This window comes from Argentina silus (genome assembly GCF_951799395.1).
Source record: "Argentina silus genome assembly, chromosome: 7".
Classification (NCBI taxonomy): Eukaryota; Metazoa; Chordata; class Actinopteri; order Argentiniformes; family Argentinidae; genus Argentina; species Argentina silus.
Genome location: NC_139661.1, coordinates 8,507,370 through 8,577,945, shown reverse-complemented (window position 1 = coordinate 8,577,945; position 70,576 = coordinate 8,507,370). Strand labels below are relative to the sequence as shown.

Below are 70,576 nucleotides of genomic sequence, written 5' to 3'. Positions count from 1 at the left end.
TCTTATGAACACAAACTCCTCCACCTTATTCCCTGCAGCCAAAATAAGAACCTAACAAATCAATTCAAAAGCAGGAGGTCTGAAAAGGAATATTTCTCTTCTCACAGACAAAGGTCTTGCTCTATAGCTTGTCACAAACACATTCCATGCAAAGTGTCTTGTATTGCATGGATATCAGCATTGTGTTTTTTTTTTTTTTTACGTGTGGGAATGTATTTTCCCAATGCCATGAAAGGAACTGCCATGTGTGAGCCTCTCTGTAGAAGTGAGGAATCTGACAGCTGGGAGGTGTGTGGTAAACTGGGCCTCCTGTACAGTATGTTAAAGACAGACCAACAGACAGACAAACAGACAGAGCTCGTAACTCAGGTGTTCCCATTCCAGACCCTGTGGCTGCGTCTGCAGATGCCAAGGCCTGTAAATTCAATGAAGTCTTAAAGGCAAGAACAGAGAGATGCATGCTGTACACGCTGTGTACATATCTTGAATCACACAATGTTCCAAAGATGCAAAGATTGTTTTGGCCAAACATGCCTGGAACTGTGGTCTGACATGTGGTGGAGGAGGTAGATGAAGGGGCGGAGGGTCTACTGTCGTTAGTCAACATCAATGATTATAACAGGGTGAATGAACACAATGAATACCAAGAATTGTATTTCCAGGTATTATTCTAGTATTAAAGTATAATTTCCACGATTCATAGATACCAGATAACCCCTTATGAAACGAGGTATGAACGCTGACATTACTCTAGAGTTATTACTCTTACTTTACTCTACTCTAGTTCTCTCAGAGTTGTCATTTCATTGCAATGCTGGTTACATGATGAACTTGTCTAATTAGTAACAGCTTGTTCTGGTGTTCTGACCCAGGTCTAAAAATAGTGGTTCCTGTAGTGTAGAGGGTCGCATCTGGTCAGCCCACTCAGTGATCTTACCCTGGGTTTACCAAACAGGGGCATGGGAGAGGTAATACCAAACACATGTGAAGGGAAAAGGTTTGACAGTGAAGGAGAGGCAAGATGTTTCATCTTGCCTTGCAAGTGATAATTACTCAGCCTTTTTCAATCTGGCTCTTTGATCTACTGTATGTCAGGTCACAAGACAAGCATGAAATTAAAGGACAGCGTCATGAATGTGCGTGCGTGCGTGCGTGCGTGCGTGCGTGCGTGCTGCGTGCGTGCGTGCGTGCGTGCGTGCGTGCGTTCGTGCGTGCGTGTTTATGTGTATGGAGACTATGGCATGACTCAGATGCCAGTGGCAAAGGACACGCCTCCCTCGTGCCAGCTGCAAAGTAAAAATGTGCAAATGTCTTTCAGACTACAAACCCCTCACCAACATGGAGTAAATAGAACCAGGAGTCTGGGGGAATGAGGGGAACTCCACAAGGGCCTTGTGAAAGTACTGAGGCCAGCCAATGGGGAAACGAATAAGATTCATGAAAGCACTGTGGAGTATTGTGTGTTATGTTAGTGTTAGTGTGAACAAAAGTGTGTGGATCACCTAAAACAGCCTGGACTTATGTTCTCTTCAAATGAACTGGAACAAAAGAATAACATCCCTCTCCTAAAATACGGCACTCAGTTACTCCCTCACGTATACCTGCCTTTATGAAGTGAGCTCTGTGCTCTCATTCACTTCACATTCTGCTTGTCTTGAATCCAAGCAGAACCGTTGGACTGTGGCAGCCATTCACTTCTGTAATGTGCTGTCCCCCCCCCCGTCTCCCCCGCCCCCCCCCGTCCCCCCCTTGACTCCTCCTCCTCCTGCCCCTGCCTGCCGCACTCCATCCCCTGACCACTTCCTCTTTCCTTTGAAGCTGGGCCCCCTCTCTCCTGCAGCCAGACAGGATACCCCACATCCCGTGAGAGACAGGAAGGAGCCCCACTCTCTACCCCCAGACACAAATGTGTGCTCCAGTACCCCTCCAGCCTTCCACTGCTCACACTCATCTAACACAGACATTGTGCATAGCCAGCTGCAGCTCGATAGCGTAGCCACTCACAGCACAGTGTGCCACTTATCACTCTCGACTCAGAACACAAATCCAGTTCAAGTGGAACTTACACCAAATTGGATTGTGTGCACTAAGCAAAGCTCCAACCAGCTCGATTAGTCACATGAGCCCCTCAGAAGTCTCCAGATTTTCGGGGGTGCTTCTGAGGTGCACCTCCAGTGCATGGAGATCTTCGACAGCTGCCATCAATTTGACTGAGCTCTTCTTGGATCTGCTCTCCCATGCTTCAGTGAACGCCGGCCAGACCTCCATCTGATGCAGAGCCAGTAGTTTGGGTTTTGGTTGCTGCGCTGATAACCACATGCAGATCAGGAATTTTGTTACCAGTCTTAGAGCGTCTTTCTCTCGCTCTAAATGCACAGTAGAGTGTCTGTCTGAAGGGTCAGCTCAGGGTAGGAGTCTTGACAGACTGTACTGTTCTGATGCATACTGAATTCAGAGAATTGCTGAAAAGATCTTCATGAAGTTCCATGACATGGTGTTCTACTCTCACACAGGGGGATAATGAAGGGCTGGGCTGTCTCAAGCTCACAGTTGTTGTTTTAATTATTTAGCCTTTAACTGGTATGTTTTCCACAACCCCTTCACCACAATATCACAGTCACTTTGACAAATCACTTTGACATTCCGTCTCTGATGTTGAAACCGGTTCAGTGTTTCCAACTCTAGTTTGAGGTCAAAGGGAGGCGACCTCAAAAGTCAGCAACCACCAAACCTCCCTGTCTTGAAAAAAAGTCACTTGTTTTGGAAAGGGCTGTCAAGATGTCAGGATATTGTTTTTCAGCACCATGAAAACACACACCCAAGAAGCTTGGCCTCCTCCCTCACAGGGGAGAGAGAGGGGCGAGGGAGTAGTGAGGGTCTCTACAAAACGGCCAACCTGATTGTTCCCTGTCCAGCAGTTCTGTGTCTGCCAGCAACAATCAGCCTGTCTGCCCTGCCTTGTCTGTCTGCTTTCAGGTGTGGGAACCCCTCTCTGCCAGCCAGCCATCAAACACAGGCTGTAATTTAGACCATTAAGATGTAGTGCAGAGGTCTGAGAGTGCCCGTACAGAGAGTTGGCATGGAGACAGGTTCACACACCACTCCCAGCAGTTACCAAGCAGCAGAAACAAGAGGTGAGGGCAGGGATGTGGACTAAACAGGCTGGCCAGACTCTGGACTGTCTGTTCCAGCCAACATACTGTACCATACATCTGTTGGATTTCACTTCTAGTTTGGACAGAACCCCTGTTTAGACAGACCAGACAGACCAGATCCATCTGTGAATGCTAGGCTTTTGATAACATTATATTGTGTGTGTATGTGCCAGTACTGCTGTCTTCTGTATTCCACTACAGCCGGTGTGATGAGTGTCTGCGCCGCGTCAGTCTGTAGGTTGCGCTGCCAGGAGCGGCTCTGTCTGACTGGGTTTGTGGCCTAAGGCTCATAAAGCCTGCTCTATGGCCCCTAAAACGGTTCCCCCACAGCCCACAGCTCCCGCACCCACTGAGATAGGCACACATAAAGTGATGGCCTGGAGGGATGGAGAGAGACTGGGCAGCCATAGAGGAACTCACTGCAGTAGCCTCAAGTGAGGTCTTGCACTGTGGCGCGATATGACATAAACAAAACCAGCTTTTTGAGTTTTAATGAGATGTAATACACGGGCAGCCATTTTGTTTTAATATCCAACCCGGTTTTATTGCTGAGATTTGGTTGAATTGACATTTTCATCATGCAGACACAAACATACAGTCGTAAATCAGGAACCAACTGCTCTGACAATATTGTATGTCTTCTCCACTCTGTCCCTGACGCCTGTCTCACTCTCCGTCCAAGACTCACACCTGGTTCTGACTCCTTATCGTGATGACAGCATTATTATTATTATTTTTTATCATGAATTGGGACCTGAAGCCATCATATACATCTGTCACCTTCAGTTCCCATGCTCCTTCAGTTAAAAACATCAGCTGTGGGAGGGAGGAGGTGCAGAGATCTGCGGTAGTCGGGGGGGGGGGGGGGGGGATCTACTGTGTTTAGTGCAGCTTGGCACACACAGCTATTGATATATACAGTACTCTGGCTGCAGACTGGGACTCTCATTATGTATTTATACGGTTCTAACTGCAGGTCTGTGGTCTGGAGCAGGGTGTAGGATGTTGTATGGTGGGGCTGTACAGCGCTGACTGGGAAAGCAGTGACAGGAGACATCTAGTGGCCTCCTGTAACCTCAACACAGAGCCCTGCCCAAGTGAATGTCTTTCACTCTGAAGTCAAGGCAGACCTGCATATATCATCATCACACATACTTTTTCTTTGCTCTTTTGTTCTCTGTAGATTTTTGTTTTTATCTGCAGTATATATAGCCTAACTCTAATCAACATCTAACCATAAATCACATATGATATCATAATGCATCCAACAGCAACACTTTATTTGATGCTCCACTGTGCAACAAAGAACCCTTACAAGAATGCATAAAATCAGAGTGACATTTATAGCCTTTAAGTAGGAGACAGAAAATGTAAGCCACAGCCCGCCACGGTTAAAAGTATTAAAAACGACACGGCTAATGTGAGTCACTATATCATCCCTGACGTCCAGTCAAACTAATCATCCCTCTCAGCCATCCAGCAGGCAGAGGGACAGCTCTGTCTGAGCGTGTGCAGACAGGGGCTCGGACTCCACCCTTTCCCCTGTCTCCCCTCCATCTCTCCCCTGTCTCTCCCCTCCCTCTCTCCCCTGTCTCTCCCCTCCCTCTCTCCCCTGTCTCTCCCCTCCCTTTCTCCCCTGTCTCTCCCCTCCCTCTCTCCCCTCCCTCTCCCCTCCCTCTCTCTCCCTCTCCCCTCCCTCTCTCTCCCTCTCCCCAGGCCTGATTGAGAGAGACATGGCTACATACAGTAGGACAGGGTGTTTACCAAACCCTCCCAGACAGGAGGTCAACTTGTTCTACCCATCATTCTGACCCTGACAGGCTGTCAGACCCTAGGAGGCCAGCTGTCGTCCCAACCCAATACCCACATTTCTGGAGTCATCTCACTGTGTTGACATCGCACAGAATATGAATGATTATGTTATTGTTTCAACCTTTTTGATGTGTGTCAATGTCATGGGCAGTTGGACTCGGACATGGTTGGCTCCAAGGGCAATAGTCAAGTAGGGAGCAGAGGAAGGAGGCACAGGGTCGAAATAATGGAAATATGTATGAGGAACACATGGGGACATACAGGCCTGTTGACACCCAGGCTTTTAATATGTTTGAATTGGCACAAGAATGAAAGTTAGGTAAGCCCATAGTTCGTCTTTAATTACATTTCTGTCAGGTTGTGCTTCCCCCCTTTCCCCTCACCCCTCTCTCCATGACCGTTGCCATGCGATTGTTTCCTGCCACCCATTACTTTAGCAGTGTTTTGACATACTTCTTGCTGTTAAATGCTTGGTTAAAGGTGGTGGTAGGTCAGAGTTAGAGGAACTGGATGAATTACGACAGCAGCAGCAGTACATGCCAATCGTTCCCTACAGTGCTTTCATAGACAATGTGTTTGACGTAAGGAATTTATGTGCACTAGCGTGCATACCTTTGGTCATACTTTTGGTGTGTGTGTGTGTATGTGTGTGTGTGTGTGTTATGAAACCTACAGTACATATCTGGGGATACATATGAGTTGATTGATGCATTGAAACGTCTATCTCTTCAGACTCATATCTTTCTCATTCTAATATTTACTTTGGGTTATTGAAAATTAACGAGCTAACCTCAAGAGTCCAAAAGCAAGTAGCGGCCATATAGTCTTAGCCGTGATTGTGACAGAGGAGTGTTTGTTACTGAGGCTCATGGTCTCTCTGCTGAGGACAGAGGTTGCAGTGCTGCTGTGCCAAGCTCTAGAAGTGGGTCAGTGCTCAGTCACACAGTGGCCGTAACACATACATCACATGTGCACCTGTACAAACACACACAGAGGCAGAGCAGAGCTGGCATGGCGTCACCCTCTAAACCTGGACACAAACTCAAATACTGGGCCACTTTTCACCCATCAAAAAAAATGCTCTGTGACTGGGCTTTCATTCCTGCTGAATGGTAAGTTCTGTCTCCAGTATCCCCTGGACAAGACAACAAGGGAGTTGACTGGACCAGATGATCATTGCAACCATGATAGGCTTCGGTTTTTAGTTGAGATATTTCACTTCAAATAATCATATTCTATATCGATTGATAGATCAATCTTGCCTACCCATTACTTTTGCAGAATAAATTAATAATGTGAGCGATATGATTTCTTTTATTGTATTTCCTGCAGTTTTTTTTTATTGTTGAGAATAACGTTTATTTTAAAGTCAAAATATGAGATGGTTTTATTCACAGACCTGAATGAAATAGAGAACTGGCTTGCAAAACAAAGCCAAGACCACCGCAGTGGTTCTGTACATTTCAGACCCTCCTTTGCATTCAACTGTATAATTATACCCTAAAGCTGTAGCTTTATGTGCTCTTACAGTAAATTCACCCCGTTATACTCTAGTTTCTGAGCCCACTGTTTTGAATGATCAACATTTTAACAACACACACTGTACTGTAGGAGTCAGAGAAAAAAATTGTGCTTAAGGCAGTAGTTTTGCAAGTTTAGGTTGGAGCAGGTCTAAAGGTGTTGACTCTCTCAACAGGGGGTTGTTTTGAGTCAGAGGTCTCTTTGTCCAAGGCTTCAGCCCTACAGTACATTTGGAGCACGATGGCACCATAATTCCTCTTGCACACACAAACAGAGAATGGCACAGAGCACAGCACCCAATGAGGTTCCACTCTTCCAGCAGCCATTCTTGTTTTGACTGTGCTTGCTGTTTATACAATGGGAAATGTCATAGGAAAACAGAAATGATGTAGTCTGAGACATAGACAGAGTGATGAATTCCAGACAAGTGAAAGGAACAATAACAAACGAATGACGGCCACAGGGTAGCACCATGTCAGGTCTGGGAGTCTGGAGAGTGTCAGATATGAGGAAAGGTCTCATTCCTGCCCAGAGTTCATTCAGGACCATCTCTCATCCCCTTATCTGGTAACGTATGGGCAGCACAGCTCCCCAGGCTGGCTGCCTGGACTAATACATCCAAACTCAGTGGTAAGGTTGTTAACACAGTACAGTTCAGGAAAGGATAAACTCACACACCACTCCAGTAGGAGTCCAAGGAAAAAAATGTATGTGCTCATACAAAATGGTGTATCGTTAAAAATCTATATAAATACTGTACAGTACAGATGAATCATGCGGTCATGCGACCATCATCAGTAAAGTTCCACACCTTTTCATTGTGTGTTCTTGTGACATAATTCAGGAATATAGTACAGTGCCAGGTTTTTAGAAGAAAAAAAGTACATTTCGCCATATTCTTTGAATCTTTGATCAAGCGACACCACCTCTCTACTTACTTGGTCCTCTGTGGCTCAGTTGGTAGAGCATAGTGCTAACAACGTTTAGGTTGTGGGTTTGATTCCTGCTGGGACCATATATACTGAAATGTATGCAGTCACTGCAATGTAAGTCGCTTTGGATAAAAGCGTCAGCTAAATGGTATATATACTTGGCCACATAGAAGAAACCAGGTTGATTAAAGCAGGGCATGGGAAAGGGTACTGTTGTGTGCCAGCCTGCTGTTGTGTGCCAGCCTGCTGATTGACATTGGTTTGTTGGGCCTTTAACAACTTTACCTCAGTGTGTACATTTTTTTAACAAGTTTACTCACATTGTCTAAACACGCCTGACCCAAAATATCAAAAGCTGAGATGTCTGTCACTCCCCCATGTCTACCGTACCCTCAGAACATGGGCTGTCATCAATGACCTCAAGTAAACAACATGCATGAAGTTTTGTTCATTTAATGTATGAATAAATTGCTGTAGCCTTGTAAAGTTTAACAGCTGTTTCGTTGCTCATTTGCGCTTTCCTGCATGGCTGATGTTTACAGTGGAAAATGTCCCTGACAGCTTGCCCTGTTATGAATCTACTTGTTCTCATAAAACATTTTTTTTTTTTGATGGGATTTTTCCAATGCTTTGCTGTATGGGCCAGTCTCAACGCTTTCTTCTCATCACGGGAAGCTTGTAAAGAAAAATTCCAGTAAAGTGGTTCATTAAAACATTTTATGACTAGAACTTGATTAAGGAGCTTTTATTTCAAAAATAGAGATGATTATGCTAGATCAACCACTGCAGTCTGTGTTACATACTGTAGAAATGCTGTTGGTTTGATTATTGCATGTCTACATTGCATGTCTGTCAGACAGGATGAACCAACCTTTAGAGCAGAACACCCATCTACCGTAGGCATGAAGATTGATGCTGGGGCAATTACATGCCAAAGCAAGCCATTGCATTATAATATAATCTTTTTAACTACAGCGTGTGTTTTCTTTTCAATGTCTATTTTAGGTGGTCAGAGTTGTTAACTCAGAATCACACTTTTAAAAAGCTGTCAGTTCTATAATGTTACCTGTAATCCTAAGAGTAAGCAGAAATGGCCTCAATCAGGAGGGCTTCACCTGTTTAAACAGCTGCTGAACAAACAGGTCGGTGTTGGTTTTTGGCCTATTCTGGCTGGGTTTGGAGACACAGTGAAAGGTAAACATCCCATTCTGAGGATTGTTGGCTGCACCTGAGAGAGCCCAAAGCTGGCCGCACAATCCTGTATCTGTTCACCAAGAAATCTGTCAAATAGATCTGAATATATATATATATATATATATATATATATATATATACCAACTGCATACACAAATGGCATCACCCTCTAGGCCCTACCACAGGATAACACACATTGACATAGTATGCCTTGGTATACCTGAATCAGAGCTCTAAAGCCTATACACACTGCACTCCTCTCATAAAGAGCATACATACTATATTTACTGGTGGAGTTAAGGGCAAACGTTTCGGTGTCAAAGGTGTTGAAACCCGGTGTGCATTAGGGTGAAATATTGTTTCCCTGTTGGCAACCTTTCCCCTTCATTTTCAACGCAGTAATAAGCAAGTTTACCTGCAATAATCATCAGCTGTGCGTCTCCAGCAGTGCAACAGATGTGGCTCTCCGCCTCGGGTGCTTTACAGGAGACAGCCGTACTGTGGGAAAGAGGAGACCTACCTTATTCACATGGTTTAGACAGTGTAGAAATGTGCTGAGCTTATTCTTTTTCAAAGTCATGCTCTCAAGCTCTCCCCATCCATTCGCTTTGCTTTTATCACAGTGCGACACATGTTCACACTGATTTGAATCTAATCTGTTTTGAGATGCAGGTATTTGCTCTCACACAGAAAGTAGTGAGAGGAGTGACCAACTGCAAGTGGGTGAGTGTGTCCTGCTCTGCAGAATCCAGTTCTGTTAGCCATTACAGCCTTTTCAAAGAGCTCTAATGTCCCCACAGTGCCTTAGCCCAAAGGGTACATTTCACACACTCACACAGTGTTACTGTTCACTGCGGTCTGGCCTGTCCTTGGCAGTCACAACACACACACACACACACACACACACACACACACACACACACACACACACACACACACACACACACACACACACACACACACACACACACACAGACAGACAGTGCCAGGCAGGCCCAAGGAGGGGCAGGAGATGCATGTGCCAAGCGGAGCTGTATTCACCATGGCTGACTGTCCATTAAAACAAACAAAACCCCTGTGTGAATGATGGTTCTTTTACCACCATTGCTGCACATCATGCGTCTTCTACCTCCATCACTGGTTTCCCTGGACGCCTCACTCCGTCACTGCAACTGGAGGTCTTCTCGTACTTGGACATACTGTAAAGGAAGGTAACCCACAGGGTCATAGGATGTCTTGTTTATTTGATGGGAAACCCATAAGATCAGCCCTGGTTCTTTTGCCTATATGTCATTGTGACGTTTTAGGACCAGGGTTGAGAGCTGAGAGAAAGGGATTGACTCAGAGGTACTATTTGTCTTGTTGTCGGTCTAGTATAACATTCAGTTCTAGACAGCCTTCACATAGGGCCCCATTCCTACACCGTGAGTTAAGAGACCAGCCAGAGCACTGTGTGGCACGGTCCCCCTCCCCACACTGTGGTTTGTAGTTTACACCTTCTCTGCCATGGGGCGGCCAGGCCATGGGGATTCTGTTTATTGATGTACGAATACTCAGGAAGATATACGGTCTGAATTAGAGCGAGCACCAGCAGCCCCACAGCAGCAGGGATACAGGCTGCTGAGCCACTGAGACTGCTCGATTATGTTAGTTTTACTCTAGAGGAGATTCAACAAAGAGGTATTCACACCATCTGATGCAGTGTTCCCTCTGCCAGAAATAAAAACTGCATTTATTTGGTGTTGTTTAATCAATTTAATATTGAAATAGCTCACTTGATTATAAAGGGATTATATTGTTGAAATAGTCATGTTGTCCCTAATCAATGCATTGTCTGATGAATCAAAGTTAATCAACCATATATTGTTACAAATAAATAAGCCCCATAATATATTTAACTGTACTGTAGCAACATTTCAACACTGATAATTAAACCCCTGTGAAGCTCAACAAAGAAATATCATTAAGACACATTCAACACACTAATGCGCATGCCACGTAATCGCAAGGTTCCTGGTTCGATTACGACCCTCGACATATCTTGCATGTCATCCCTCCTCTCTCTCACCCATCCTTCCTGTCAATCTCTACTGTCTCTATCCCAATAAAGCAGAAATGCCCTAAAACCATATAAAAAAAATAAAAAAAAAGCAAGTCATAAATTAAACTTGGAAAATATCAACAAGACGGTGAATCTCCACAGGAGGGCCAGTCATTGTCTGTGAGAAGAGGGAGGGAAGAAGAGGTATTTGCTGAGCACAGCCCCTTCAGAGTCCTCCTCAGTATCAGGTGAAAGAATAACAGCGCTGCTGCTCACTGGATATGGCCGCTCCACTACTTCAACAACATTAGAACATTCTTCAGTGGCATTAGAAAATATTTAGAGAGGGAGGGAGAGAGAGAAACCCAAGATATAAACACGTGGACCTGGGAGGGCTAACAGGGTCTGGAGGACGACCTGCCAACGGGAGCTGTGGCTTGCAGGAATGTGCACAAGCACACCACTGGCCCTCCATCACCCTCAAAGTGTCATTGGTGCTTTCTCTTTCACTCTCTCTTTCTCTCTCCCTCCCTCTCTCCCTTTCCCCCTCTTCTTCTTCCTCTCTCTTTCCCCCCTCCCTCTCTCCTTCCGTCCCTGTGAGGTAAGCATTAGCCTTTTTCAAGGAGAAACATTGATGGCAGTGTGTTGTTGTTCCTGACATGCTCACTTACCCCTGACATCTCACCACCTGTCTCCTTCCCCGGCTCTCTCAGCAGTAAGTCAGACAGGACAGCATTGACAGCACACTGCCGCTGAGCTTATCTGACCTCTGATTCTTATTTTTCGCACTGTCAACTTCATTTAAAGATCAATGCTGTTATGATACACTGACAATGTTATATGCGAATGCATCGGTTCTGCACAGACCTGCACTGTGCCTGGCCCATTAGGAGATTTTCTCTGACCGCAGGCCATTAAAGGTGCAAGTCTGAACAGTGTAATTGTCATTTGATGAAACAGTTACAGATTTATCAATGTCAGGATAATGTGCTTGCTGCCAACCACTTGATTCACTTAGAGACTCTTGCCAGAGGAGTGAAATCAGAACAGTCAAGGGAGTGATTTGTGATTGTGAGTGTTTTTAATTGCTCCCCGGACGAAAAAAAAAATGGTATTACAAAATCTTACAGTGGTATAATATTCTATCATGTTTTCTACTTTTGAAAAAAAAACTAAAAAACACGAAAAACGTTTTTTATCACAATGGTCTTATTGTCAGATTCACAAAAAGACCCTGTGGAAGTTTATGGACTTTACTTTTGGTTTGTGTATCCTGGGAACCACATGTATTTTGTCAAAGCAGTAGTTACACTCTCATTTCAATTGCAGATCATTAAAAGGCCCTTTTTGATGAATGTAAAGTCTAAGTGTTTCTGGCAAGGTGTCATTCATGGTAATGAGGGTGAGTGAGTGGCAGATAAAGCCTCTTTTCATTAAGAGCCCTGGGGTAAAGGAGCGGGCCTAGGCAGCCTGCAAGGCACAGCCGTGCCCTCGGCTGAATGAAAATACAGCATGGAAAGTATTTCCTGAAGTGAAACTTAATCTCAATTGCTTCCAAACAGAAGAATATAGACTTTAGGGAACATCAGTAAAGTCCTGGTTTTGGGTTGTTGAGTAGTTGGTACGAAAAAAGAAAATGTTGTGAACCGAGAGAGCATTTTTGGTTGTTGTTGTATTATCAATCACAATCATACAAATCTAATGTTTCAGTTATATGGTTGGAAGGGAGAGTTCTGTAGAAGGAACAATAACAACATTCTGGGTAACTCAAGAAACACCCACAATAACATGTTTCCATCTGAAACATTGTGACTGTGGTAGGGCCTTTGTTGCAGTGCAGCCTTCCTTCAGAGGAGATGAGAGAAGTGGCAGCCAAGGACGACAGGGGCGTTACTGAAGATGGTGTCGCGGTGGAGGCCGTAATCCATGGCTTTCCTGTGCCAGCTGGTTTCAGAGCGCCCAGCTGGTGTTGGGTTTCCCTCCAAGGCAGCTGGGATTGGGGGGTTTGTGGGCCCCTTCAGTTCTCTTTGAAAAAGGATAGTCAATTCGAGTCCCGCCATGGGGCCCCTTGGACCCCGCCACTGAAGATGTGCAGACATACAGTACAGTACAGTACAGTACAGAGAAGCTTTCCTCTGGTGCCTCCTGCAGAGGCCTCAATGGCAGCAAGCCTGCAGAGAGCAGCTGGATGACCCAGGAGAACAGGTGAGCAGTTAAACTCCCCCTGTAGAGGACAGAATGAGGAGTGGCTGGGAAAACATTGGACCAGGGGTGGAGACTAGAATGGCACCAGGCCATTCTAGTGATATTCTATCTATGGTATGGTATCTAATGGTATTCTAATGGTATAGCTGGGTAATAGAATCATTCAACAGTGGGAAAGCAGCACAGAGACAGGGTGGGGGTGTGTGTAAATCTTCTAAAGCACTTTTGATGTTGCCTGGGAGAGGTGTATAAAGCTACAGTAGTTGACTCTTTTCACTTACCCTGCAGAGGAAGTGGACTAACTTTAGGAAAAGCCTTGACAGTGCGTTGATTGGGCCTTTTCGTCAATCTCACTGATCTACTGTTTCTCGATCGGGGAAGGTTTCAGGGTTGAAATGGTTTCCTTGTATTTTGCCTGGCCACACAGACGGTGGAAAATAGCTCTGAAGCCCGTTTTGCTTGGCCAGGCAGCTCTGTTTTATTTGGAGGCCTCTGCTAAAGGATGAGTAGCCCTGCTCGCCTGGAGCAGACCCAAGGCCTTTGGAGATCACACAGGCACTAAAATCCATATGTGAGATGTATAAACAGCAGCCAGTGTTTATTTACAGCATATGATCCCCCAGCATGTACCCCATGCTCGCTAGCTCCACACCGGAAGGAGAGAGGAGCAGAAGTCCAACATTCCTGCACTGGGCACTGGTATATACTACTGTATGTATATGGGAAACCCTGTTGAAGTCTGTCCCACAAAGAGGTCCCTGTGTTGTTCTCTTACTGTCCTTTTCACTTCTTCCTCACCTCTTTCATTTCTCTCTCTCTCTCTCTCTCTCTCTTTCTCTCTGAGGGTATCATTTTGCATCCAGTTTCCATTTGTGTGTGTATCTGATATAGAACAATATTGTTTCTGTTCTTTTTATTTCTACAGGATTGCAGATGTTTGGATCATGGCTACCAAGTACCTAGAGGGTTCATGGACTGTACCATGACCTCTATCAACACTCCTATAGACTAATACTTACAAATAAACATGTGAGGTGTGCTGGGGGTCTACAGTCCAGTTACTAAGCCCCCAGTGGGCTGTTGGACTCTCCTCACCCCGTGCTGTGCAAGTGGGAGAGTTTAATGATGTGTGCTTTAAGGGCTTCCATCACTCTGAGGGTTAAATTGGGCCTGCTAGGATCGGCAGCAGAAATATGTCAGATTCCTGTACTCTCAGTACAGTTCTAAAGACGTCGAGCCATGCAGTATACTCACAGTAGGGGTTCTGCAATCCAGCGTGGGCTTCACAGTTTCCTGCCAAACCTGCCATACATACTGCATCTCACAGAGGACAGGACTACTTCAGCTCAGTAAGAAAACAGGTCTCATCATACTGTTGAATCAATTCAATTAAATAGTCTACATTCATGCTGAGAAAGAGCTATGTTGAGCCGACATGGTGGTTGCAGTAATAATTTATACATATTTTCAGACTTACTAATAACATTAGTTATTATGTTATGCATATTTTGTTTATCATTGTGGTCTGAGGGATTTCACTCTTGAACTTTCATATTCTAGCAGTAATGAAGTATGGATAAAAGCACTAAGCTGTAAAGTACAAGTCAGCAGAATCCCATGTATTATTATGACTAGACACTGGGTTCAAATAATTATACTGAAAACAGTGTAAAAAGCCAGCAGTCAGTCTCCACTTTCTGTGGAAAAACAAAGATTTGTTGAGCTCTATCTCAGCAGCAGCAGCAGCAGCAGCAGCAGTGATTGCAGTGGTAAAGTAGTGATGGTTGAGGTGGTTGAAATAGGAGCCTGGAGGATTTTGAGTCTGCTCTGAGTCCAGGAAAGGCAGGTCTGCTTCTGCTTCTCTGCTGGTACAGTTCCAGCTTTTGATCTGAAAGGGATTGTGTCCATCACAAATAAAGATGGTTTATACAGAACCTTTTCCACCCAAAGAATGGCCTGCAGGCAAGGTTTTATTCACATTTGAATGTCCAAAGAGGACTACGTGGAGAGAAGCTTGTCCTGACCAAGTGTATTCAGAGAGCAAGTCACAGGAATTACTTTATACAATGACTATGCACAGATATGCATAAAATAACAATTTCTGCTGTATGAATTCATGCACAGTACATGGCCTGTGGATGTGCTCTGAGAAGATAAAACATTACAGAATATTATTGCCAAAAATACTAATAATACTAATGCTCCCATATGTCACAGTATGTTATTGGAAATCCTAAAGAATATGATTCTTGGCCTGGAGGAGATTGATATTTCTTAACAAGACAGATTTAAAGGTAACACCACTGCCAGAATGTCAAGCCTCTGCATTTAAAATGCATAATTTAGGTCTTTATTTCCTCAGTAAAGGATTTTTTTTATTTAGTTTCCTTTCATAACCTTCATAGTCATATGGTGGGCATAGTCTGACTCTTCCATAGGATTTCCAAATGATTGTGATTGAAATGAAGTATTTCAAACGTTAACTTAAAGTCAAGTCAGAGGAGCTTTGTCAGATTCGTATTAATCTCTATGATAAGAAAAGAAATAACCAAGATTTGTGTGCTACTGTAGTGATCATCAAACACAATTCATCACCAAATAAGCCCATGTCCTCAGTGGTGTGCTCATGATGACCTCATCCAAATAGCTTTTCACCTACCAGAACCTACAGTATATAGAGCAGAAAATATGTTAAAACTGATGAAGAGGGACTTCAAGCCATCAGACAGGTTTATCTAATTCAAACATATTACACTTGTTTTGTTACTTCAACTGTTTGTTGGTGGAAGGGAAAATGGTTGAATTCTCAGACAGAGCTCTATTCTAGAAATTTCCTTTGATTTGTCTTGGGAATCCAAATGTTTTTCATTTCCTCTCATTTCAGCTGAGCTCCATGTCTTATCACAATGTCTCTCGTACTGTATGTGATAAAAGATTAATTATACAGTAATCCTGCGGCACATTTTTCCCACTGAGGCTGGTTGTGTGGGCACCTTGAGTTACAACCACTTCTGAGCCTGGTGTTAGAGGTCCATTAACCACTGGTAATTAAAGTGTCGCTTTAAATGGTATAGGCACCATTACTCTCCCTGGACTGTGAAAATGACTCATATTGAAAGCCTTTCTCTTATAGTCTACCCCCATTGGCAAAATATAAGAAAAGGGATTTGGCAATGGTGGAGTAATGAGTCCATACAGTAGTAAACCTTTCCATGCAGACCACATATAAACATGTTGAATATAACTCTCACCGCACCCTTTTATTGTTTCCACTTCATTGTCAATCAATAAACATGTCCAAATAGATTGGAGGAATATCACGTCAAGAGAGCAAACGTATTACAAATTGTGTCCTCAACATTTGCACTTTCTCCACGTCATCAAACCTTCTAATGTTCCAACATTCTTCATGAGCTTCAGTAACTCTGTATTTTCTCCCTACTCTTACAGTGTGTCTAACTGTACAGTATGCCTCCTTGTGTGATCCAACTGCTACAGTCCTACAGAGATTCTCTCAAATACTTCCCATACCTTAGAGCAGTGAGCAAAGACAAAAGCCACTGGGAGGTCCCAGTTAGCATTTGAGAGAGAGTTTAGCCTCAACATCTGGCTCAAACATGATGAAATGTCTTACCAGAATTGGTGTGGGATTAGTACAAAGATGGTTAGAGCAGCGGGGCAGCAAATGTACAGTAAGAGAGTTCACTCTGGAGTTTTAAATTAATTTGTGATTATATTATTGACAGTAGCCTAGTTCTAAGTCTGGGATTTTAACTGGTTTTTAATCTTGTAGTCGAGGACCAGTCCAGCCAGGGTTAAAAATAAGACACACTTAGGATGAAACACACCATTATGAACTTGAAGTAATTGAAATAAATCATTTAATTCAGTTGCTGTAAATGAACTGGCAGACTTGCTTACTTTGAAGTGATCAAATAAATGACACATTGAATTCAATATTGGAGTGATTACGACTTGCTTTTGCACCAAAAAAAAAAAAAAACTCCTGGAAAATTAAATTAGGTTGTCAGAGTTGCAGGGCATTTAGCTTTGCCAACCTCAATATAATAACTATAAAACTACTACAACCTGAAAAGTGTTGGTATTGGCAGCTCGTCAGAGCAGAGGCAGTAAAGCCCAGCCCTATTGGATGCTGTGTTGCCTGCCACATCCATATGATTGGATTTCAATAGCATTTAATAGGATCTGACACAGGCCTGAGCGTCTTTATAACCATGATCTGCCAACTAAGAGCCCATTACCCTACATTCTTGATTGTCCAGATCAAATATTACATAATTGTGTGTCCTTGACTGACTGTCTGCTGGCATAACAAAAGCTTAATAGTTCAGTGTAATTACTTTCCCGGCACTGTGCCTTGTGCCTCCCATGGCGGTTTGGGCTCACGTCCAGCATCCTAACACCCGTCTGTAAGGCATCGCTCTGAACACATAGCTGAGTCTAGTGTGTTTGAAATAATTTCCTTGCTTTAGTAATAAAAAAAATGTGCAATATACAGGCCTAGTGGGCAGTAAATCACCGGCACGTTTATGGGGCCTAGGCTGCCAGCTTGTTAAAGGAAATCACAGACAGTGGACGGCTCAGGCATGGGGGAGAGCTTAGGAGATGTGGGGAAAGACGTTTCTCAGCTGGACCTAATCAGTACCCCATCACTCAGAGGCAGGGATTCTCCATGGTGAGAAGTTTGGGTATGCTTTTTGTCTCGACTGTAAATGAGATAATCTAGGTCAAAAAGATTGACAATACAAGTACCAACAGAAAACAGTGGGGTTGCAGGGCATAATATAAGATTTGTGTGAAAAGAAAAACAAAATAAACTGTTGTTGGCAATGAGATTAGTTGGCACAGAAATTCTACACATTGTCATTAATATGTCTTTCGGAGAAAAGGTGACCTAAAATATGTTGAAACTGACATGCATCATGACTTATGTAAAACAAATGCAGTGTGTTTATAATATGTTTAAACAGCTGATAAGGGATACAACAGCCATGTTTATGGTGGGTTTGAGTGAATAAAGACCACTATCCTGAAATAGTCTTTTATTCAAAAAGCATGCACAAAGTTCTGATGGAATAGTTGAAAATTGCACCCAAACAAAGCAAACATTTATGCATGATTCCATTCCATATACAACAAAATCAATTACATGTTATTTGAAGCTATGTATCAGTGTTTATTTTACGTTTTCAGAGTGGAATAAAAGTAACAGATGTTTATGTATTGCAGGCACTCCTGGAAACTGGTGCCATGCTTCTGAGTGAATAGGTCTCCAAGTGACACACTGTGACACATTCCCCCCACTCATGATTCAGTGCTTTTAGTAGACTGATTTCTTTTGGATGGGAGTTTATGATGGCCATGCTCCTTGTTTTACTTGGTGTGTCTCTCCCCCCTCATTGAGACATTTTACTACCTGTTACGATATATAAATAACTCTAACAGCTTTTAAGTAAAACAAATCATGAGGATGGTATGAGGAATTAGTTTTCACCTTAGAAGGGTAAAGAAATTTGATGGGGAAGGATCTCTTACCCTCACCTCGACTGGTTGGTCTCCCCTCTTGCTAAGGATCTGGGACGTGTGCCAGAACCACTAAAATAAAGAAATGAGAAGAATTTAATCCCAGTCAAAAACATGCCAAAGCCAGGGAGAGATTAAAGGCTGCTTCCGAAAAATAACATTTCAGGAGTCAGACAATAATCCCATTTATTCCATGAGACATTTTCCTTTTTCATTTGAGACACTCTCTTAGCTTGGTTATGAAAATTGATTTCTTGTTTTTGGTTCATATCATTTTACGCGGTAGCTGTGCCACTGTGGAATTCCTCTTGCCAGAGATAATTTAAGGTAGCTTTGTCAAAATGTGAGGTGGATTGCAGAGGGTGAAATGGTCAGTCTACAGTAGATAAAAACTCCACTGTTCTCATAGTTTTTATACCAAATAGAGGAAGTGGGGGCCAGTAGGCCTTCAGTATGCTGTTATCCAGTGAAGCTTTAAAACCTCACAGCAGGAGAGGAAAGCAGGCAAAGTGTACCAAGGCTATCTGCACCAGAGATGTCCTTGTACGTTTAACCCTAAAGACCTGATCACTGTATGCAACTTTTTTTGTTCAAAAAATGAAATTGACTGATACAGTGTAAAATGTCAAATGATTTGCAGGGTATCATTTTAAACCTCTCAACATTATAGTTGATTATAGAATACATGCCTAGAATACATGCCTTTACCGTGTCTGTAAATGTTTTGCATTGCTTGATGTAACACATTGATGATATTGAACTTAAAGGTTAACTGTTGGAGAAGAACTAATGATTATGAAAATAAAGGAGAGGAATTGTTGAAGCTCCAGGTAAGTAGCATTCAAACCTTTGAGGCCATTATGCTGCATTGTGTCAATGTGTTTTTACATCAGTGCATATGTGGCTAGCCTATACAGTAATATAGGGCAGGGGAGGAGGCTTGCCTATTTCTACACCAGGATGCAGCCCCTTCTAAGATAATGCACTGCTCCCCTCTGCTGTCAGTTGTGTGTATATCAACAAAGCCAAACAATTTCTGTTTTTTAATCTCTTTTCTTTTTTTTTGGGCACCTTGAATCAATATTGATATACTGTACAACACTCGTGAATGAATAAACAATGGCATGTTCTCTAAAATGGTACAGAAGAAACGTCAAAGAGTAACTCACCAGCAACTCTCTGCAATGTTTGTGCAACCTTTCCTCTTCTCGCCGCTAGGTGGCTCAAACGCATTTGTGGCGAGAAAGACAGCAGGTGAGGTGAACAGGATTCGGTTTCTATGGTGATGACGCTAACGTCCTAGATACAGCACGCCGCTGACGACAGAAGGGTAGCAACCAACCTTTTTGCCCGATTTTACTCATTTCAAGCCAAATAGCAAACCTTTTCCTCTCGAATGTATTAATTTTCCAAAACTGCACGTCCATCTATTTCAGAGTGCCAATTCATTAGTGTTACACAAATGACATACTCGTGAACATTGTTGACGTTTTGCAGTTTCCCATGATGCATCGCCTTATTTTGTTGTAGCTCAGGGAGACAGCGAGAGAGAAGTGACAGCCAGACACAGCCCTCTCTGTTTCTGCCGATCGTGGGGGAGAGCATCAACTACATTCCTTAACATGGCACAACGGACTTAGCCAGCGTGTAGCTAGCAACGACTACACCATTAATTGATGTATAAGACATCTGTCGACGACATTGTGATATTTTGAAGGTAGGTACCACCACCGTTAGACCGCCAGTTGAGTCAGCCACAGTGGCCCATCCTCGTCTCATTCATTGCACCTGCATCAGTATGCTATTGCTAGTAGAGCTAGCTAGCGATAGCAGCCGTTTGCGATGCACTGTTTTGACGTGTAAGCCAGCGTGTGTGTGTGTGTGTGTGTGTGTGTGTGTGTTTTGTCATTTAAATGAGCTAAAGAGACTCGTAGGTTTGGATGTCACGTTATGTAAACAGGAACTGGTTGACTAACGAGCTGGATGACTGGTGACGTTTTTTTTCAATGGGAATTTCGGGTGATGTTGTTGTTTACAACCGAGATTACCTTTTACAATTACTGTGTACAGACCATCAGTAACTAGCTACCTCTCAAAGCTCTCAACTGTAGCTAACATTTTAAAATGTTCTATTTGGGGAACCGTCACTGAGTCGTACGCGTGTGAGTCAGATCGGGTGCTGTCCGCAATGCAGGTGCTGAAAGTAACTACCTTGTAAACTACTGTAGGTGGTAGGAGCCTATACGTTCATTAGGTCAAACAGCTTTTCAAATTCAGTTCTTATGAATAATAAATCCTACACCGATAAAGTCGTATACTGGCAATCAGATACCTGCGACTCAGTGACCTGTCATGTTGAAAATTAGAACTGTAGAAAGATTTATTTTGTCACGTTTGATTTTCTAAGAGATAATGTCCCATAAGAAGAATATATTAGAAACCGTGCCAGGTTAGCTGTCTCCTAACTTTGGGAGTCTTGTACACAATCCTCGGGGGCTGTCACAAAATTAGTTTAGAACGAGATGTAAAAAAAGAAGGTCCACATGGTCCAAAGCAAAGCATGCCAGTGTATGATACCTTCAGCATGTACTATTTTGAAGCAGCACTTAATTCCAAATTAAAAATGAGTTTTCACAGCCTAAAGTGTGTGAGAGTTCTCCTCACCTCTTCTCAGAGGGTGTGTCTGGACCGTTAATCTCTGTTTCATGGGAGGATGGTAGCCTTGTCTTTTGCTGCTGCAGTTCATTGATTATTTATGTTGTCTGTGAGAGGAAATGCTGTTTGGTGTGGAAGGAAAAGGGAGATGTTAGAAATGGAGAGGAGAGATAGGAAGAGGGATGTTGTCTGTGTTTTATCACATTAATCAGAGAGTTGGAGGGTTGTCTGTTTCATTGTGACTGTGTTGGTGAGGTCATGTGATGTCATTCTGTAGTGTGGTCATCACAGAGATGGATCACGAAACAAGTCGATCTCGACGGTTGTCATTTTGCTATGACATCAGCCACAATGATGGGAAGGTCCTCTGGATATTAACTGGAAGTACAGTACTCCCATGATCAAATGGATGCTATCAAGCCTGTTCTAGGAAAGGGGTGTGATCAATGCAGGGAGTGTGTCAATGCAGGGTTTACCGGAAGGACAGGATTACTCATGTATTATAGATTATCTCTCTGTATCCTTTTTGACACATCCCTCGCTGTGTCTGTGATTACTCCGCGGTGTTGGAGGTCAACCAGTGTACTTTGCTCCTCTAGGCCTGCCCTATTCAGGGAGATCATTTCACTTCAAACTCCTCAAAAGAGGACGCCTTACGAGCCATCGGAGGTGACGCGGAATTTATTATTCATGTTAGCGAGCCGATGATGTAAGAGAGAGAAGCTATGAGATGTTTTATTGAAGCTCACTAATGTATGCATGGGGAAGGCTCTCTCTCTGTCTCTCTCTGCACTCAGAGTGTGTGTGTGGGGGAGGGGGGGGAGGGGGGGGATCAGTGTGCTCTTTACTCCTGTCCCACTGGTGTTGTCTGGGAGAGGGTGGAGACAATGGGGCTGCTGCTCTGTCTGAGTGATGTCTCTGAGTCTCTTTACCTCACCTCTGGGCGCTGTCTAGGGCTAAGCACTAAAAGCAAGGGCGTACAAGGAGGGAGGAAGGGAGGAAGGGAGGGGGCCTGCTGGAGACTGCCTCCTGCCGCACCCTGTGTCCCTGTGACGTTCAGTCATGTCCTGAGGATCTGGGACAGAGTGTTTTTCCTAGCCTCGTGTGTGCTCTGTGGACTGAGAGGATGTTGTTTTCCGCCTTTTCCAAATGGCCTGTTGACCTAATATGAAACGCAGGATTTTGTAAACTTCCGGGATTTTATCATCAGGCCTGATATCCAGGTAGGATAGCCTAAACCGAATAACCTACGTTGCGATTGCATCTCTTTGTTTTCTTGTTAGGGGCGGGGTTGCAAGGTGTTGATTCGAGGATCTTCGCCCTGCATCCTCACATCCTCACATCCAAGCATTTAAGTTATTTTAAGAGTTGCTGATAAACAGGCAACGCAAAACAAATATGAAACATGCTGATGAGGTTAGACCGTCTCCCCTGAGATGTGTCTTCTTCGGAGGCCTTGACTGCTCTCTCTCGCATGATACAATCAATAGCTCCACATCAGCGTTTCTTTACCAGTTAGAGAAGCAACAATGGTATGAGTCTACTGTGTGTGTGCGTGCGTGCGTGCGTGCGTGCGTGCGTGCGTCCGTGAGTGCGTGCGTGCGTGCGTGCGTGCGTGCGTGCGTGTTTCCCTCTCATAGCCTGCTCTTACAGTATAAGTTAAACGAGGACAAATATCTTGATTTCAATGGCATGCTATGATGTTTGATCCTACTGTATGTCGTCAGAGTAGCCTACATAGCCTGCATTAGTCAATCCTTTTTAATCAAGTGGCAAATGGCCTGCAGTGTGGATGAATTTAATGGTATTGTCAAATATGTATCATCCAAAGAGGATTATCCTGGTCGGTATCACACTGTTAAGCCGGAGCACATCCCAAATGTCTGTGGGTGAAAGAAAAAGGGCGAGCTATGGAGCTCTGAACCCCAGATGGTACAGCGTTGGTTTTAATATGTTGTTTCTCTGTCATCTGTGTTTGCAGGTCTCTGGGGCCGGTGTGGTGTCTGAACACTGTCAGCCATGGCGTCTGCCAACGTTACCCTGGAGAATCAGCTGCACAGTGCCCAGAAAAACCTGCTCTTCCTCCAGCAGGACCATGCCAACACACTGAAAGGCCTTCACGCAGAGATCCGCAGGCTACAGCAGCACTGCACAGGTACAAACATGCTAACGGTGAACCTTGAACTGAAGGTACAGTAGCAATCACACGGTGTTGGCCTAATACAGGCGGCCTAAACTCACCAGCTAGTTCCACCTTACCAGACACACATGAATTGCAAACATACTTGGTAGAACATTAGGGTACACCCTTAACCATACTGCTGATATACAGTTTTGCCTTAACGACAGTGCCCTGCGTAAGTAATGGGACAGTGAAGCCTTTTTTCCTTCTTTTGGCTCTAAACTCCAAATGTTTGGATTTGAAATCAAACAATTACTATGAGGTTAAAGTATAGATTTGTCTATTGTTGTCTCAGATACATTTGTCCAGATATAACAGTGCTGTCTGTAGTATTGATTCTAGGATTTATGTCTGCTAATTAGTGTCTGTCAACATGAGGACCAAAGAGATGTCAATAAAAGTCAGGAAGCAATTACGAGGCTGAAGTATCAGAACAAAACAATCAGAAAGATCTTAGAGTCAGCTAAAACTATTCCAACAGTCTGGAACATCATTAAAAAGAGACTTTTACAGATGACCGAAGAATGCTCACCACAATTAAGAAAAATCCCCAAACAATTGTCCCACAGAATAGAAACACTCTCCAGGAGGTGTCAGAGACTACCATCCGCAGAATACGTCACCAGCCGAACGAGGCTTCACTGAAGGTGCAAACCACTAGTTATCCTCAAAAAGGATGGTCAGGTTACAGTTTGCTAAAAAAAAAAAGTACCTAAAAGCCTCCAGAGGTCTGGGAAAAAGATATTGTGGACAGAAAAGACAAATACTATGATTTGAGTGAGTGACTGCAAGATGCAAGAGGAAAGTTTGAAGAAAAAAGGATCTGCCCAAGATTTACAGCATACCCCCCTCATCTGTGAAACATGGTGGTGGGTGTGTTTGGTTTGGGCATGTATAGCTGCCACTAGAACTGGCTAACATCTTAATTGATGATCAAGACCTCAACACAAACAACAACTGAAGATGGCTGCAGTACAGCCCTGGAAAAGCATCACCAGAGATGATACCCAGCATCTGGTGGGGTCAATGGGTTCGCAGACTTCAGGCATTGTCAACCAAATTCACTCATAAATATGAGTGCTTCATTTGGACATTATATTAATCTGTCCCATTACTTTTGGTGCCCTGAAATAGGGGGACTACGTATAATAAGTGTTGTAAGTGTTGCAATTTCTTTGTTGTAATCAAATTTGTGTTATAATGTACAAAAATACCCATACATAAAAAAAGCTGACACTCTATACTTTAACCTCATAGTAATTGTTTGATTTTAAATCCAAGCTTTTGGAGTATAGAGCCAAATGAAGAAAAAATGCTTGCACTGTTCCATTTGTTATGCAGGGCACTGTACAGTATATGCAAAGCCACCTTAGGTCACAGCCAGGGAAACAAAATAACACCCGCCAAATGGGGTTAGACTTTGGCATTGGCAGGAAAATCTCTAAATCTGACCAGACACTTTGGCGGGTCGCCACCAAAGGTTCATAAATACTATGCTTCAAACCAAACTGGTGCGATTCGCAATTATGGTGACCGTTGATTCAACATTTGTGACGCTCCTGCTGGCTCCTGCCTCCTCCAGCTGACTAACTGCTACGCATCTCATTCACGCTTCTCCTGACTTTCCAACAAAGTTTTGTGGTTGGTGAATTTTCTCATCCACCATCCACACCTTGGCTGGTAGACCAAAAAGTTAATTCTATACCCTGGTAACAGCTGAGCTGCAACATTTAAACAGGCTTACACATGAACGGCTAAACTACTAAAGTAAATCATAAATAGCAACATACTAGACCACATCCGCGTGGCTCAAAAGGTCCGTTAAACATGTGCTTCCACGCTTTGGCCTGATTTGCCCCCCCCAACCTTGGACAACCTGCTACTGCTAAGCTGGCCTGGTAGTCTCACTAATCCTGCCCACGGAGTACAGTAGCTTCCCACCATGCCGGGTCACATGCCACTCTCCTGTAAATAAATGCTGCCTGCTGCACAGACTCTCTTGAGTAGTGCCCTTGTTGATGCCACCGCTGTTGACAGAGCTAACGATGTCACACCCTGATGGTCCGACAGTGACATGTGATCCCCTTCTCTTTCCACAGACCTGACATACGAGCTGACAGTGAGAAGTTCAGATCCAACAGGTAAGACCTTTCACAGGCCCTTCCTCCGTCACATGACCCCAGGTTTGCACATACTCTATACTGGTATCAGACAGCGCTTTATAAATACTTTACATTACATTTAAAGACACTTTATTTTACATTGTTTCCACTTTTGTTGGCCATAATTATGCCTCCACATATTAGAATGATATGGATGTCTTTTGGACCCATCAAGCTCTCATACTCGCATCCCTTGTTGCTTTGTTGTTGATGATATTCCATATGAATGAAGGACTAATTCAGCAGCATGTACTGTAGCCCTAAAGAGGTGTTCCTTGCTTTCACTAGAGTGAAAGTGCCCATGATGAACGGTTAGCCCAAGCCCTAAAACCTGGGGGCTATTAATAAGGTTCCCTGCAGCAGAACAGAGGCCTCTGCTCTGTGTCTTCCCTGAGAGAGGGAGGGAGGGAGGGAGGGAGGGAGGGAGAGAGGGCTCCGGCTGTATCCTGGTAACACACTCCCACCCAGGAAGCACCGCAGGAAGCACAGGGGACTGTCCTCTTTTCACAGTCCACAGAGCTCACTGCCAAGCACACAGCCCCTCCCCCCCCACGTTACCATGGCCATGCCACAGAGTCAAACAGACGTCTGATTGAGACCCTCCGGTGAACTAACCTTGGTCATGCAGTAGAACCAAACAGGGGTTTAAATCAGAGGCCTGACCATTAAAGGCTATAGTTAGTACACCATTAGCCAAACAGCAGTCATTTATCTGAGCATGGACAGTGCAGTCGTAGACTCCCAATAGGAGCTTCATTTAGAATCCTGGGAGAGCTATGCTGAGGGTTGGATAAGGTCGTATGTTATGTTACATTAGTCAATATAAGTCAGTGATATTCAAATAGGATCATACAGCATGTTCTATCCCTAGTCTATTTCTATATTTAGCATTAGGGCAGTTTGCTTGATACAAGCGGTACTCTCTGTAGCATCTCTAGCCATGGTGCCAAGGATCACACCCCAGACCTCCCCGGGGCTTAATCCTTGGGTTAGCTTAGCTCGATCTTTGATTTCTTTTGTCTCGGAAACTGCCACCGGAATTGGAACGTCAGTTACCTGATACAGAATGACAGTTGACTTCCAGTTTCTAGCTGCCATCTGCTTTGTGAAAAGGGGGCTCTGCCGCGCCCCGGTCTGTGCAGTGCAGTGCAGTGCTGTCTGCTGTGGGGGCTGCTGTCAGAGACAGTATCAGGTTAGTGTGGGACAACACGCAGATTGCAGTGCAGGAAATGAGATTATGTGTCGCAGCACTAATGCACGGTCTGCAACCTACTTAGTGCATCAGGGCTCAGCTGCTCCAGCTGGGGTTGAAACAAAGGCAACCCCCCCGCCCCCGCCCCCTGTCAGACGGTAGAAAAACACCAATCATCCCCCCCGACCCACCCCTCAATAAGAGACCATCATAGCTCAGAAAACGTGACTGGAAAAGAGAACAGGACAAGACAGCTCCGTGGTGAATGGACGTCCAAGGGTAGGTGGTAAGGTGGGGTAGATGGGAGGAGGTTACTCATTCAGTGTTGCTCTTTGATACCGCAACTGTTACATCTATGACATAAAAGGCTAATAATGGGGCAGCACCTGTTAGCCTGAACAGATGGAGTTTTACCATACAGTAGCTGTGGTGAAATGCGGCCATGATAAATGCCAGCGAGGCGAGGCGGGGCGGGTGGGGGATTGGGGAGGGGCGGGGGGATGGGGAGGGGTGGGGGCGAGTGTTGAGCTGGTGAAGGGGAACGGTGATGAAGGTCAGAGGAGAGCTGTTCCCATTGCTATCGACCAGAGCTGTAAGATGAGACAGGAGCTGTTTGCCTACTGCAGATGCAGACCATCTGTCTCCCCCACCACTCACATCAGCTGACAGAGTCCATCTATGGCCAGTGGCTGCGCTTAACGTAATGTACTAATGGGAAGTTTGCGTCTGTGTCTGCGTTTGGGTATTGGCTCATTTGGGGCTGTTGTTGCATATCCGTTTGAAGGAGACTGGTTTGAATGATGCTGTCATCTGTACTGATGACTAGGCCTAAGTCATCTGCATTCATATTTGTATGTCCTTTGTCTTCCATGTATGTCCTTTGTCCTTTGTCTTCCATGTAGATCTGTGTGTGTCTCTGTGTGTGTCTCTGTGTGTGTCTCTGTGTGTGTGTCTGTGTGTGTGCGCGTGTGTGCGTGTGAGAATGTGACTGTTAGTGTGCATCCAATATCAGTCTATGTTTGGGTTTGTCCGTATCGTGTTATATGGTTTAACAGTGTCATTTCCGTGTTTGTGTTTGTGCAGACAGCAGCGAGGCGCGATGCAGGGAGCTCCACCAGAAGTGTGAAGAGCTGGAGGCCCAGCTGAAGGTGAAGGAGGAGGAGAACACGGAGCTCCTGCGGGACCTGGAGCAGAAGAACGCCATGATCTCCGTGCTGGAGAACACCATCAAGGAGAGGGAGAAGAAGTACCTGGAGGAGCTCAAGATGAAGAGCCACAAGCTGGCCGTCCTGTCTGGGGAGCTGGAGCAGAGAGCCAGCACCATCGCTTACCTGACCTCCCAGCTCCATGCCACCAAGAAGAAGCTGTTGGCGGGCAGCTCCTCAGAGGCCAGCCCCAACGTCAGCCCCGTCAGCTCCTCCTACAAGCCCTCCCCTCCGCCCAAGGACCGGCAGCCTGAGACCCCCCGTCGCCGCATGAAGAAGAGCCTATCCCAGCCGCTGCACTCTGAGTTAACGGAGCTGTACCGCCTGGGGGCCGACGGGAGGCGGATGGTTCTACGGGAAGCGGTGGACGCCATGCCCGACCCCACACCTTTCCTGCAGGCGGCGCGGGACCAGCCCGACCCGCACTCGTTACGGGAGAGGCCCGCCGTCATCCCCCCCATCACCTGCGAGCGCTCCCCCGTCCCCCCGATGGTGGCCTCGTCCAGCCCCCGCCACAGTCCGGCACGCGAGCGGCAGCACCGGGCGCACGTTGGTGTGGCGCACCGTATCCACCACAGCTCCCCGCCCCTGGCAACGCCTCAGCCAGAGCTGGAGACGCTGGCCGTGGATCAGGTCAACGGAGGGAAGGTGGTGAGGAAGCGCTCAGGAACGGACAGAACAGTTTAACACACTCACACACACACACGCACACACACACACACACACACACACACAACAGACCGCACCACACCACGAGAAGCGGGAAGGAGCGTCACCTGCTGTATAACCGGCTGCTTTTTATGCAACACTGCAACAAGTAAAGAAAGTTAAAAAAAAAAGGAAAACAGACAAAAAAAACTAAAAAAACTAAAACAAATACACCTTGTTTCTGGTCCTCCTTTAAAAACTGTTTTCATATGTAGAAAGGGACTACTGTGAGCATGCCAAATGTTTTGTTTCGAAACCCATGTGACTTAAAACAGCCTTTTTGCTTTGTCCCTCACCTCACTTGTCTCACTTTGTCTTACGTGGTGCACAAACATCCTCAGCCAAACGTCTGCATTATTGCCTGTGAACCTGACGAATTCATAAAGCTTCCATATAGTCATGGTTACTCCACTTAAGTCATTTCCCTGTATTTCATCTGGTCAGCAGCAATACCGCCCAGTCATGTCAACAAGCTATCTACTGTAAAGCAGTCTGCAGGCTACATAAATGTTATAGACAATAACTTATTCAAGTAATACTCCCTGAATGTTTCATATTCTTGTGATGTTAATACATAAATAACACAATAGGAAGGAATCACACATGGATGTTCCATTATAACTGATGGGTAATATTTGGCCAGTTTATGCAGTGTGACAATGGATTAAATAGGACGAGTGTAAGGAGATAAAGAAGGAGCTCTAGTACTGTAATTCTACTCAATGACAACTGATGGGTGATCATTTATTCAGCATGAGAACGGTCAAAAGGGGTCTGTCTGTCTGTCTGTCTGTCTGTCTGTCTGTCTGTCTGTCTGTCTGTCTTTGTCTCTGTGTATGTATGTGTGCGCCCATGTACTGGGGGTACGAATGTGTGAGGTTTGTGGGAACGTGAGTGGGTCATTGTGGGATTGTACTCTATGCTGATGGTTGAGAAGGCTGTAACAAGGGCATTTTTGAAAATATATTGTAGTCACATGACTTTGTAATATTATGACATGTCCTTTATGATACCTGTACAATTTTAATGGAGTTTTTTTTTGTTTTTTTAATTTATTTATTGGTTGTTTAATATAGAAAAATACAACTCAAATATGAAAATAGTTGAATTATAATCACTTGTCATGCTTCTCACATCACACATGCTGGTCCTTGAAGACTATATGTATATTACAATATAATAAAGCAAGCCTTTTGATACCTCTGTTTTGTGTGGTGAGAAGAATCTGAGGCACAACGCATTGAAGCTTCTGAGCCCTCCAGAGTGGACATCAGGTAATTACAATTATTTGATTTGAAATTCCACAGTGAATACGTTTCGTATTGATGTTGACAATAGAGGACGGTGTCTATTTTTATGTAGTGAGGGTTTGAGGAGGGTATATGTCATCATTTTCTGTAGAAGTTAGAACAACAACTCGACTCAAAAAGAACTGGTAATTCTGAAGGCTGAATGGATGAATCATACTTGAGCTCTGGCCTCCGGATCAATATCTTTGAAATTCTACAGTGAATGAGTCATATTGATGTTACCATTTTGATGTCCTGTAGTAAATGTCAACATTTCCCGTAGACGTAGGACAACTCGTATACAGTAGAACTGATCATTCTGAAGGCTATGAATAGAATCATACTAGGCCTTTGGTCTTCGGATCAATAACTTTGAAAGGGAATGTTAGATACTGTGAAGAGTGGATAGAGACTAACAACACTCATACTACTATGATACACTGTAGGTATACAATAGTAACCATAATACATGACATGTCCTCTCATTTTGGGCACAGCATTATTTCTTTTAACCATTTCAAATATTTGCACACAAATCTACAACGTTTGTGTTTGAGAATTGACTATTGTGGAGGATATTAGTCTTTACTAAGTCAGGCTCATACTGTGTGTATCTTCAAGCATTGTGCTTTGAAGATCTGAGAAACATTTACATAAAAAAGTATACTGTTAAGTATGTCCTCCATGTATGTTCAAAACAATGCATGGAAAGTGGATTAGAGAGTAATAAAGTAGCAAATTAGTATAGTAGCAAATTAAATAGTATTCAAACTATGGTTTTAGAATGGATGACATCGTAAAATTAGTTGAATTGCCGCATTAGTAAAGTGTTAAAACAAAGGGTGTGTTCCAACAGATTGCTATATCATATGATGCAGTTAGCTGACACAAATCCAGGCATTATGAGATTTGGCAGGTGAATTAATGTAGCCTATAAGTTTCACAATAAATGGGGCCCTATGACTATACTGACAAAACGGAATTAATTACAGCCAATGTAAGTGGAAAATGATGTACTGCTGTATTTTTTATGGGGAATATCCCTTTAGACAGAAAGTTCATTCAAAAGACCACTAGGTGTCCTCCTTGTCTTAAAAACAGTGAAGAATCTAGTGTCAGGAAAACAATTGTAGATGTTTTGATAAAACCGAATCAATGACACTGCAGCATATAAACAGAGAACTTCAAACACAGAAAAATAGGAGTACAAAAGAGAGTACACCACCACATATCATTAGGTTGTATGTGTCATCAAAGCATCAAAATAATCAATTAGATTAAAAGGAACAGCTAGTAAGTACTAAGTGGCACAAAAGCCTAATATTTTTCCAAAAGCCTAATCATACACATTTTATTCAAATTCCTTTTCAATCAGATGTATTATGTTTTGTCAGCATGTTGCTAAAAGTACAGTAGCAGTGTATGGCTTAGGAGTAGATTGGTGTATGCTGCCCTCACCTGGTTACCTTGGTGAGCCCCCTATTCATTTATTTAAGTACAGAAACATTTTAACAGAAATCTTATCTATAACCCACATCATCCAGTTCTGTTGGATTAAAGCCAAACGAGAGTGGGTTCACCAAAAAAAAGACACTGTGTGTTTTTTTAGGACAGAACACTTCTGCTCCTTTTGTGTTTGCTTGTGACTGCAACAAGCTATAACAGTCATTCTGGGGTATTGTGTGTGGATTGATGGCAAATTATTTTAATTTAATCCATTTTAAATTGAGTCTATAACACAACAAAATGTGGAAAAAGTGAAGGGGTCTTAATACTTTCTGAAGGCACTGTAGGTCTGAAACAAACACAGGGAAAACATGTTGAATGGTAGTCGTGTAGCCTATGACAACCTTATCATCTCTCTGGGGTAGAAGAGCAGTGATTCTTCCCAGTTGGGGACTGAGGACTCCCAGTGGGCCTCGGAGAGTTTCCAAGTGGTCCACAAAAAAGCAGGATAGACCAGGAACAATAAAAAATAATAATGTCACATGTTATGGAATAGCACTGTTTGACACTATAGCGTAAAACGTTGTGCAGTTTTTTCAAATGTTTCCTATTCAACAGCCTGACTCTGTCCATTTGGGAGACTGGGGGATAGAAAATCTACACCTAAAATCGTAGATGGAGTTATGGATGCATGTAATGACTGAGTCCATGATATCAACATTACTGATTCAAACATGTAATATATCAGTTCTTTAAAAAGTTTCCAATGACAACAAAACATGGAGTAGACCTTCTGTGCCCTTTTTGGGTTGAATCTTACGTAAGCACCTTCAAGATGTTTCAACTGACAAACTAGAAATAATCAGCCAACAAAACTTGCATGGACAGGCAAGACAACCCTAAGAAGGAATGGATTCATGGGCTTATCATACAATAAGCCTACCTAAGATGGCCCAGGTGCTACCCAAGATCCTGTTATGTGAAACACAAATATTTAGTGTCATATCAACCGATCGGTTACCCTCCCTGCATCAAATTGTCCCACTCCCTGCAGGCTGAAATGTGCCCCTTGATTGATTCCTATGCAAATCAGAGACCCTATAAAAACAAAGATATTAATTCCAAAATTACATCAACTATTATCCTTGCATTAAGATGGATATGGACTCATTTCGTTGTCTCTGTACTTGTACTCTGCACAATGACAATAAAGTTGAATCTAATCTAATTCAACTTATTGAGTGATTTGTTGATGACATTTTTGCATTTTAGCTCATTTTAAGAGTGTCATAGCAAAGGGTCTGAATACTTATGTACATGAGGTATTTCTGTATTTCAATTTTAATAAATGTACTGACATTTCTAAAAACCTGTTTTCGCTTTGTCATTCTGGGGTATTGTGTGTGGATTGATGGCAAATTATTTTAATTTAATCCATTTTAAATTGAGTTTATAACACAACAAAATGTGGAAAAGGTGAAGGGGTCTGAATACTTTCCGAAGGCACTGTATGTTATTCTGAGAAACAGTCCATATCTGCCTAATATGCTGCACACTGGTTGATATATTGGCTCTGTTTCTCAGCTTTTGGTGGGTTTAATGTAGACTATTGAAATTCAAACAGTCCAGATCAAAAAGAAATGCAACTTCGATATGCACCAATCATTTCCTTGTGATTTTAATCATTAGGCTACATTTTAACATATCGCCATACAATACGCCTATGTTGTTTTCAATGTACCGGTACTGTTAATGAGACTGTTCCCAGTCGTCTCATTTTCACTACAGCGACGCAACATCCCTCTCTTGTTTTTTCAACATCGCGACGCTCTTCTACGCGTGCCAAGAGAACGGTTGAGATTTTCCTGGGCAGCAACAACACAGGTGCTCATGGACCTTTGTGCCGAATTTTCGACTACTTTTTAATTGCATGTTTAGTTTATGATTGCATGAAAGTAAGACATAAAATGAAGATCTACCGACCAGCCAGAATGGCCCTGCACCTCACACGTTCGGAAGGTTGTAATTGGGGCATGCGGCGTATTGTTTATACATAGCAGACGGAGTTCGGATAAACCGAGAGGCAATGAAGTGGGCTATGGCAATTTCTTGGAAATAACACGATGGACTGTTTGTTTGTATATGATCTGAAATATCGTTTAATCCTTCATTTCAAAGGAACAAGTGAGACAGGTTTGAAAAAGGCTTCTGCCATGAAGAGTCGAAGATATCTAATTTGTAAGTCTTCCTGCGTTTTGCAATTACACACACCATATCACAATCCAGTATTTGCCCCTCTTTATGTTTTAAGATGAGCCTGGAAGAAGATGCTACTGTAGAGTACCTTCACCTGATGGTATCGCAACCTACAGGTCCGTCCGTACGCCAACCAAGACAGGCATATGTAAGCTTGACTGGAGTAGAACAATAAGGTCCGATTTTATTGCACAGGTTCAGCTGGTCAGCCACAAATCTATTGTCTACTGGATGTAGCTATCGTAAAGAGCTTTTATATGCGGAATTTCAATCCCTCTAGTCAGAGCTAGACCCCTCTAGGATTACTGTAGAATCATATTGTAGCGAAATGCATGGTGAAAAGCCCATATTATATATTATCAATGAGGATATCACACAAATGCTGGAGAGCTGGACAGGAGTAAAACGCGTATTGTGATATTCTACCTCGATACTAACTGATACACTATTTTTTTACGCATATTGTGCAAACATGTGACAATGCTATTTAAGCCTAATATTAGTATTTAAAAAAAACCTTCCCCCTATCTGTCACTGATGGACTATGTGTGTCATGATTGTTCCATTTTACGAACCTGCATGTCTTTTGATAGGCCTATCTAGGAATCTATTTCGTTTATTAAAAAAAACTTGATGAAGACTTGTAGTGATATTGCTGTTGAAACAAGACATGCTCATGTCACCGATGTATGGTGTCAGTCTTCATGCTTTGAAATCACACATTCAAAGTGTAGTGAAGTGGTTTGTAGAAGCAGGCAAGCAGCATGTTTATGGGGGAATTATAACCTACTGTACTGTATGATTATTATGCAAGTATTTATGATTCTGGGTTCATCAATTCTGGTGATGTCCTTTTTTCCTTTGAGTTGGTTTTAGGTTGTGGTGAGATTTTCTTTTTAAGTCAGCTCAGGACAAATCCTACCCAATGTGAATTTGCAGTGTCTGTTTATTTAATGTCCTCCTTTCCTGTCTCCTGTCATTTAGAGTGTGTATCCAGTGCACATCTGTTGGAGGTTTCTGTGGAGGTCTGAGACTGCCCCAGCTACATACTCCTGCAAAGCTCATCATCGTCGACAACATCATCATCTGCCACTTCAAACACAACAAGCCAGACAAGGAGGGAGCCCTGCTTTTGGCATTTGAAAAGGCGTTGATCAAAGGAAGTAGAAGCTGCAGTACTTTTAGCACCTTTCAGGCAGAAGTGTCGAAGGAACCAGATGACCTGTTCACACCACCATTGAGGTTATAGTGACTGCTAATACAAGTTGTTGTTCGTTTCTGAAAAAACCCCAAAAAAACAATGTTTTTGCATCCCTGTTGACCTGCTGTGTAGTAGTGGTCCTCTTGTGCAGTGATAGATACAGCTGAACCACTGGTTCTAGAGTGGTTATGGCTCGCCCGGGCTCTGGGGTGCTGGTATCTGTGAACGGGCTGGGGTACCCCCCTCAGAACCTGGCTCGGGTGGTGGTTTGGGAGTGGCTGAACGAACACGGGCGCTGGAGGCCCTACAGCGCGGCGGTGTGCCACCACATTGAGAATGTACTGAAAGGGGATGCACGGGGGACAGTGGTCCTCGGACAGGTGGATGCCCCACTCGCCCCTTACGTCATCGACCTGCAGTCCATGCACCAGTTCCGACAGGATACAGGTAAGTGCCAGTTAGAGCACTTGTGTGGTTATCAGTCATGCAAGTGTGTGGTCACAGACAATTGTAAACGCTTATGGGATTGTATATGAATAGATTTACAATGTAAAAGGCATTCATTTTGGGGCATTCGTTTAGTAAGGGAATATAATTAGTTCCTGCTATTATTATGATTATTATGTACAATGTTGGCATCCTAGTTCCTGAAACCAGGAATATAGAAACCAACTTGTGAAGGGTTAGCACTCTTTTCCTACTCAAATGTCCCACAACTGTGATGTAACTGCTATGGGAACAAGCAAGGGGATCAAATCTGCACTGGGACCTGGAAATGAGCCACAGGTTGAGATGGGTTGTCGTTGCTACAACAGGAGATGAAGCACTCAGAGGACTATTAGTAATCACCCAGATGAAAAACAAGTGTAGTAACCATCTTAATCACTCTGTAGTCCTTACGCTGCAGCAGTCATGTCATGACCTTGCCAAAGGTCACAGTGATTGAGGCAGCTGTGTATTTGTCAAGTCCTGTACTTCTCACTCTCTCCAGCACCAGAAAATACTCGAAAATGACTCTCTATGAAAATAAGTAGATATATTTCTGGTTTTGTTGTAGTAGTTCCATGGTTATCTTGCCTCCCTGCCACAGAACTACCACTCTTTGGTGCACAGCTATCAATCATTCATGATGAGCAAAATGGCATTTCACTCTTCAGTAGATCTAGATATTCGGGGGAAAAATACAGGATACGCTGTAGCTGTCCTGTAGATATGTTGTATGTTAACCATGAAAGGTTAACATGAAAGGTCTGTTGTATGTTAACCAACAGTTTGGTAATTCAGCTTCAAAATGGAATCCACTGCTGGGTCATCAGCTCGCCTGTCTCGTTTCTATTTCTCGGACGCAGCACATTTGCTTCTCAGAGATGACATGCTGTTTTCGCCTTAGCTTATCAAAGCTTTTCTCTATGGGTTTGCTCTCAGCTCAGATATACCTGCTCTTACAGTCCTTTGACAGAGAGGATGTGGGGGTGGTCTCAGATAGCTGTCAGAGCCAGCCATAGAGAAACCCCAGGCTCCTTGATGAATTACCCTTGATGTCTCATTCAATTACAGTATATGATGAATGCAGTGATAAATGAATTGATTGATTAGCTAATTGATTGATTAACCTTTGCTGTCCTAGTGTCCCTGTGCTGACAGACATAGGACATGACAGACAAAAGACAAACTACTGTATACTGTATAGGCCTATATTCTCCATTGGATCACATATATGGCACATATATTCACGTACTGTATACCATTGAGCTGTTCTGGCTGATGCATTTGTTTGTTCAAACCGTATTAACTTTCACTTGCTATTAAAGGACCATTCTATTTATGTCCTGTCTCGCGCAGTGAAATAAATAGAACCTTGAGGTTAAAGTAATTGTTTTCATTAGATTGATAGTCCTTTCTGGATTTACCCGGTGTTGCTCTCTCGACATGAACCAGCTCTTCATGTTGAAACCTTTTTAGCTGATGAGTGAAGCAGTATCTTTACATGGCTGTCACACTTGGCTAAGCCTAAGGAAGTGCTCTGGGTGATTTCTGCTGTCCCTGTCGTCTTTACCACTCTGATAGAGTATAACAGAGAGCTGCACATGTGTCTCGGCCTGGCTGGCAGTGAGATGAGCCAGCCAGCCGTTTGTCAGCCATTACCATGGCGCTGGGGCTGGGCCTGACGTTTATCGCTCCTCATTGTGCCGTTCGGCGTGTTACCTTCCCCCTCAGCCGGGATAAAACTGTCACAACAGGAGCTGACGGACGGCGTCCTGGACACCGGCTGTCTCTCCTCCTCCCCTGGCTCTGTTCCTGTCCCGAAACACAGATAGGCTTCAGCTGTAGCATGCCTATTGATCGATGGGAGCCAAGTGAAAGGCAATGTGATATTGATGCACAACTATTCACATGACCGTTAAGTTGTGCAACTGTGGCCTCAGCACTAGTTTGTTATGGCTTTTAATACATGTGTTTATCGTCGATGTTTTCCATGTGAAAGACTGTTGGGGAAAAAACCATCATCAATCACCCCAGCTGCATGACCACAGATTGTCCCTCTGGGGAAACCCCCAAGGTTTGTATGCCAGCGGTCTTGTCTTCTAAAGCTCTGCGATGGTGAGAGTCTTGAAAGAGCAGAGTTGTGTTACGCTTGTGTGTGCACGGTGTCCCAGGAGTGTCAGTGATGGAGAGTGTGTGTCAGTTGTGTGGTGTTTGTCTCCTCTCCCCACAGGCCTCTCTGGGAGCAGGCCTGTCTCCTGTGGTTCTGGGCGGACCGCCCATGGGTGGGATCGGCACCCGCACAGAGGAGCCACACACTGCCTAATGAGACAGGAGTTCTATTTTAACTCTTGTGCTCTCTCTAATCAGTGTAGCACGATGGTTACACACGCCACGGTCCCTGCAGCAGGGCCCCTCTCTGTGGATGAGCGGCTACCGTAGGCAGACACATCTGTATTCTACTGCCATATCAAAACACACGGTTTACATAGAGCCCAACTCAGCACAGGCTTTTGAAAAGAAGATACCAATCTGTGGTGAGGTGTTAAAAAAATAGAAGAAAAAAAAGTAATTGTGTGTGCATGTGTGTGTGCATATAGGCTTAGAGGAGCTGCCTGGTGTGGAGGAATATCTGGCTGGAGCCTGGGAATTGGTTGGCTCCTCTCCAGAGAGGATTGATCCATTTGTTACCCCAGAGGGGTGTTTTGAACCTCTAAACACTGCTGTGGACTGATCCTCTTTCACTCCACTTCCACTTGCATAGCACAACACAGGGACTTATCTGCCATCTCTATCATACCCCAATCCTCTTACTGGCCAGTGTGATGGTTTTCACACAGCTGTGTATTACCTTGGTGCTGGTTTTCCACTCTACCTCCTCCACAGTCTCCTGATGATGGAGAGGCAAATACAGAGAAGACAGTCACATCACGCACACACAATCATGGAAGATTGCAAAATGACATACTGTATGTAGAACATGCAATTAGTCGTACACACACACACACACAAAATACTCTTTGAAATGTTTATTATGTGACATGAATATGCCACACTATTCTAACATGGAAATCACAGAAGTCTCCATGACAGTTAAGAATTAATTCAATGTGAGGCCCATACAAGTTTCAATTATAAAAGCACTGCTGTAAGGTCATTTTCCGACCCTTTCAGATAAAGTGTTTCCAAGCACATTCTTATTCACTGTGTTAGCAAATCATTGTAGATGTCTTTCCCTACAGAGGGAGATGTACAGGAGAGTGTGGGTTTCTATGGCGCTCACTGGTGTGAAAGTGTTGTTTGTGTGACTGCCGAGATAAACTCTTATCAGTGGCTGCTCCGTTGCTATGGTTAGTGGAGACCATTGTTTCTCCTTTCTTGTTTGTTTTGGTTCTGCAGGCGTGAGAACCTCCTCTCCTCTGACCTGCTTTCTCTCTGGTTGTGGTCTTTGTTGACTCATTAAGGGCAGGCACTGCCTAAAGTCATTATCATTAGCCATCATACGTCTGTGTAGTCAGTTTCATGGAGCTTACAAATCTGACTCTGAAGTCTTGGTTGAATTGCTGACGGTACTGTAGCTTGCTGGATGTGAGTCGTGCAGGTGTGTTGGGGGGAGCTGCAGAGTGTGGTTTTTCTACTAGCGTGCAGCGTGTGGGGGAGAGTTATTTAAGTGGTGTGTGGGAGGAAGCTCTGAAAAGGATTCACGGTATGTACGTGCTACAGGTCAGGCACAGTATGAGTTGGCCCTGATTGTGTGATATCAAAAACCCTTTTTGACCCAATCACATGTGAACAGGAAGAACAAGCAGAGAGTAGCAGAGCAGAAAAGAAGGCTTTGTTTGTTGCAGCTGGCACTTATAATGTAGGCCTAACCTATAACATGAGTCTATGCTGATTTGAATCTAGATGCGCAGTACAATTCCTTCAATGGAAACGTGTTTACTTTTCACTTTGCATTACACGTTGAGCGTGTGGGGATGGATGCTTGTTTGCGTGTGAACATCCAATACCGATTTAATCGGTCAAAGTGAATAGATAAGGGATCCCACAACAGTACTTTCATTTATTTTCTATGGAGAAGCTTTAAAGTCCATGTGTTTGGGTGCAGAGAGAGGGGGGAGGCTGAGAGAAGAGGTTGAGTGTTTCCCTGATGTATAGTGACAGTCAGGTAGGGGAAAAGCACAAACATAGGAACACAGGGAAGGGAAGAGAATTGAGCTGTGTACAGGGCAGGTGTAATTCTCTCCCTCTCTCTCTCTCTCCCTCCATTATCTGTCCTCTTTTTCCATTTCCTCTCTCCCTCTTTCACTTTGGACAGAAGTCAGCTTTCCACCCCTTCTGGTCCTCTAGAGGTCTGTTTACATGGCAAGTTACCAGAATTGTGCTTATGTTCTGTCTTAGATGGTACTGTTTTCATCCATATGAAAGTATTGCTAATACTAATTAGATATAAAACATAATCAACGTTAAAGGTGCAATACGTAGCTTTTTCCCCTTGAAAATGTCACTGAATAACCATGCTGAATCATTACTTATGATGCATTGGCAGTCTGTGACAGTGTGTGCAACTGCCAAGACCCGGCCCTTCTGCCTGAATTTGCTTTTCCAAAATGTCCGGGACGTTTCTGGGCGTCTACCACTTGCTCTGGGCGTGTGACCTGTGACTTGCGTGTGTGTGGCTTATTGGCTACCTACTGTCTGGAAGCCACAAGCATTTCTCAGTGCTGGAAGTCAACCTAAGCAACGGAAGCCATTATGTGCAAATAACATGTATTCTGATGATTTTTTGGTAACATGTATCCTGATGATTTTTCCAAGCAAACGTCCTGTTTGACATTACAGCCTTGTCTGAGTTTTGTTTGGGAAATGAGGGGATTTATTTGAAACTTCGGGTTTAGAGAATGTGAGTGTCTCCACTGGCTGGCTCATTTCCATGTTCATGTTTCTGCAAACAAACTCCAACTTACAGATTCAAATAGTTTGAGCAAGGGGAAGGGAGAAAGGAGGAGACACTATTCTGAATTGTCGCAAAGGCCACAGTCCTGCATGGGGTGCCTTTAAGCAAAGCTTTAAAAAGGCTGTTGCTTTGTAGTCCTTAATGACTAACAACTGATTCTTTCAAAGTGAAGAGAGTTGAATCCAAGCATTTTACTGTAGCTAGCTCAGTATCCATTCCTGGTCCTCTACCAGACCCCAGGGTGACAGTGACCCTGGGACTCTGTTGTTATTCCCTTGACCATTGGGCTCACGTCTAGTGTTTGTTGTGAGGAGACAGTGTCCTCATTCTCCACGTCCTCATTCTTACTGAGTGGCGATGTTGAGCAGACCGGGCGGGTGGGCGGGCGGGCGGGCGGGCGGGCGGGCGGGCGGGCGGGCGCTCTGGCTGGCACACGCAGCAGACACCCAGGGCACCTCTCCTTCCTTTCAACCTCTAATCCGGTGAGTCACCACTTTTAACTTCTAAAGCGGATATCTTTCTCTTTCATCGAGCCGGCAGCTTTTTAAAGCTGCTCCCTTATCATGGCCAGTCTGGGAGGTCACTCAGATCAGAGCCTGTCTCCCCCAGCTGATCACGCGCCACTGCTGAGAATATGAATGAGTCCCACCCTCTCCCTCTAAACAACTCCATTAGGCTCTCCCTCTCCATAGCCTTGTTAAAGAGATTACCAGCCCTCATCTGGGTGTCAGAGGGCCACTGGGGGTTCAGTTGTGTCTGAGTCAGAACCATGATTATACATTGTTCAATGATCATGATCGATGAAATCAACGCTATCCGAAAGTGCAGCACCTCCAACTGATGATCAATTTGATTCTTTCAGCATTTAGCTGTGCATGGATAAAATTCATGTCATGATTAATGCCTTTTCAAAGAACTGCCGTACAATAAAACAAATTGATAAAAAGAAGGAAGACATGGATAATTGCACGTACTTACCCTTACCTGTATTGTAGACATCCACAATCTACAGCATTTACAGGCATTAATCAAATGATTGTGTCATGATGAACTATGTTATATTATCAATAGGTACAATTTGAATATATGTATAAGTATGTGACCACTGAATGATGGCATTACAACTACCCACACTATAATGCATTTGGAAAAGGTATACATCAATATCATTGCATTTAAAAGCATGTTCTTATTTTTGTAAATGTATCGTTTAGACTAATCGATTACTCAATAAAATAATCTATAGATTAACCGATAACAAAAGAATCATTAGTTGCAGCTCTAGTGATAACAGATGTCCTTATGAAACCTGCTGACCCTCCTCTATTTCAACCATATTATGAAGCTCACTCACGTCTTTGATCTGTAAGGGTCTGTGGTGAACAGCGCATGGAGCATTGTTAGACTGGAAGCTGAGCTGTATCAGAGGAGCTTTAGCAGCAAGCAGCTTGCACAGCTAGCTTAGAGCACATAGCTCCCTTGATCACGCACAGTACAGATCTCAGCACGGGGGCCTTTTGTTTAGTTTTTTTCCACTCTGAACTACGCACTCCTCGCTGTGTGCATCACATGGATTAGAGGCAACACACACACAATACATTCTGAATCTAGAAATAAGAGGACAAAGCTTCTACCTGGATTTTCCCACGTGTTTAACTTTATCCACTTTGAGTTACAGACCAGAGTGAATGAATTGGTTTGAAATTCAAAGTTTAAAGTTAGACCATATGATGGAGTGTGTTTGTGTGCCTGTCTGTTTTCTGCATGCTGTCCCTAGTTCCAGTGGCACTGGCAGCCAGAAGGAATGCCCTATGCAGTCTGTCCTGGGGTTACTGGTGTGTGAAGCCTTTACTCAAACGCTCAAAGGCTGTCCCGGAGACTAATGAAAATGAGAGGGGGAATTACTGCGACAAGCCAGGGGACGAGTACACACTTGGCAAGACAACCCGGGTGTTCACACTCCCAGACACACACACACACACACACACACACTCTGCCCTTCCACCCACGGGACTACCATCACTTATTTTGATTGTTTGCAGCATGGCCGCTCTGCAGAATATCAATGTGAATCTCCCTCTCTCTCTTCCCCTCTCCTACTTTCTCTCTGTCACCTGTAAGTGCTTCTAAATTGCAATTTTTGGTTATCCTCCAAGTCCTGTGACTGGTCAGCAGGAGAAGCATCCTGCCGCAGCCTGTGAGGTGAATAATGTTGGCCAGGTGCTGTTGGCAGAGTCCCCCCTGTGCTGTCGATCCTGAATGGAGCACCATGCGCCTTTAGTTTCCAGACGACTCATTAATAATGACAGCCAACACACTGTCCAGGGGTTTCTTACTACTGTCTCAAGGTGAATTTTCATCAGGCTACGAAATGGCCTCTCCCGTCTTCTACACCTTTCTGTTCCCTCCCCACATGATTGGCTATCAGTCAGCGAGACATTCGTCAATGTGAGAGGGAGTACAAGTCACAGCAAAGAGATATCTCTCTCCGGTTGAAAAGTGTGTGGGTTTTCACTGCAGATGGTTTCTCAGTTAATATGAACGCCTGAGCAGATGACACATCTGAGGCGAAGCAAATATCACACATGTCGGCCCAATCTGGTATAATGTTAATTTCCATCTGAACAGTAATTAGTGTAAAAATATTATTTTTTTCTATCGTGAAGCTGTACATTTGGTACGGTAAATAAACAAGTATTCTCTCGTTAGAGCGTGAGTATTCCCTTGTCATTCCCTATGGTAGAGCTGCTAATAATCTATGTCATAAATAACCAACTTTGTTTGCCCTGAAAGTTTGACTTTTAGATATAAATAATACAGTATAAGCTCATCCCAGCTCTCCAGAGTGCACATAACTACAGCTTATGCAGTCTACTGTCAGAGTGTACAGTAGGATAATGAAAACACAGTACAGTACTTACAATATACTCTACTGTGATGTAAGGGAGCCAATGGGTATGAGCCAACCTCACACAGAGGGTGATTGTCCCATACAAGGGATCTCCTGGCACCTGTCATTCATGTCACGTGGTGTTCAGTGTTCATACCCACCATACCTCACCCAGGCAGAGCTGGGAGAAAGGCTGTCTTTGCAAAAGTGCTGAGCTTGTTGGGCCGTTTTGGATTTGTGAAATTGAGTTTCTCTAAGACTCTGACCCTGTCTCTAAGTAATACTGTAACACTTCTTTACCCGTTGATAAAGCCCTCTGGACTTGTGCTCTGGCTAAAGCTCTATGAAGCTGCTTGGAACTCTGACATCGACGCTCCAACGAGGACACGGCCACACTTTTTCATTCTCAAGAGACCTGGCAGAGGCTGTCCTCTTTCTCTAAACACCTTTTTAGGTTAGAAGAGCAATTTCATTTAACACAATGCTGTACCAGAGAACTTCCACCAGCTTGAAAGAAACCAGTCTACTTCACCATGAGCGTTCTCACCCACATTCTCCATAATAAATATTACAATTGACACAGCACTCTAACTCAGGGACAAAACAAACTGCTTTAGCAATCAACTGCTAAAGCGATGATCGTCTAGACTCTAGAGGCGACCGTGTGCCAGTGGCTTGGCTGCTCTCACCCCATCACTGCTGAGGGAACCGTCTCATCTCGCCTGCCGCCTGACCCCCCATCACACCACGTCTGGACATGTTAGAGCTGATCAAAGCTGACCAGGAGAGACAGGGAATCAAAGCAACACCTTGCTTTATATGTAAAGTCTTCTGAGTGAAGACCTGAGTGTGTCTGGCAGCTGTGTGTGCAGTGGGTTTATAAAAACCCTGTCACAGCTCACAGGATGCGGTTCACTCATCCACTGCATTCCATAGGATGGGGGGGGGAGGCTATCTCTAAGGCAGAAACATCCAGCACAGCTTTTAATCTCCCAATATTTGACAAGCAAGAATGGAGTGTGAGAATGTCCTACTTGTATGCCTTTGATTATTAAACATAGGAAAGAAACCACCCACTGGGGCTTGATTGAATCCACAGAAAGGGCCTCCAGGCTCAGGATTACAGTGCATTTGGGATTGCACTGTCATATCTTTCTTTCAGTCATGTTGTGTGTTGTGTTTGTGTGTTGGTTAGAGCAGCTCTTCAAGCTGAGGAGCGAGTGCTCTATCCCTCATCGTCTCCACTGACTGCGCCTCTCAATTGGCTTTCTGCTGAGATAGCGAAATGTTTTAAGTGCCTTACACGCTTTTTCACTGGCTGATAGCTGACATAAAATATAGTCTTGTCACGTATATAAATACTGCACAGAGCACGTGGGGGAGGGGTGTGGTGTGTGGCTGTCACTCTCTCCTGTAGTGAGTGAAGGCAGAAGGGAGGGAGGAGAGATGTTGTCTGCTCACACACAAGGTCACCTGTCAGATAGGCCTCTGAGCCCCAGAGCTGCGCTGTGTCTCCAGATGGCACAGACAGACACCTGCACTGCACAGGCCTCCGGGCTCCGCCTCTGCCTCTCACCCCCAACAGCCCAGGAGAGGGTCTGCTAACAAGGAGGCTGCTTCTGGACTGGGTCATATGGAGAGGATGTAGCTGTGTCTGTGCGCGCAGGCCTGGGGGCTGGCTGAATGGGGCTCTCTGTGTCCTGACACAGTGAAGGCAGCACCATGCTAACGAGGCTCCTGCTAGACCTGATGAGGGACTGTGCTGTGGTCGTGTGAAGTGGAAGTGACGGCTGGTGTCACACTCACGCCGAGCTGTCTACCGGGCGGCAGAGAGCACACTTGGCAGAGCCGAGACGTCTCCGCCCAGTCACAGTCACGATGACACACCACAAAGTCAGGAAGGTTGTTCCAGGGTCTGTTGCATCGCTGCAGTATAGATGCTGGCAGGTACGTTAGAGTAACTTAATTTTCTGAAGGTTTGTGTTTTTTATTTTTTGTGTGTTACCAGCATAACTGCAAACTCTGCACAAGTGCATGATAACTGGCCAGCTCCCCAGTGCTGGGGGGGGGTGGCAGCGTAGGGGTGAGGGGGCTCTGCCACTTTCCCTCCCCAGCTTGTGTTGCTGGCAGCATGACTTGAGTCAGTGGGGGCTGCTTTGCTGCAGTATTCACATCATACTGTAAGCTTGCCTGGGTGAGAATGAGACATTGTCCTTTTTTCTTTCTGTTTGGCAGAGTACCTCTGCACATCACCGACCCTCCCCCCCAACAGCTACTCTACCTCCTCCTCCTCCTCCCCAACAACCTGTACCTTCGCTTCCTTTGTTCATCCATCACATTTGGCTAGAGAGGAGGAGGAGGTATCTTCAGGGATTCTAGGTTGCTTTCCAGCTCTATTGCTCCATTGAAAGCTCTGCGTGACAGCTGTAGTGTACAGTGGCACAGCCGTCTGGAAATGAGTCTTGTTCAGAGTGATCTGAGTCATACAGTAAGACGTAAGCTAACAATGCTGTGGATGAGTACTGTACATGTAGGCGTTCACATTCTCACGTCATCCTGATATTAGTCACCATCGGTACAGTGGGTTTATTCTGATCTTGGCACTCGTTCATAATGAGCAGGTTGTGCTTTCACATCTCCATAAAACTCGGATGTACAATATGTCATTATCTTTTGAACAGGCATGTTCTGTTAAGTCCTGAGACTAAATAGTGGATGCCTGATTGCATTTTCATGACCTAGATGTTTTTTCACATAGTAATGACGCATTTTAATCTGGTCTCAACACCATTCGGTTTCTGTGTGTTCTCCCATAGCTCTATTGAGGTGATTGTTTGTGAAGGCCTTTTTCAGGAGATGAAAGTGAAATTTCCTTTCAAGCTGCGCTCCGGGGTTTTGGAGTTTATGGAAAACATCAAACACACTTCAATTATTTTATTGCCCTATACCAGGCGTGGGCAAACTACGGCCTGCGGGCCGGATCCGGCCCACCGCAAGTTTTAATCCGGCCCGCGATCTTTTATCCAAAATCATACATTTGATTCTGTTATACCCTAATTAGTTCCAGCACAGTATGAGGTCACATGCTGTAAAGGCGATTTTCTGAATTTCATCTTTTAGTACAGCAGAATTTCTGTAGATGGCAGTCGAAGTAGGAGCCCCTGCCTGTTCCTGCTCGATCCCCTGCTCGATTCTACAGTGTGGACGAAGTCCGAAAATGAGCCTTTCCAAAAAACAAAAAGTCAACAGTGAATGTCATGTTGGAATGGAGCATGAAATACTTGTTTACATCTGTTGGATCGAAAGCGGTATGCTTGATATGCCAGGAGAGCCTTGCCGTCTTCAAAGAACACAACATTAGCAGGCACTTCTCAAGTAAGCATGCTAACTGTGCTAGCAGCTTATCTGCACAAGAAAGAGAAAGGAGGGCTGTCACATTGGCTGAAAAGTTACAAGCCCGCCAGAACATATTCATTAGACAATCCACCGTTCAAGAAGACTCAACTAAGGCGAGTTACATGCTGTCTTACAAAATCGCAAAGCATAGCAAGCCTTTTTCCGGATTTTTTAAGGAATGCACGGTGGAGGCTGCTAGCCTGGTCAGCCCGGACAGTAAAGCCCATTTTGAGAACATTAGCCTGTCACGGAGAACAGTTACACGGAGGGTGGAATTAATACATCAAGATCTTAGTTCCCAGTTGGAGTAGAAAGTGACGGATTTCGAGTATTTTTCACTTACGCTGGACGACAGTACGGACATTAAGGACACTGCACACTTGTCTTTATCTGAGGGATAAACGAGAACTTTGAAATTACAGAGGAATTTCTTTCCATTGAATCATTAAAAGGGATGACTACGGGACAAGACTTATTCAACAGCGTTTCTGCTTGCCTCGAACGACAGAATTTGTCATGGGATAAATTGGTAAATGTCACTACCGATGGTTCTCCAAATCTTAGGGGCAAAAACATGGGCCTTTTGAAGAGAATTCAGGACAAAGTGAGAGAGGTATCGCCAAACACTTAACTTTCTTGCACTGCATTATCCACCAAGAGGCTCTGTGTAAATCTGTACTTGGACTGGAGCATGTGCTTAGAGTGGTTGTGAAACTGGCTGGAGGACTCAATCACCCTAAATTCATTCAACTGTTAGAGGACACTGATGCAGAGCATGGTAACTTACTTTATCATTCAAACGTTCCCTGGTTAAATCAAGGGAGAGTATTTAAGCGGTGGTGTGGGATTTGAGAGAGGAGATTGGCAGGTTGATGGACAGCGTTGATGGACAGGTAAAGCTGAGGATTTCCCCGAACTGCATGAAGAGGGCTGGCTGCGCGACTTCGCATTTGCCGTTGACATTCTGGGCCATTTAAATGACCTTAACGTAAAACTACAGGGGAGGGAAAATGCGTTTGTGCATGAACTGTACAACCATGTGAAGGCATTCAGAGCCAAGCTGGTGTTGTTCACCAGGCAGTTGAGAGACATGTTATTCATTTATTTTCCGACACTGGTGGAGGTGTCACCACCCAGCGCAGTGGGATGCAGCGTACTGTGTACATACTGTCAGACTAGCAGGCCGAGTTAACACGGCACTTCTCTGACTTCGCCAAGATTGAAGATTCTCTGGAACTTGTGTCACGCCCTCTCTCATACGATTAGGAGAAAGCACCACCGAACATGAAGCTGGAGCTTATTGATCCCCAGTGTGACACTTCACTCCGGGAGAAGTTTGAAACAGTCACTCTGCCCGACTTCTATGCCTCATTGAGTGAAACACAGTTCGCTCTCACGCGACGGTAGGTTGGTGCTGTTTGGCTCCACTTACACGTGTGAGCAAACCTTTTCGGTGATGAACTACAATAAATCAAAGCACAGATCTCGACTTAATGATGAACTCTTGTCTGCCATACTGCGTCCTTCAACCTCAAAAATACTTTGATGAGCTTGTAAAACAGGGTGAGCAACTTCACTGTTCACATTGACGAGCCATGGGCCAGTAGATGCTGAAGGACAGTAAAGGAGAGGTCTGAGTAAATGTATGTATTTGTGAAAAATGCTGTTAGTGATGCCAAGAATACCTTTTCCTGATAGAATGCACTGGAAATGAAAATAGTAAATGTTACATGAAAATATTACTGAAAGTAACAGGACAAAAAAATTTCCTAATAATATGTGTAATAATATGTTGACTGTAACACAAAGAATGTGCATTATAACTTGAGATGAGGCACTGATGTAGTGTAACATATGAAAGTGAGCCTGTTGTTCTGTGAGCCTGTTGTTCTGTACTGTTCTGTACAATGACTTATGTCATTGTTAAAAAAAAAAAAACAGGACTTTAAACAGAGGAACATTGTGTGAAAATAGGTCTCTTGAGAGCCAGTCCTTTGGAAAAGAATGTGATTCACTTGAACATCAGTGCACATGCAAAAATATTTTTTGTTTAATACATTTGTAATTGAGGTACATAGAGCAGTGTGTGTTGAATGCACTGTAACATCAAGTATTTCTCAAAAGAAATACCCACCTGGTATTCAAGACCAAATGTGGCCCCTGAGCCAAAATGTTTGCCCACCCCTGCTATAGCACTTAAAGGAGCAGGGTGTAAGTCTGTTGGAAATCTGCCACCTCTGGCCACTGCGGCCAAATTCAGTTTGAAGTTCCAAACAACAACATCCTCCCTGATAGTAATATAACCCCCCGAAATGGACTTGGGCAGTATTGGACATTAGCTGTTGTGTTTCTGCATGTGCATGCAATTCGAAGAGGCAGCCACTAGAGACAGAAAGGCAAAAATCTGTGAGTCCACTCCCCTCGAACACCCCTGGCCAGTAACAACATGTCTGTAAACTGAGTGTCGTACCTGACACTCCAAAGAAAGAAAGAAAGGAAAAAAGAAAGAAAAGCGATTTTCGGGACCAAAACAGCGTTGGTAAATGGAATATTTATTTGAAGGGATCTCATTCCCTGATCGCTACATTAAACATAGTCATTACAACCATTAGAAAGCTACGCTTGAATGTTACATATTGCATCTTTAATGGAATATTCATTGTATATGCACTGTGTTTATGGATATGCATTATTCACACAGAAAATATGTATGGGATGATAAACATAGACAAAGTGCAAACAGGTGTACAGCTGAAGAAGATGTCTGTTAGAAATTAATTTGATAAACTGAAAAACATGGTCCTGTAATAAATGTATTTCTTCTGATATATTGGGTGTGAAGAGAGACAAAACACCAAGCAGGCTGTGACACCATAAGGTGTCAACCACTTACAAGCTAGTTTGGCTGCTTTGATATAGAGCATTAGCAGCTCTTCCTCTTAAATACCACTCAGCCAGTGTTCAACAGCCTCATGCTGTACCTGTAACTGGCTTATCTCCTTCTTTAGTTAAAGGGAAATCATGGTATTATTTCTTTAATACGCTCAGTGTGCCCCGGGGGAAATTGGAGACGCTTGTCAATTATTAGGATACATAATAGACCTTTAAGGCTCTTTTCATCTCCCTGCCTACCACAGCACTAGTGTGACCAGGAGTCTTATGGGATGTGGACCTTAATTCATTGAAGCAGGATTTTCAATCTCCGTCCTAGAGGTGAGCAACATGAGTGTTTTCTGAGATCAGGATGGAAGCCAATGAGTGACGGAGTGGAAAATGTGAAGAATGGGTTGGTTAGAGAGTGTTGATGAATAGCCAGGAGTGACAGGGGGAAAAGGAAGGCTGGCGTCAGCGGGAGATGAGATGAGAAAGTGGAAGAGTGGATAGGAGCAGTCCACCCTGCTGGCACGGAGGGTTGGTGGGAACACACACACACACACATACACACACACACACACACACACACACACACACACACACACACACACTCATCTGTGGCCAAACCCCTGGAGGCTTCCATGACAACAAATCCTACCTCTGTGTGTTTCTGTGGCTACAAAGCCTGAATCTCATTAATTTTTCAATGTTTTTTGTTCGATCCATTCAGGTATTACCTGTGCTATACTACATCACTTGTGCGTCATTGACAATCCAGAACATTACTTCGAGGGCGTCGTTATAAGATCCCCTGGGTGGGCAGTGAAACCCCAGAGCCAGAAGGGACACATCAATAACCCAAATGGACAGATTTGGACAGGATTTACTGCTATTGAAGACTGTTAATAGGTTACTACTACTACCTACTAGTGGTGGCTGGTGGAGGTAGAAATCAGAAGATGAATCACAAGTGTTTGATACCATTCTTCATTCCGTTCCATGCATTACAATGAGCCCGTCCTACGATTTCTACCCCCACCAGCCTCCCTTGCTATAGAGGTAATCCTTAGCTAGGGATTTGCTCCATGTGTTCTGTTCACCATTTGTGTACGGTCTTCGAAGAGTTATGCTTTTATGATGATTTGAACTGCACTGAAGATGATGTAACTGTCCCTGTTTTGATGTGGGATCAGCAAACACCTATGACAAGAGTCAGAATAGCAACAACTGGGCCAAGCTGTACTAAGACTTGAGCTCACATGACACCAGAATTTATGAAATTGCTTATTCTTTCACTTTCGGGGAAGCTTGGACTGTATTATCTGGGGGGCTATCGAGAATGAAGAATGTACTGTAGTATGTCCTCCCATTTTAGGAAAGACAAGAACAAGTGAATCAGACAGACCTTTCCTCCGTTGAAGACAAAAACAAAGCCATTAAAAATACATCACCCAGAGAGATGAACTCTCACAGAGAACAGATTGCAGGAAGTTCCATAGCTCCAGAATGAGGGTCCAGCTTAGCTCACCCTGAAATCACCTCGCCATGTGTGACATAGGGTTAGAATCCCACAGTGAAGGCTGACACAGTAATACATCACACAGCCACCATTCACCCAAAGGGATTGGAGGCGTGTTGGGCAAGGACAGCTGGAGGATGTCATGTGGTGGGGGGAGACAGGACGAGGGAGGGGAGGAGATACTCTGAGTGGGAGGGGGGACAGGGGGTGACCGCTTCCAAAGGCACATAGGGTCAGACAGGAAGTGACCACTCTCTCTCTTAGCTTCCTGTCAGGAAGAGCATGGAGGGTCGCATAGAAGAGCTTCAACAATTCTGCCTCTGCCTTTTGGCAGGAGCAGTTCTATATACACACGTAAATGAGAGCAGGAGACAGACATACTGTATGAGAGGTTCTGTGAGGAGGTCCTTCGTGCCTTTTGTGTGTGTGTGTGTGTGTGTGTGTGTGTGTGTGTGTGTGTGTGTGTGTGTGTGTGTGTGTGTGTGTGTGTGTGTGTGTGTGTGTGTGTGTGTGTGTGTGTGTGTCCTTTGCGCCGTGTGTGAAAGGAACTTCCTGTTTGGAGCCATGTGATTCCTGCACTGCTCTGACCTCTGCACTGTCCCTGAGGCCCTAATATGAATACTAGACCGGATTTACTGTACTCACTCATCTGGAGAGTTGCCGTTTGGCATTAATAGGCATTTTTTTAAAATATGACATCATTAGGTTTATAAACAGGTTAACGGTCCACAATAGGGGTAATATAGTCAAAAGTTGATGCTAGTTTAGTGCTGGATCGTTCGTCATGAAAGTGTAACTGGCCTGCGCTATATCTTGTTGACTGTAATTACCTGTACCAAAGAAACATGATTCCCAATCCACCCACCATTTGAGCCATTCACCATTTATAGGCCATATTTTAGCCGTGTATGTCCTGTACATTAGCTTCCATTAGAAACCCAGTAATAATCAACAGAATTACAAGGCTCTTAATGGGAGATATTGTTTATCTTTCCACGCCAGAGTTGTGAAACAACATTTCTGCACGGCAGATAAAAAGTCTCCACGCACAATCAAATATTTATAAGGGAAGTGTTAACTTACCGTTTAACAAGACTGTGGCGCTGTACATCCATTGATTGAGCCTGCACACAGCCTTACAGAGAGAGAGAGAGAGAGAGTTCATCTATAGCATACTAATGTATATGGTATCCCACAGGAGAGAACACTAAGTGATGAAAGCCTGCTCTGTAGGGACTATACCATTACAGTGCACCATCTCCTTCCCCCAACCCCCCACCTGAGAATCAGTATAGGCTGGAGTAAATCAACAAGATGGATGAGTGAAAGTGAATCAGTGAAGCTGAGAGGGAGCTCATGAAGCATTGAGCAGATGCAGCAGTGAGTGAGGCTGTTAGCCCATGAGGTTATGGCTGAGTTAGTGAATGGGTGAGTTTCTACAAACACCAGACATTTGCGGCAGTTGAATGACGGAGAAAGAGAGAGAGGGAGATACCTCTGGAGTGTATGGATGAAAGTCAATGAATACACCACTGAGGCAGGAAGTGAGTGAGTGAATGAGTGATGACTGACTGAGGTGGTGAGTGAGAGAGGCAGCTGACTCTCTGAACAGTAGACTGTGTGTGTGTGTGTCTGTGTCTGTGTCTGTGTGTCTGTCTGTGTGTCTGTGTGTGTGTGCAGAGGTTCTCAGCAGCTCCAAATGAAATTAGCCGCCAAGCCAAGTCCTTTAGCACAGTTTGCGGCAGGGATTCAAGGTCAGTGCTGCTGATTCTGCTGATGCGTTTTATTCTCTGGAGCCAGTCGTGGGGCTGTATGACTGGGGGGTTTACCACTACCACCCCCCCCCACCACCACCACTCCCATCCGCACCCCCTCTTCATCCCCCACCACACACACGCACACACATGTCTTTTCCATTATCACCCTGGTGCTCCCCTGCAAGGGAGAGTGCATTTACCCGTTAAATTAAAAAGGGGAAGGGTGGTGGTCCTCGCCGGAATGCCTGGATACCCTTGCTGGCGTGCAGCAGGGAGATGGATGGGCTGAGGTGTCCTGATTTCCCATGTGACCACTGTAATTGTGTTCTAATGGAGGTGGGGGTTGAGTGCCCATCAGCTGAGGGGCAGAGGTTCAGTGCCACCACACACCCCCCCACCCCACCCTCCCATACAGAACACAGACCTGTAGATGAAGAGGTTATATGGCATCATAAAGTTGTGAGCTTCCTGTAGTTTCGTCAACAAGCTTCATCCACCGGCCATAGAAATGGACAGACTCTCAATTTCAAATCCTGAAATGTTCCCTATGTTCGTTAGCTGATATTTGAACATGCTTGTCCGCTTCAGATTCAATTAGTCGCCTATTTGATCACAGGATTGTGAGCTGCAGTAAAAGGGTCTGTGGTCTCAGTAAGTGTCACATGAATCACCTACGATGGACGCATCGTTCCTCCTCCTCTGACCTCTCCTCTTTCCTCCCTCTCCTCTCTCTCCTCAGGCACCATGAGGCCGGTCCACAGGAACTTCTACGAGCCGTCGTCCGCCCCGGGGAAGGGCGTGGTGTGGGAGTGGGAGAACGACAGCGGCTCGTGGACGCCCTACGACATGGAGATCTGTGTGACCATCCAGAACGCCTACGAGAAGCAGCACCCCTGGCTGGACCTGACTTCTCTGGGCTTCTGCTACCTCATCGACTTCAACAGCATGGCGCAGACCAACCGGCAGAGTCAGCGCAAACGGCGCCTGCGCAGACGCATGGACCTGGCCTACCCTCTCATCATGGGCTCCATCCCCAAGTCCCAGTCCTGGCCCGTAGGCGCCAGCTCTGGCCAGCCCTGCTCCTGCCAGCAGTGCATCCTGGTCAACAGCACGCGGGCCGCTTCGAACGCCATCCTGGCCTCTCAGCGCCGTAAGCTGTACGGAGCAGCCGCGGGGGCCCCCGGGGCCACAGGTACTCTCTCGGTGGTACGGCAGAGCAACACCTTTGCCGGAACATCCCTCTGTTTCCCGTCCTCCGGCGCCGTTGGGAGCAACAATAACAACATAAGCGCGGGAGGTGGCCATGCCAAAGCTGAACAGGTGCAGTCGCCCCTGTCCAGTGCCAACTTCCCCTGTTCCCCTGCGTTGTCCTCCCTTCCGCCCTCCCACCCGCACGGCCTCACCATCAACGGGCAGAACAACCTGAACCGGCCGGGCACCCAGCGCATTTCCATGGGCACTGCCAGAGGAGCCATCCCACCAGGGTATTTATGCCGACTACAGTGATTTTAGATTTTCATGACAGTATATGACACTTTTTCCACAACAAAACCATGTCACTCTTATGTGTGCACAACATACAGCACACATGGCGGTGACATAACCGAAGCATCAGAATCAGAATCAGAATTATTTTATTTGGCCAAGTATATTTGCACATACAGGAAATTGACTTGGTGAGGTTGGTGCATGGGACATAAAAAACAATATAAAACCCCCCCCAAAAAAAACAATATATAAGCAAATATTCACAAAAAATTTACAAAATAGCAAAATATGTACAAAATAGAACAATAGAACATAGAACAATAAAACAATAACATGGTCACTCTGATCATGTTAGTAGTCCTGACACACACACACACACACACACCATCTTACTCTGTCTGTCTGCTGTGCCGTAAAGCTTCACAATGCCTCAGCGTCTTATGTATGTACAGTATGTGTCTGGTGCATTGTGTTGCATCACAGTTGTGTCTCTCCTCTCTCTCTCTCTCTCTCTCTCTCTCTCTCTCTCTCTCCTCTCTCTCACTCCTCTCTCACCCTCTCTCTTCCTCTCTGTTCTCTGTCTGCTGATTTACTGCATCTCTTGTTAACTGGGTGATCAATGGCTCTGCAGAGGGAGCTCCAGGTCCTGGCTGCACTGACAGTTCTACTGCTCCAGCTGCCTCTCTAGCTGCCTCTCTCCCTGGGAACTGTTCCCTTCTGCTGCCTATTTGCATCGTAGCATGGCTGTCCTGGATAATAAGCTTACATTTGCCTCAATGGGAGCTGAATAGCTGGTTTTTTTTAGAGGCCTGGTGTCTCTAATTTTAGCCAGTTCATTTAAATGACTGGTTATGTTAGCAATGTGAGCACTGTATGCGTGCGCTTTTGAAGACTGGTGTGTGTGTGTGCTTTATTGTGTGTGTGTGTGTGTGTGTGCGTGCGTGTGTGTGTGAAACTGTGCTCCCTGGTAGCTGTGGAAACCCATTTGCCATGGAGGCAGAGATACACTGGGGAGAGATGAATAATGGATCAAGGAAAAATGGGAGCTTCTGCAGAGCGATCTGACCTGAGAGCGATTCAGTGAAGGGAACTGAAGAAAAGTAGTGTCTAGAGCTGTAACCGATACCTCAGTCCCTATCCTGCTTTCTTTACTAAAATAAACCCTCTGGTGATCTGATTTGATTCCATTTCTCTCTCATTGCTCATGGGGAGAGACACAGTTATGTTTCAATATGGCTGTCCTTCAACAAGGCACACACTTTACTGTTTGAATGTAAAATAATATATATCGAGAGCTTGGACACCAAAGGGCCTTTGTGGCCTTTTCCAAATTTTTACAGGAGAGCCAAAACAAAACATTGATTCTGAGCCGATTGTATTGTGATGAGTGTTTGTTTATACATTTTGTTTCAATGCAGTTAAGGATCTTAGTTAGATCCTTTCACCATACGACAGATCTCATCAAGAGCTTTCTATTTATATCATTTTGGCCCAAAATGTCACTTAGGCCCTTTGCACGCCAAGCCCTCGGTTTGATGTTGGCACCTCCTGGCAGGGGTGTCACCCCATCGCCAGGCAAACAGATTAGTATGAGTATGGTGTGCCCTATTACCACGTGCCCCGTTCGACGTTCAGAGATTACAGCATTACCCAAAATCACAATTTTTTTGACATGTTACATTTATCATAAATGATCATTAACTATCATAAAGTTTTTCATGGTGGGTGAATTAGATGGATCAAACCACATGAGATGCGCAATTCATTTAGCCTCATTTATTCGTTTGAAAGAAACCCAAATTGGACAGTAGAAAGAATGTAAACACAAACCAATAACTGAGCATCAATTTGGTCATATGCATTTTAGCTTTACCTGAGGAAATAATGTAGCCTATCAGGAGGGTATTCTAAACCTCCACAGGTGCTCTTGGAGTAGGGGAATCGTATAATAATGTGCGTCATTAATCAAACGTGAGCAGAACTAATTTGTGTGTAAATCGTTCTTATGTGCAATTACGCAAACATTTCCAAATGGGTTATTATAGCTTACTATATGCCTACTTTGTGGGAATCGTCATTGAGCATGAATTTGACAGTGGTTTCAGTTTTGAATTACACAATAGGGCCTATCTATACAAAGTATTCAGCATGTTGATAAATGAGGCCCACTGAACATCACCATTATCCAAAACAGGGTACTGCACTGTGGATTTCAACATAACTAATCTTTATTTAGATGGCCTTAGAACATGAAATAAAAACAGCAATGCGTGTTTGACCCTGATGAAGGCACAAACCAATATGTATTTTGTTGTTATGATATAAATAATTAAGTATGAAATATTGTTTTTAAATAACCCTGACTCAGAAGGATTTTGCTTCTTAAAGGAGCACGGCGCAAGTTTGTTGGAAATCAGCCACGTCTGGCCACCGTGGCCAAATTCAGCATCCTCCCTAATAATAGTACAACCCCCCGAAATGGACTTGCTGTGTTGGACATTGGCTGTTGTGTTTCTGCATGAGTGCACAATTCAAAGAGGCAGCCACCAGAGACAGAAAGGTGAAAGTCCACTCCCCGAGAACACCCCTGGCAGTAACATGTTGATATGCAAACAGAGTGACGGGGAGGACACTCCATTTTAGGAAGCACTTTTTCCGGACCAAAACAGTGTTTGTAAATGAAATATTTCTTTCAAGGGATCTCATTCCCGGATTGCTGCCAATTAAACATAGTCATAACAACCATTAGAAAGCTTTTAGAAAGCTTGAATATTCCCTACTGGACCTTTAAGTAAAGAAGTAGAATATCAATGTTTCTACATTTCTAAATGGCTCTATTTAGGCAGAGTGTATAGGCTAGAAATATTGCCCATTCCTACAGTAGATAGCTTTATACAGACCTTGTAAATAAAAAATGTGGGTAATGCGGTTCTGTGCACAGAGATAGGCACTCTGTCCTCTAAAATAGGTTGAATAGTAATTCGCTGAGATGTTCTGGTAACAAGATAGCCCACGCTCAAAAAGGCCCACGATGTCATCTCTGAACGTTGAAGTGGCACAATCGGTAATAGGCCACACGCTGTAAACTTTTTGTGTGCATGTGTATGTGTACAGTGCCTTCGGAAAGTATTCAGACCCCTTCACTTTTTCCACATTTTGTGTTATAGACTCAATTTAAAATGGATTAAATTAAAAGAATTTGGCACCAATCCACACACAATACAATACACAATACACAATCCACACACAAATCGAAAACAGGTTTTTCGAAATTTCAGTAAATATAGAAAAATATTGAAATACCTCATGTACATAAGTATTCAGACCCTTTGCTATGACACTCTTAAAATGAGCTAAAATGCAAAAATGTCATCAACAAATCACTCAATAAGTTGAATTGAGTCCATCTTAATGCAAGGATAATAGTTCATGTAATTTTGGAATTAATATCTTAGGGTCTCTGATTTGCATAGGAATCAATTACACACTGTGTGGATCAGGTTTTCATTACAAACTGAGCAAATGGAGAGGAACAAAACTGCTCAGGAATGCGACCCTGAGGCCATTTTAAATTGAGTCTATAACACAACAAAATGTGGAAAAAGTGAAGTCTGAATACTTTCCGAAGAGTGTGTGTGTGTGTGTGTGTGTAAGACTGAAAGGAAGAGAGCTGGATCTGCAGTGAGTTCTCTAGAATCAGGGGGGTTGAGTGGAAGAAGTGCTTATTTCTCATCTCAGTGTGCAGTGGGTGGAGAGCTTGTGGGATAACACTGAGAGAAAGAGAACGACAGAACGCGACAGGGGTGAGTCGGAGTACAGCCGTTCCCAGGCGAGTGGCAGTACATACACAGGATGTGTGGTTAGCACACAGGAGAACACACAAGCTAACACACTCACACAGACAACACAGATAACACATGCACACCCGTACACATTCCCACAAGTGCATTGCAGACAAACAGTAAAACCCACACAGAATAAAAACATTTGATCAAGTCTGTTTTTCCCACACCCACACTCTGATATAGCTTATTTTTATAAGCCCCATTACTATGGAAAAACAAAACTATGTTTTCTGTGCCGGTTTCCAAACATGCCCAGAGAGCATGGTACAAAATATCTGTAAAAAATAAATAAAAAATCATTGGTATTTTTTGTCTTACTGATATTAGTCATTAGTCAGTCATTCTCCATAACTCCTACACAGAAGTATAATGCTGTGCCCTGCACATCTGTGTATGATGAATTTCACATATGCTCACAAATGATACACACACACACACACACACACACACACACACACACACATTGCACACATCACCAGTGATGAAGAATGCAGTTGAAATCATGAGCTCTTGACCATAAGTAGATGGTTCTACTGAGGTAGTGGAGGGGTTCAGTTTCACACTGCTCTTTGAGCAGCACTGTTGTGTTGTGAAGTATGATTATCAAACGATTACAAAGGAGCTCCACCTGCTGGTCCGTCTTGACATGCCACACTGTTTCCTCTCATGGTTATCTACCTGTGCCTCCTACCATACATTTACCCACGCTGGTCTTTATTTTAAGCTCTACTGTACCTTAATCAGAAATTACTCAACACCTTTAGGAAAATAGTATTTTCTTCGCAAACCCAAAATCTAATATGATCCTCTACCTTGATTTCTAGTGCTCTCTGTTGGCTTCAGGCAGCTAGCACGTTATTGTTGGATATCATTGCAACAGAACCAAGCCACTTCCTCAAAACAACTTCCTCCTTTCACTTCCCTATTGAAGAGCACAAAAAAAGTGTGATACTTTTGCTGTCTTGGTACAAGAAATGTACATTTTACTTGCATTGTGTAGCGAGTAAAGATGGACACGGATGAGGAGGAGGAGGAGGAGGCAGGGTAAGAGAGGTCCTTTCTTCTTCTGATGAGGATAATGAGGCAGTGAATGGTAGTTGCCTGTGCAGTTCTTCTCTGCCCTGTGTGGTTTGTTTACATGCTCATGTCTCCTTGTGTTAAGTGATTATTAAGGGTGCTGTTGGCCTGTGTTCATAGTGGAGTGCTATCTGATGAGAGCAGGGGAGGCAGGGATTACAAGTGCTATGTTTACTGGACTGCTGTACTGCTCTCCAGTGGAGCTCACCATTAGATATAATTAAAGCTGAAATAACTGAATAAATCACAAAGGAGGACCAAACTGATGCAATTTAGAGGTGCTCTGTGTCATTATTGCTTATTTTCAGTTTTTTGGGGGGTGCTTTGTATGTGCATAACTCCTGTTATCCTCCCCTGGGCATTGCCCGGGGCAGGGTCTGCCTTGCTCTCCCCACATCAATATGCGATTAAGCACTTTTGGAGTTTTCTCTCCCCCTCTCTCCTGTCTTTATGGTGCATGATAAACAGATGAGGAGATACTGTACAATTCCTCCGTCAGCACTTCTCTAACTGGGCCTAATTTGGTTTCTGTATCTGGAGAGAATCGCATTGCTCTCAGCCTGATTAAGTCCTGCTCAATTCAAGCCTGAGAGTCAGTCAGGGAGAGAGGGACTGAGCAGGAGGAGCGGAGGAGGGGTGGAGAGGACGTTGGGAAGTGAGCAGAGGATAAAGAGAGTGATACGGTTTGACAGAGCGAAAGAGATGAAAAGGTGACTGGACCCGTGGAATGTGCTTGAAAGTAATACTCCCCCTCCCCCCCCTCTATGGTAGCTTACACTGATAAGAGCTCGACATCCATCAAGGATCGAATCTGATGACCAGCCGACACAACCTGTTATGACACCTTCTAAAGACACCTTATAAACATACTCAGCAGCCTAGAGCCCAAACTCCCCGTCGGCCCCTGCCGACTGTATAACTGACCAATGAGATGATAGGAGTGAGTGTGAGAGGCTTAGGTGTGAGTACTTCTGCCCTGCATGGTGTCTGTCCAGCTGTGGGACTTGTGACCAGGTGCCAGGCCAGAGGTAAAGGAGGGATGTGGGTAAGTGGATGTTGGCCAGTGATCACGTGAGCCCCAGACTTAGCTGCAAGGAAGGATGAGGTCTCCAGAGACAGCCCTTTCTCTGAAACAGGTCAATGATTTAGAGCTTAGCAGGGCACACAGGTAGAGGCACAGCATTAGGCTTCACATATATAGCATACTGTAAGCAGAAAACTCTTGCAAAGCAGAAGGAGAATGCTCGTGATTGCAGCTTCCCATATATTGAAATGGAATGTGGCAACACACTCTGTTGCTCTAAGGTTGCATAGTTTGTGTGCAACAATAGTATATGCTGTGGTATGTTGATGCTGTTAGAATTGAAATTAAATACAGTACGGTGTCCTTAAATAGCAATGAATGTATATTAAGCAACTTATGCTTCAAAAGGCTATATTACACATTCACAGTGTGTGTGAGAAAGAGAGCAAGAGCGAGAGAGAGAGAGAAAGGCTCTACTTATAAGATGTCCTTTTGTTTCTCCTGATGGGAATCAGTTGTTTGAACGCTCTCCATGAAAAGGCTGAATTATACATGTGTTTCTAGACGAAAGTAGTAAACCATCTTGCTCGCGGCACACTTGATTTGATTTGCGATAAGTACATGTTTAAATAAGAGCAGGAATTCTCCCTGAGGGAAACACCTAATTTATTTTCTTGGAGAACACTCGATTGTCTGCTTGAGCTGATGTGCCTCTTTGATACATTATGTTAGTGAATGGCACTGTTGTTCTTGTAAGATTAGGCATAGGCCAATTTTCCCCCACGGTAATATTTCAGGACTATGCCCTTTCCTGACTATTGATGGGCCTCGCATGCACATAACTGTCCGACAGGCAGTATATTACCCAGCTGACCTCTCTCTGGGTACAGTTTCACACCCAGGCACCTCATATCTATATTCCTCTATTCTATAGCCTGCATATCTCTGGTTCCCCTGAGAGTGGAGATAAGACATCAAAACCAGCGTGTCCACATGGGTCTTTGTTATTTATGTGGAGCTCATTGAAGGGCTCCCCTGGCACAGGAACAGAGGGCATCACTGATATCAAAGCAGCCTCTCGTTAGGGATTTGTGAGGTGCTGAAAAGCTATTGGACTACGGTCTAGGACACTCTGCCTGTGCAAAGAAAGAGAGACATGAAGAGGTGTGTGATTAAAAAGGAGCAAACACAGTCGGGGCCAGGTCCTAAGATAGCCTGATGTCACAGTTGTGGGTAGCAAGTGGTAATGAGGAGCCTCTAAGCAACTAATAACACAACCATCTGACTGTAGATGATTCTGTGACACAAACCTACAGTACATGAATCTGTCACAAAGATATTGAGGCTGTGTTTGCAATGTTTATCGAAATCAAGCACATAGCTGTTGTGCATATTCAGTGTAAAGAGTCAAGGATGCTGCGCTCCTCCTGTTCATTGCAATCTGTTGTGAGAGAGTGTGTGAACTGTTTGTTGTCCTCACCATCACTGAAGATCAAGTGTCCTTTAATCTGCAGAGTGCTCATAGAGCAGCAGTAGCCTAAGCTAGCCTAGCCTGCGGTCTCCTAACCCCAACCGTGGCCCCACCCCCTTATAGATGACCTTTCACTGCAACACTGGAGGTGGGGGGTGGGGGTGAGCTGAGGCTTTGTTCTCTGAAACACAAATGACCGACGTAGGCACTTACACGCGCTCACGACCCAAGTGTTTTGTGCTCAGCTATGTATCGCTTCCTGTTTAAGGGTGGCGTTTGAGTGTAAACACGTTAGGTGTTTTTGTCTCTTTGTGTGGAGGGTGCGTGAGATTTCTCTCTCTCTCTCGAGTGCCATTTTCAATCATGCAGTCCTGTTGTTTGTGTTTGTGGTGCAGTATACGTGATGATGACTCAGTTGCACTGTGGTGACATTATGTTACTATGGTGACATACTTGCATGTTATTTTGTGGTGTTCTGATTACTGTATTTATTTTTTTACAATGCCGATAGCATATTTCAACTCTTTTTTTTTTCAACTTTTTTCTCCATAGGGTCCCTGCCCTCCCTGTGAAGAACCTGACTGGCTCTGGACCTGTTCACCCTGCACTAGCAGGTAACAAAGTGATGTTGTCATTTCCAAGTTAAGAGTTAACAAAATGTTCAACCTGTTTTCTGCCAACAGCTGTAATGGAAAATGAACTTTGGTTTGACACAGAAAAAGTTTCCATCTTCCGCTTGCAATGATTGGACACGGTGTTTCAACCCACAGTTTCTTATCAACTCTTTATCATCTTGTATTCATCATCATCATCATCATCCTGATCCAGAGTTGCTGTCCTTCCCTATCTCTGTGTGTTTGTTAATGTGCCAGGTATGACAGGGATCCTGATGTGTGCGGCTGGGCTGCCTGTGTGTTTGACCCGGGCCCCTAAACCCATCCTGCACCCTCCGCCCATCAACAAGAGTGACATGAAGCCTGTGCCGGGGGTCAACGGTAGCCGCCGTAAGACCAAGAAGAAGCATCTGAGGAGAGGTATGGAGGGGGGGAGGGGCTCATTGGGAGAATGTAGCGGGAGGGGGGAGGCCCTGTGATGTAATGTGAAAGTGATTCTACACAGTACACAGGCAGCAGACAGGACACTGAATGCTTGCTCTGAATCAGAGAGGGACAGGAGGGCTCATCCTATACACATTGCATGGGCTTTAGACCACAGTGAGATTAACAGAGGCATTTCCAACCGATCATAATCAAGAGAAAACAATTGTCCTAAACTGAGTTGATGAGGTTCCCGTGTTGAGTTGTGTGGCTTTTGTTGAAATAGCGCCAGGTCGATGGATGCCGTGGAAACCACAGCGGTCCCGGGGGAGTCTTTGTCCTAATTGATCAGTGAGGCTGTGGGTTTTCCAGCCCTGCACCACACTGGTCCATCCAGACGCCCCCCTCCCTCCCTCCCTCCCTCCCTCCCTCCATCCATTCCTCCCTGCAGAGCCAGCCGCACTCACATACAGGCAGGGGAGCTGGGACGGGATGACACCATGGATTGATAAATGGGTTGCAGCCAAATGTGCCTGCACTGATGCAGCATAGCCCCCACAGAGGGAGGGAGAGTGGGAGAGATTTGGGGTTATCCTGTTCCGGCTGCCGCTCCAAATGAGGCCAGAGAGGCCTTTGATCCAGCTAATGAAGCCATCAAACAGCAACGGCGGAAAAAATGCATAATTCAGTCCCCTCCTTTTCGCTGTCTCTCTCTTTTTCTATTTGTCACTCTATTCAGTCTCTCACTCTCTCTTTCTCTCTTTCTCTTCCTTTCTCTCTCTCTCTCTCGCTCTCTCTTTCTCTCTCTCTCTCTTTCTCTCTTTCTGTTCTTCAAATAAACAAACAAAAGCGTTGGGGGAAGTGCACACGTCTATAAGCGTATTAGAGGTGTAAGCTGTGGTCGCACTCTCCGTTGTACGAGCCTGGTCTCATAGTGGGATTATCGGAGTGTGCGGGGATGTCTCATTGTTATGTGTCAGTTTGAAGGTGACCTCCTCTTGAGCGTCACACACTGTATACACACACACACATGCACACGCACACGCATACACACGCACATGCACACGCACACACACACACACAGACACACACACACACACACACACACACACTCTCTCTTCCTGGATTGGTCTCATCAGATTCAAGTAGTGCTGCAGTCCCAGTGTACTTTAGACCAGAGGAGTCATTGGGTTGCTCATTGTTGAAATAGACAGCACGCACTTATGCAAATCTCTTGATTATTCTTGAGTGTTCAAAGATCTTCCTACGTGTTGTTTTTTCCCCTCATATGCAGGATTTTCTCATATGCAGCAAGAGCATTTCATTGACTGTGTGTGTGTGTCCATGTTTGTGTGTATTTGTTTTTGGGTTTGATTTTCCTTTGATCCAAACCCAGTGCTTTCTATCTTTTTCTAGGGAAAAACCCAGAGGACGTGGTGCGGAGATACACTGAGAAGATTAAAGTAGTCCCTGATGAGGTAAGTCCTGCTGTGAGACACGCACGCACACACACACACATACAGTGTGAAATCGGTATATTGTTCAGTGTGACATTGCCGTTCGATACAGTGCGTACTAAAGCCTAACTGGTGCCCACTCACTCTCTCAGGACTGTACCATCTGCATGGAGAGGCTGGTGATGTCATCGGGCTATGAGGGCGTCCTGCAGCACAAGGGGATAAAGCCAGAGCTGGTGGGCAAGCTTGGCAAGTGTGGGCACATGTACCATCTGCTGTGCCTGGTGGCCATGTACAACAATGGTAATAAGGTGAGAAAAGGGATACGTGCCAGAGCTTGTTATGGTATGACTTGTTATGATTGGATTAGATATGATTAGATTTAGATCTACGTAATTAATCCTGGATAAGGCCTGAATCTGTTTTCTTTAATCAAGAACAAGAAACGTGATTTCATGATCAGTTGGGGTTTTTTTAATGATTCATCTGTAACTGAATCCTTTTGAAGAGATGATTCAGGTCAGCCACGTTTCAAGCCAAGTCCATGAAACCAAATTGTCATTAGTCCTGATTACAATTCAATCAAGTCCAGATGTAGTCTTTTTCTGGGTCTGTGAAACTTTTAATTATATCAGATAATTGTCTCCTTATCCAGGATGGCAGTCTGCAGTGCCCAACATGTAAGGCTATCTATGGGGAGAAAACAGGTACACAGCCTCCTGGGAAGATGGAGTACCACGTCATCCCCCACTGTCTGCCCGGCTACCCAGAGGCCAAGACCATCCGCATAGTCTACGACATTCCTGCTGGCATCCAGGTCAGCACTGGCCACCTTCATATCCTTCATACTTACTGAGTCTAACCATCTACTGGCTCCTCTGTAGATCTGTGTAGTCCTCCAACCGTGGTGCTAAGACTGGCGTACCTGACATAAGGAGCATCAAGGGGGTTTTTGATGACGTGTTTTGTGTTGCTGAGGGGGGGAGGAGTGTTCCAAAGCAGCAACTGCATCATCGTGAAGAGACAGCACGATTCACTTCTTCTACTTGCAGGCAAGCAGGCAGTCAGGCAGGCTGGAAAGAGGCAGTCAGGAGGAGGGGGGGGGGGTGGAAAGGAGAGAGCTGCATATTTCATCTTGACTGCAGAGCTGAGCTTTAATAGAGTCAATAAACTGACCTTTATACCAGAAGAGCAGGCTTAGTCTCCCTGGGGAGAGAGGCTGGGTCGGTCTGTCCCTTCAGCACTGCAGCACAGCATGGCACAGAGTTCCATCCCTCCACTCTAACCCCTCACACTCCACTGTAAACATCCACACTGACAGCTTTTACTCCGTGTAGCAAAGTCATGATGCTGCACAGTAATGAACAAACCTGTTTCATGTCGTATAGTAGAGAAAGGGGAGCCTATAGTATGACATGTCAACACATGAGATGAGCATTGCACAGCACAGCATGATGGTGCCCAGTATAGTATGCTTTAGTGCAACTGGAATAAAGAACTAGAAATGTGCAGGTTTTATTTTTGGTTACCTATAGTAGCTCCAACTCACTGACTGCTAAAAATGAATGCTTTGACAGAGTACAAAAAAGACCACCACAATTTGCTGACTAATACTCTACTAATAGAGGCAAGTCCCAGGGGGTACATTTGACATTTTCCCTACGTTTTAATGTTCATTGAACCAGAAAGAGAAGGGATTGTGATTGTTTTCGTTTGTTTCTGTTTTCACCAGACAACAGAGCATCCCAACCCAGGGAAGAAGTTCAGTGCTAGGGGCTTCCCGCGGCACTGCTACCTCCCAGACAACGACAAGGGTAGGAAGGTAAGACTCACCGCGTGAGGGAACGCAGACTACAAAATGCGTAATGCGTAATGCCTCCTCGGCTGAAAACTAGAAAGGATGACAGCGCTCGGAGCTGCTGTATCTCACCGACCTGTCGTTCCCTGTCTTCCCAGGTCCTGAAGCTCCTGATCATGGCCTGGGACCGCCGGCTCATCTTCACCATCGGCACGTCCAGCACCACAGGCGAGGTCGATACGGTGGTGTGGAACGAGGTCCACCACAAGACAGAGTTTGGCTCCAACCTGACGGGCCATGGCTACCCCGACCCCAAGTACCTGGACAACGTGCTGACAGAGCTGTCCGCCCAGGGGGTGGGAGAGGAGAACCTGAAGGACTGAGGAGGGTGGGGGGGTCAGAGAGGCCACCGAGGAGCACCAACCATAACCCCCCCCTCCCTCTCCCAGAGAGGGGGCATCCGCATGAGGGGTCAACATGCAGCTGAGCTGTCATATTCTCCCCACATTCAAAACAGACCTGAACACCCTAAGATCTGTGGGCTCATAAGAGCAAAGGAAATATTGCAAATGACATGTTAAAATGGTCAACGTCATAATTTAATGATACTGTTATTTGCATTTACCCAAACATAAAACATTTCCGACTGCTGTCTTTTTGTCCATGCCTTGAGCATGTGTATCCTTGCCAAATTTTTCGACCTAATAGGGTAAAGGAATGTAGAGACGAGATAAAAAGCTGATCTCAATGTGTTTGGGCTCGTGTGGGACGAGTGAGCTGTTTATCAGTTCTTTTCAGCCATGATACTGGATCTCATCCTCTGTGCTGAGGAGACTTTGATGAGGGTTCCATGGCTTTACAGGAGTTCCCTGTAAATGCTCACCCCCAAACCTAGAGTTAAACGTTGCGTTTGAATGCCGACCGCATATCTTCGACTTTTGCAAAGACAGTTGGCTAGGGCTCTAGAAGTCAATTCCAATCTGTTCTAGTTTTATGAAATGTTTATCTATAAAAGAGTAGGGAAATGTGTTGTCAAGTGTTGTTGGTTTTGTGTAGAAATCTTCAGAAGAATTTCAATATGCAGAATTTAATCAAAAAAAGAAAAAAAAAAGAAATTGTTGACTTTTCCTAGACCTATGACTAGTCTATGACTCAAATTCAGACCAAATCTACCCAGTTCAAGTTGTTGTGGAATGCAAAACTGTGATTGCTGTTGAGAAGCTACTTGAGGCTCATGTGGATTTGAAAGAACTGCCTTTAGTCATGTTTTAGATTGGTGTTATGCATCATTTATGTCTGTATATCTAAGTGGAAGGGATAGTCATGTGACTACTCTTAGGAGGGAGAGGGCATCTCTGATAGACTACACAGTGCCCTCTCACGGCACTTGACGCCATTGGCCAACCAGTGTGTAGAATCCAGGTTTATACTGCATGCACCAGGTGACAGAGAGACAGTTGGAGGATATGAGGATTTAGGTACAGTAAATGTCTATTTAATGGGATACCTGAGAGGGTGTCTGGAGGTCAACCTGTCATAGGTTAAACATCTTACCGACCAGTTAGATGCCTGTAAGAGCTGAGGCAGTCAAGCAGGACTCTCTACACTCCAAGGTTAAACCCATTTGTTTTAGTGACACATTGATGACCCCTGACCTCTGTCGTCCTCCCTGTGGAGGAGAGCGAGGTGTTGGCTTGATCCATCACACCCACAGCACATGTGCGTACTTGCGTGTGTGTGCGTGTGTGTGCGTGTGTGTGTGTGTGTGTGTGTGTGTGTGTGTGTGTGCTGGGATGTTAATAAGTCCTTGAACAGAAAAGCAGAACATGCTTCTGAGAGAGCGCTGTCCTCCTGAGAGAATGATGTCCTCGTCAGAGAACGACTCTCTCTCTCTCTCTCTCTCTCTCCCTCTCTCATTGGAGATTCATCATAGGCAGAGCTGCCCTCACACATGCCTGTGATGTATGAGCCTCTGGTGTAGTCCTCCTCTGCAGCAGTCAGTCAGTCAGTCAGGGCATGGACCTCTGCTGCCTTCTGGTGCAGCAGTGGACAGATCCTCCTCACTGTCTGATCTATCTGAAGGTCCTTAGGTTTGATCCTGATGTTTGGGCCACTGCCTCCCCCAATTCCTTCCTCAGCAGCAGACAGGCTCTTTGTCGGAGCACTCTGATTTTTGCTCAACAGTGTGGGATGTTGCACTGGGACGTTCTGCTCCCTTTGCTCCTCCCCCTCCCCACATATTCTATTCCCGTCAGCTGAAGAGTTCTTGAAGGTCTTAGTTGGATGACAGTTCTTATGTTGTTTTTTTTAGAGAACAGTTGAAGGCTTCGTAATTATCTCCTCTGGAGAAATCTGATCAATTTGAATTTCTGGTGATGTTGGTAATCCAAGACAGATTCATATTGAGGTTGATGGTGTGTGTGCCACCCACTGCTGTGGGTTTGATCCTTTAAATGCTTTTGAATTTTTTGGACTGAATCATAGTCTTCCGTAGCACTTTGAGGCAGCAGTTTTCTTTAATCAATCCTTTCATTTTAGGAAGATGAAGATGTCTTTAAATGTATTGGCTACAATATCTGCTGTTTTTTTATGTTCATGTTTATAAACTGTCTTGTAATGCTTAAAAAAATATCTATATCTATACATTTGCAGATGTGATATACCTTTAAATTTAAACTCAATTTGAGTCATATGGTGTAAGTTTAATTTATTTTTATACTCTTCTATATATGAAAATATACACTCACATCTACGCCCACATATCTATACACACAGGCACATATTAACATGAATACATAAAATCTGGCAAAGATTCATTTGTCAGTATGTCAGGGACTGTTGAAATATGTATGACATGTTATGAACGTCTTATATTACCAGTAGTCTTAGTGTTAACTGCTGTCGTTACCTTAATGTAGAATCTGTGTAGTTGATCCCCTGAGGGATTCCAATAAGTACAGTAAGTCTTTCTTTATCATTCGTTATAGGGGGTGATTGGCAGCATGACGTTGGCCAGCCCCCAGTTGGGCCATTTACCCGTTTTCACATTGTGGCACCCATAGGAGGATTCCGTCTATCCTACCACAAGCTTGTGAGAATCAAAACAACAGTCACTTAGCCTGTTTCATTGCAACTTTTCTTTCGATTTTCTTTTTTTATATATATTTTTGTCACTCTCTTAAATGGGAAAACAGGAAAGAAATGCTTCCAATCGTATCAGGGAATTTTCCATTTTAAGTGAGGCTCATTGAAGATTGAATGGAGATGTACATATAAAAAAATGTTTGCTTGATCAATTTTTCATGTGTCCCTGTACTCAAACTGATGTGATGTGTTAGTAAAGAAGAGAATACTCATGGTGCAGGCCTCCTTGGCTTTTCAGGTGTGTACATACAGTATACCTTCAGGAGAGTTTGTGTATGGGTTTATGGCAAACATTAGATGTTTTTTGTCTGGTTTTAGAAAGAGGAATTGCGTTTCAATGCAATTATGCAAGAAATTAAAATGTATGTTATGTGTAGCACGAAGGATCAGTTCTGAGGATTTGAGAATAGATGTTTTTTTCTTCAGTAAGGGGTGTCTACCTCTCAGATTTGTATCCAATGGGGATAATGATCCATGGGTGTTGTTTAAGTGTTCAATATCGGAAAACATAAACATATATTTTTTATGTCTTTTTAAAAGATTGATTTTCCTCAATTAAACATTCATATAACATTACAGTAATTTAGATACAGTACATTCCATACGATTTTCCATAGCCTATTTCGTCACCGCATAAGACATGGGGTAAAACGGACTTGTTACGATAAAACAGGATGTCTTTTCCCATTTGGAGTTTGTTGTAATGTTGATAATCTCCACTGCATACTTATCTTTCTACAATATACAGTACGCCCCCAACAATTTGTGTGTGTGTGTGTGTGTGCGTGTGCGTGTGCGTGCGTACATGCGAGTGTGTTTGGTTTTGTATATAACCAAAAGACAGAAATAACAGATTATGGGAGTTGCATCCCCTGTTGACACAATAATGTTTTCATGGAACTACATGTTACCTATGATGTGAGCAAGTCTGCTGACAATACAAAGCTATTGAGTCATTAGAAATGTCATCCAAGTGTATCCTCCTTTGAGTAGCAGTGTGGACTGCCCCATACTCTATCGTTTGGTTGATTTTCTCCTAAGAGTGTTTGGTTTAGAGATGAGGATGGGTTAGCGCTTTGCTGCTTCTCTCTCTTTTTTGTTTCATTCATATGAGCTAATCTTTTGCATTGGAAGTGCCCATTTTTTTACTGACAAAATGTCAAAGTTATGTGAATATGTTTTAACTCTCGTTTCTCATCATAAGCAACTACTACACATTGCTATTTTTAAAAAAATTGTTCACAAAGAGAAAATGGAGATAGTACATAGATTACAAAAAAATAAAGGCACGATTTAGAGAGAGACATTGATAAAACAATAAAGGGCTTCTTAATCTATCAGTCTTTATTGAATTGTAATGACATTGTTGCATGTTTGTGTGTTTCTTGTGAAAAAATAAATGTGCCCTCAACGGGGTAGTTTGTTTGACCTTTTTTCTCCTCTTGTTTCTTCCCCTTGCCGACATGTCCTCCTTCCTTTAGCTCTTCCATTTCCCTTTCCTTAGGCAGCTCTGTGCTCTGAGCCTCGTTATGTGGATATAAATGAGCTTTTCTGGAGCTGAGGAGTGCAGTGGAAACAGTTCTCAGCGGCAGTAAATTTGCTTTATGGTCATTTTCTGTCACTGGCTGCTGAATGTTGGTGCTATGAGAGAGAGATGGG

At 44.3% G+C, this 70,576-nt stretch overlaps 2 protein-coding genes across 2 annotated transcripts; both read left to right on the top strand.

Annotated features, from left to right (window-relative positions):
• Positions 1 to 20,009: 20,009 nt before the first annotated feature.
• Positions 20,010 to 28,487, top strand: ccdc92 (coiled-coil domain containing 92; the record flags this gene model as incomplete). Its single annotated transcript, XM_083672892.1, has 4 exons — positions 20,010 to 20,121; positions 23,041 to 23,214; positions 25,341 to 25,382; positions 27,679 to 28,487. Exons 2-4 carry the CDS (start codon positions 23,079 to 23,081, stop codon positions 28,485 to 28,487), a joined length of 987 nt encoding a protein of 328 aa, XP_083529018.1. The 5' UTR covers positions 20,010 to 20,121; positions 23,041 to 23,078.
• Positions 28,488 to 33,422: 4,935 nt separating this feature from the next.
• On the top strand, positions 33,423 to 70,345 carry dtx1 (deltex 1, E3 ubiquitin ligase). The gene is made up of 10 exons (XM_083674165.1): positions 33,423 to 33,481; positions 34,484 to 35,147; positions 53,316 to 54,060; positions 62,034 to 62,095; positions 62,354 to 62,515; positions 63,935 to 63,996; positions 64,128 to 64,286; positions 64,631 to 64,792; positions 65,708 to 65,797; positions 65,932 to 70,345. The coding sequence occupies exons 2-10, from the start codon at positions 34,889 to 34,891 to the stop codon at positions 66,154 to 66,156; spliced, it is 1,926 nt and encodes a 641-aa protein (XP_083530291.1). The 5' UTR covers positions 33,423 to 33,481; positions 34,484 to 34,888; the 3' UTR covers positions 66,157 to 70,345.
• Positions 70,346 to 70,576: the final 231 nt, after the last annotated feature.

What these genes read in the sequence shown, in the direction of transcription:
- dtx1 (XM_083674165.1), top strand. Translation starts at nt 34,889, where the DNA reads ATGGCTCGCCCGGGCTCTGGGGTGCTGGTATCTGTGAACGGGCTGGGG. An exon ending in CCAGTTCCGACAGGATACAG is followed by an intron (nt 35,148 to 53,315) that starts GTAAGTGCCAGT and finishes CTCTCTCCTCAG; the next exon opens with GCACCATGAGGCCGGTCCAC. An exon ending in TGTTCACCCTGCACTAGCAG is followed by an intron (nt 62,096 to 62,353) that starts GTAACAAAGTGA and finishes TTAATGTGCCAG; the next exon opens with GTATGACAGGGATCCTGATG.